The sequence below is a fragment of the Amblyomma maculatum genome, chromosome 6 (assembly GCF_055883805.1).
Source record: "Amblyomma maculatum isolate TAMU_Amacu chromosome 6, ASM5588380v1, whole genome shotgun sequence".
Lineage (NCBI taxonomy): Eukaryota > Metazoa > Arthropoda > Arachnida > Ixodida > Ixodidae > Amblyomma > Amblyomma maculatum.
Genome location: NC_139349.1, coordinates 94,063,092 through 94,134,695, shown reverse-complemented (window position 1 = coordinate 94,134,695; position 71,604 = coordinate 94,063,092). Strand labels below are relative to the sequence as shown.

The window sequence follows — 71,604 nt, the reverse complement described above, 5'->3', positions numbered from 1 at the left end:
ACACTTCACTCTTCGTGCGGGACAATGACAGCTTTATTGTTTTTTTCAACATCTTTTCAGAATACGCAGCTGTATCTGGAGCGCAGCTCAACACGAAGAAAAGTAATGCACTCCGCTTCGGTCAGTTAAGGGGTCCTTTAGCCACCGCCGTACTGTTTGTGGACGCAGTGCATGTACTTGGCGTGCTGTTTGAGCCAAGCGGGGTCGCCCTCCGGACATGGGACGTAGTTCTCTCGCGAGCAACGCACGCCATTAGTGTCGTCAAGACTTAGTGTCGTAAAGACCCGAGCGTGCGCTTTCACCCTTTACGTGGCGCGTATCGCGACAATCCCGCGCCGTGTGGTGAACAGACTCGCGCCCCTTATAGAGACTTTTGTTTGGGATGGCAGGGGAATGAACTATTAGTACTTCCCTGATGGGGCTGGGCCAGGTAGGTCACTGTCGCTTGCGGTGGGGGCTATCCTGCCACAGAATGTTTATCGGTAGTAGGCCGTCATTGCAACTGCAACCGTTTCGGTGGTGGACGACGGCCGTTGTTGCGGCGCGCGTCTTTCTCTCCCTCTTCCTTTTCTTTCTTCTCTATTTTCTCTTCTATCTTCGCGAGCCAGCGGAGGTGGCTCAGCTACAGAGCCAGTAGCAGGCCCGTGCATTTTCTTTTCCTTCTTCCTACAGCCACAACAACAACAACAACAGACAGCGCTAGCCGCCCTTCACATCCTACTCCTTCCGTGGAGCAGGGGAGGCCTTGGCCTGCCGTGCATCCCGACAGTGGCTCGAGTACTAGCGTTAAGACTGGTGGAGAGGCTCTTAGCTGACGTGTCTTATCCTGGTCACTCGCTCATCCTGTACTGGATGAGCACGGCGCGTCGTGTGCTTATACCCGAGCATTACCTCGGTCCAGAGGCAGACAGACCTCTGCCTTTTTACCGCAAGGTTGCCGAGATAAAGTTGACTCTCGATGCAGACCTGCTAGATGTTAATGTAGGCGACCTACCAGCCATACGCATCAGCGAACTAGTAGCCGTTCGCAGGCTTTCAGCTGATGAGCAACGAGAGACCGCTGTACCCAAATGGCGAGCGTGAACAGCTTGTCGGCTGCCAAATGAAGGGCGAGATTTTGAATAGTTTAGGCGCTGGGGCGTCCTCCCCACGAGACAGCGCCGCGCCTTGCCAGATGGAGTATGTACCCAATGACCAGTGTGTCAACTGTGACGCTCCCCAGAGCCTCGCGCATGCTTTTTTCGAATGCGTAGTTGCGAGAACAATGGGGCGGCTCGCATATAGGATGTTTAACGTCCGCATGAACCCCGGCGTCAGGCGCCGGCGCAACCCTTTTGAACACCTTGTGTTCCCTGTGGTTCTGTTTGTGTTGTGGCGTCGCAGGTGCCTCGCGGAGGCGCGCCGCACTCCCGCCCGAACAATGTACCAAGCCTTGAAGAGTCTGCGCCTCGTAATCTGGGAGTATCTGTCTGGACAGTTAGAAACGGACAGCGAGACGCGGAAGGAAGAAGGAAAAACTTTATTTAGCCCTATATTACTTGGCGGTTTTTGGGACGTCTTCAGAGATGTCTTCTTGTTGAATCCGCAAGTCTTTTCCGTCGCCCTCGTCCACTTCTGCACAATGGTCGGTTGCCATCGGTCCAGGGCTCCGTTGGCTACTGCCGCCCGTTGGGCTCGCTGTACCAGACCTTGCTGGTTTTCGCAGCGGTCGCTGGACAGCAGAGTCTCCTATTGCTCCGCACTCGTGTTTCGATTTTTGGGGACCACATCTATGTTTTGACAGACCCATGTGATGTGATATAGTGTTGGTTTTTCATCGCACCACGGACATATGTCCGCGTATATGGTAGGGTGCATTTTGTTTAGTATTTTTAGGTTTGAGTATGAACCCGTCTGTAATTCTCTCCATATGACAGCTTCCTCTCTGGTGAGGCGAGACGCGGTTTCTGCGGCGCTGGCACACGCGCTTCTATGTTGTACGGGGGAGCAGACTTGAGATTCCTGTCGTCCTTATCTATTTTCTCTTCTGTCTGCACGAGGCAGCAGAGGTGGCGCAGCTACAGAGCCAGTAGCAGGCCCGTGCATTTTATTTTTCCTTCTTCCTACAGCCACAACAACAACAACTGTAGGAAGAAGGAAAACAAAATGCACGGGCGAGCTACTGGCTCTCTAGCTGAGACCTCCGCTGTCTCGTGCGGACAGAAGAAAAATATAGAAGAAAGAAAAAGAAGAGGGAGGGAAAGACGAGCGCCGCAACAACAGCCGTGGTCCACCACCAAAGCGGAGGCGAGTGCAATGACGGCATACAACAGGCAAAAATTCGGTGGCTGGCTAACCACCGCCGCCGCAAGCGGCGTTGACCTATCGTCCCAGCCCCGTAGGATCAGGAACAGCCGGAACTCTTTAACATGCACTGACTTCTTATAGCACCCAGACACCTTTTCGTTTCGCCTCCATCGAAACGCAGGATATCACCTTATGCCGCAATTTCGTGGCTGTTGCGACGCGCGTCTTTCTCTCCTTCTTTTTCTTTCTTAATTTTCTTTTCTGTCCGCACGAGGCAGCGGAGGCGGCTCAGCTACAGAACCAGTGGCAGGCCCGTGCATTTTCGTTTTCTTCTTCCTGCAGTCGCAACAACAATTTCACCTTGAGCACAGGAACAGCTCGCCTGAGCAACTATATCGCCGCCCAGATAGCTCATTCCGGAGAGTGGAGGCAGTACTCCTTCGCCGAGCCCAGACTGGTCAGCTTCTGTCACCCGCGAAGCTGCACCTCATAAACCCGCAGGTATACCCTTCTCCTCAGTGACCGACATGCCCGGCCAGAGGCACGGCCGAACATCTCCTGTGGAGCTGCCCTACTTTTGACGCAGTACGGGAGAGAGCACTCAAGTCCCTGGGCGGGCTTCGACCTGCAACCCTGCAGGCATGGGTCGATCCCCCATCGCACATCGGGCTATCAGACGCAACCCGGTTCTGGCGAACTTTTCTTTCTTACTTCAAGGAAGAAGAAGGACTAGGCCATTACTTCGCGGAGCCGACCTCGGGACGACCCTACCTCGAGGAAGAAGTGGACACCGGTCCCTCATATCTATCCCAACCTTCACTCCCACCCCCACCCATACCCTCGCCCCCACCCTTAACTGCTCCCCCACCCCTACATCCATGAAGCAACTTAGTTCTGCCGCAAGGTAAACGCCTACCGTAAGCAGAAATAAAGACGTAATAAAAAAAAACAGCTCGACCACGAGTAGTGGACACCTGCCCCACGCCGTAAGGGAAGGAAGGTGTGAGTGAAAGCGAAAACATAGAAAGCGGTGTTGCAGTGGACGGCTGCGGTGTAATCTCGATCCCCTGCGGAGCCACGCCGTGGTGACGCAGCGATATTCTAGAAGCTCAACTACTGTAACGAAGCACCCGTGTGAGGAAGTGACTGCCAGCGGCTGCGTTTCGGGGGTAATTGGTCTAGATGAACGGAAAGGCGCTGAATCTATCGTACCTTTTCTGTGTACACTTGAACCATATGCCGTAAGAGAGGGAGAGAAGGTGGGAGTGAAGGCGAAAGGAGGGGAAGATGTGTTTTTGTAATGAGTTGCGGAGTAAGTTCGACTACCTGCAGATATTTAAGGTGAACTGACATCGCACAGCGGCGCAGCAAGCGGATACCTCTCCGTTTCGCCTCCATTGAAACGCAGCCGTCGGCGGTCGGGTTAAAAACCGGATACTCCGATAAAATTACCGGGAGCCTTAACCAAGCACCGCGGCGGGTTTATGACATCGATATAAGTAGGCGTGAGTACCATCAACGGATAGTTTTAAATGAGCTAACGCTCGATATTTGTCACCACATCGGCGTCGCCTGATCGTGTTCTTAGCAGAGGGGGGCATGTTTCTATCTGGAGCTAGCTTTTGAAGTGAAAGCCTTTGCTACGCCGTTCTGTTGCTTGGTTGGCGCGTGCTTCATATAGATTGGAACGCCCATAGCAGCGCGCAGCCTCCGCCCAGCGCCTTCTACACACAAAGACGGCGGCGCTGCCACGCACCCTTCCATTCCCCTGATTATACCTTTCCTGCCACCGCTGCCCATCTTGCTTCCCTCCTGGAACTGCCCCGTTCACAATCCCTTCGATACCTTGGTGCTGCCTAGAATTGAAAGAACAGTTTACTCAAGCTCAAGCCTAGTTATGCAGCGTCAGTAATGGCTATGAGTATCCGGCATTGCCGCCTCGATTGCCACTTCTGAACGATGTCTCTGAACGGTTAGTATTTATGCATAATATCTCCCCTTCAAAATGCTTTCGACACATTCGTGTCGTATAGACTTGGTTGTGGTTCTTTGATATTGGATACATTCATGGAAGGGTAACGCTTTCGCTCTCTCTACTTAGGTTTAGCCTTGTCAAATCTTATTTTTCTGTTCCTCGTCAAAAAAAGTGTTTGTTGTAGAGAAAATTTTGGTTGACTGCTGAACGTGCACTTAGAATAAAAAACAGTTTATTCATACTGAGAAATACGACGCATGGAACTATTAAGTAAAAATGCCAAATTTTCCCCTTGTGCATATTAGCGCGTTTCGATATATGGCATGCAGTTGTCTGTAGGCGACAATGTTAGCTTTAGCGACAGTCAAGTACATTGGAAGGCAGATTGGTGCTCCGGCCGCTGGCTTGCGGCAGCTAGGGCTGACGGGCGTGCGTCTACAAGGCGAGCAAGACTCGCGCAGGCCCCAGTTCGACCTTCCAGCGACCTTGGCAGATACTGCACCTTTCATTTTGTTGATTTGATCTATCCATGGTTGCTGTTCGCGCGGTTGCCTTTGTGTGCGTCTCTTCGTGCTCTTTGTGTGCGTCTTTGAGACGCCGATGTCAGCTGACTTTTTGTTATGTTGAATTCCAATGGCAGATCGCGAGCGCTCGGCCGGAGCACCAACGGAGTGCCTCGCTCGCGCTCAGATCCCTTCCTCCATATTTGCCATTGGAACGCATTCACTCCCGCGGGAGCACTTAATGCAAGAAAAGCTCTTGAGGCGGCGCTAGACGCGACCGGATCCTCATCATCAACCGGATTATCCCAGTATCCCATTCGTGTTTGTTTATTAAGGCGAAAGCCTTTAATGGCTTATACTGTCATGGACAAAGTGTGTCCCGCTTTTGTGGCGGCAGTCGCGTGGCATTCCTTGGCGCGCGTTCAAGTGTGGGATTGCAGATGACAGGAACGCTAAACAAGATGACACTTCTGGAGGAAAGGCGCAGTACCTGTCATACTTTCTTCCACAAGTGCGCGTTTGAATGGTGATGTCGCGTGGCGTTCGTTGGTGCGCGTTCAAGTGTGAGATTGCGGATGGCAGGAACGCTAGACAAGATTATGTTGATTCGCAATGGCGGGTCCTGAGCAGGTTTTTCTGCTCTGGCCAGAACAATTCTATTCCAATGGCAGAACGGGAGCGTGAGTTGTCTGTTCCAATGGCAGATCGGGATCTCGCGTCGATCCCGGATCGCTCCTTGGAGCGACGATATTTGCTCTGCCGAAATCGGCAGGTTTGGCCGGAAGCCGGCCTGACGTTGTACCCGCTTCCGTTTCACCTCATGACCGGCAGCGGCAGCTCCGCTTCACATCGTCGCGATGCTTCACAAAGCAATGGACGACATGGACACTGCTATGCGCCACTTGTTGCGCTCAGCATCATGGCGTTTCCGCTTGCCGAGGCTTTCTCTCGGTTGAGGCGTCACTGCTGCTCGCTTGGTCTTTCGGTATTCACTATTTCTCTGCTGAATGGACAGGTGACTACTTAATCCGAGGAGCCTCTCCTGTCGATACCGCACTGAGCAGCGGCCCAACACTCGTTTTCCATGCGAAACGACTGTGCTGCGGCCGCCGTGTATCTAGACTCCTAAATTATTATAAAGGGACGGAAATTAATTATACCCACCTCCCAACAACATCTTAAATTAACAGCAAGCAGTCTGCCGGCGGAAACTGCAAACTGGAACCTTCCCACCTGACATTTGCGGGTGGGCGTCAAGCAAACTACTGTATATTGTTCTGTAGTGTATATATTTCTATTTTATTTTAGAGCGCAGCTCTTTGGCGTCCGTTCCTGGGTTTCGCGTCGGCGTCGTCGTCGGCCTCGTAACCAGCTCCGCCCCCCTTTCATCCCCCCAGCGCTAGCAGCGACCGACTCATACCGCTGGATGCTCCTGACGCCGCTAGAGAGTCAAGATAACGTGACTGCATAAAACACCGTCGCCGCCATGCAGAAAGAGGAGGAGAGGGTCCCCCCCCCCCCCCTGTTCTTGTGTGGCGGATAGGGTGCTCTTCAGTTGCCGACGCGCCGGTTATTTCACGTAGGCCCCGGCACGTCGACGAATACGTGACCACCTTCCCACGGCTAGACCTGGTTCTTGGCGCTGCGGAAGCTAGGGTATCATATTGTTTGCGTCGGCATCGGCGGCGTTGTCACTCCGCAGCTGGGGTTGACTCACTATCGGCGTCAGCAGCATCAGTCAGTTGCTGCTATCTCTTCCCTCCTCCCTTTATCGCGTTGTCCGCTTGCTGCGCGCGCTTCTGCCCCCATCGTTTGCCGCTGGGTGTACACGCCGCCCCCCCCCCCCCCCGTTCATCTCGCTCGTAACGCGTCCCATGGCTGTGACAACCTCGCGAGGCACTTGTATAGATCTCGTCTTTGAGAATCAAGCATTGGTGTACCAAGTCGAACATATATCAGTCTATTTCTCCGACCACAAAGCTTCTTTCATGACTGTCAAGAACTGTTAGTGGAGTCTTTGTTAAAGGAGTACGTGTAAAAATAAAATAAAAATTCTGTGATAGCGCATACATGTGTTGCTCGATTTATTTGCCTCAATCTATCAAAAAGGCGAGACAGCTTATTTGCTGCGCTCAAATTTCGCATTAGGAAGTAACGTAATCGTCGGTAATTCTTTTACCTATCCTTTCCTTTCTGCCTATCACTTATCTCTGATTTTCTCTATCCTTCCTCGCTATCCCTTTATTTCCGCCGCCCAAGTTCAGGTGCTTCACATATCAGATAGCAGATACCGGGGCTGGAAAACATATTTTCCTTTCTATTGTGTATAAGTAAAATAACCACCTTCCTAATTTACGCATCTTAAGCAAAATGTTCCCGAACGCCGAGGCGGTGCAGTGTCATCACCCGCCTCTTTGCCGGTGATGTTCGGTGCTTCCACATTGACGGATGCCGCAGAGGTTCCAGCGTCTTCGCTTCCCTTTGCTGCTTCCTCGGCCTCGACAACATCCATTACATCTTCAGGCGTCTCCTCTCTGAGAGCGGGCACTGTTGCCGCAGCGTAGGTGCGGACACAATCAACTTCCGTGTGTCCAAAGCGTCGGCAGCGAGAACAACGCGGTACTTTGCACTCGCGTCGTACATGGCCACAACCATGGCAACGTAGGCACTGCATATGCCTTCCGGGAACGACGACGAGGGCCAGCTCACCTGCTACCCTTATTTGATGGGGCAGGTCGTCTGCCTTCATCCCGGCCTTCAACTTGAGAAGTACTGACCTCGTTGTCGAGCCTTTCTCGCTGACGCCCTGGACGCGCCACCGTTCTCGAGTGACCTCCGTCACCTTCCCGAATGCGGCGAAAGCCGTGCGAATGTCCTCGTCTGCGACACCGTGTATCATCCAATGTAGTCTGAGTCGGACTTGCTGGTCTTGAGGGTCGATAATAACACATCGTCGTCCCTTTACTTTCAGCTCTTTCAAAGTCACAATACGCTTCGTGGCTTCAGCAGTCTTGAAGGTGACAGCCCACACGTGATTAACTTGATACGCCCCCAAGGCTACAACCTCGGCGAGCGCGTCGGTCTCGGCGAGTGCATCCCGAAAATCTTCTACGCGGTAGGGCCTAGCTCGAACGTCACCATGCAAAAAAACCGTGTTTAAAGCAACACGTCCTGTGGGCAGCTGTGGCAAAACAATCTGATATTCACTATCTTCACTTACATCGGACCTGTTACCGCGGCCAGCCTGGGCCGCTATCGCTGCTCCGGTGGAGCCCATGATCCTGCGTCCGAACACGCCAGGAAAACAAGAAAACAAGAGTCGGCAGCCTGGGTGCCAGTGGCGTCTGCGAACGCGAACTCACCCCTTCAAGACGCAGGTTCCTTGGAGCCTGCGACGAAGGTGACCATTGCTACGGGAAACGGCGGTCGGTCAGGTTGCCAGGACTGTTGCCAGGACTTATAGTGCAGGCCGTGATTTCGTCTACGTGCGGAAGGTTGATTGTTTGTGACCTGGTTTTGCATAGCAGTGAATGGCGCATTCTCTGCGTTTATGCACCAAATGCAGCTGAAGACAGGCTCATTTTCTTTAAAAACATCGAACGATACTTAGATTCAACAAGGCAGCTGATAATTATGGGTGACTTCAACTGTGTTTTAAGCGCCCGAGACAAAACCTCTAACCGCCCCTTTAAAGATGCAAGCACCGATTGTTTGTTGCAGATGATTGCAGAGTTTTCATTAGAGGATGTTGCTGAGTGCTTGGAAGGAGCACGCAGCGTGCAGTACACCCATTTTCAGAGTTCTAGTCATGCTCGACTTGACCGAATTTATGTATCGTTGGATGTGATAACGAAGTGTAAAAATTATTCTCTTATCCCAATGTCATTCTCCGATCATTGTCTGGTAAAATGCACTATAGGAGCTAGAAGCCCAAGCAAAAGTTTTGTGTGGGACCTTTGGAAGCTGAATTCCAAACTTTTAGATGACGATAACTTAATCGAAATTATTGTACAGAAGCTAAATGAAATAAATAAACGACCTAACAGCAGCATTGGGGAGCAATGGGAACTGTGCAAGCAAGAAATTAAAATGAAAGCGATAGAAAGAGCCAGCTGTATTCGCCATAACGAAAAGCGAGAAGGAGCAGGCCTAAGATCAACATTAAAGAAGTTAATAGCGCAGGAGTGTAAGGCGCCGGGGGTTTACAAAGAGGACATCAGAAAGATAAAGAAGAAAATAGAATTATTAGACGAGGACCGATATCGAGGCGCGCTCGTTCGCGCCAGGGCCGAAAGATGGGTCGCCGGCGAGACGCCCACTAAGCGCGCTCTGGATCTTGAAAAAGCACAGGCTCATCGAAATGACATAACTGAAGTAGAATGGAATGGAAGCCTCGTGACAGATAAGAACGACATAACACGTGCATTCTTCGACTATTATCAGGAGCTGTTTGCTTTTCGGGACATGAAGTTGGAGACGTTTAAGCAGGTGTTTCTTTCCTCCTTGCCACGACTGGATGCCACCACAAGAGAAAAGTTAGAGCAGCCGATTTCTGAGGACGAGGTTGAAAGCGCCATTGATAATCTGAACCCAGGAAAGTCGCTTGGGCCGGATGGTTTGAGCGCAGCCTTTTATAAAGCATTCAAGCTAGATCTGTCCCCATTGTTAGCTGCAGTATTTAACGATGCCTATGAACTTGGTGCACTCCCTCCTTCGTTCGCATCCTCACATACAGTGTTAATTCCTAAGTCAAACCAAACAGAGAAACTAAAATTTGTGACGTCATACAGGCCTATTTCTTTAACAAATGTGGATTACAAAATACCGATGAAAGTTCTGGCAGCCAGACTACAGACAGTAATAAAACATATCGTTGGTTCCCACCAGACGTGTGGTATAAAGGGCCGGTCTAATATAACAAATATTCATAAGGCGAGGTGCGTGCTGGAATGTTGTGACGTTGCTTGCGCGAGGGTCGCGCTTCTTCAGCTCGACCTAGAAAAGGCGTTTGACTGTGTTCCACATGATGCATTGTTTGCAATATTGGATTATATCAATGTCGGTTCTATTATCAGAGAGGGCGTAGCCCTGGCGTACCGAAACTGCACAACGCGATTGATTGTTAATAAAGTATTAGGGGAACCCATAAATGTGCGGCGTTCGGTACGTCAGGGTTGTCCCCTCAGCCCTCTTCTATTCTGCATTTATATCGAAACTTTATGCCTGTCTATTATGCAAAATCCATCTGTTCAGGGCTTTCAACTGTACAAGTCTGAGGTCAAACTTTTAGCGTACGCTGATGATGTGGCAGTGTTTTGTGCGAACAAAGAAAGTATTTGCGCCGCAGTTGAAGTTGTGAAAGATTTTAGTGCGACCACAGGAAGTCCAGTAAACTGGGAAAAGTGTCTTGGCTTCTGGCACGGGGCGTGGACATCAACGCCTGACTTTTTTGCCAACGTTACATGGGTTACAACACCCGTGAAGTATTTGGGTGTACCTCTAGAATTCTATGAAGACAGCAAGCCATTTTGGCGAGCCCAAGTTCAGGAAATACGGGAGAAGGCTGACAAGTGGAAAGGAGTGCCGCTGTCTATCTTTGCACGAGCCACTGTGTGTAATCTATTTTTTGTTGCCAAGGTGTGGTACGTCATGCAAGCACTTCATTGTTCTAGGTTGAGTGTTCAAAAGCTACACCGAATCTTTGCTGTGTTTGTATGGGCATCAAGTTGGGAAAGATGTAGTCGGGATAACCTGTTCCGGCCAATTAAAGACGGAGGTCTCGGGCTTGCTCACTTATTTGTGCGCCAGCTTGTAAACAGATTTATTTTCTTTCGCGACGTTACCGACCCCTTTTTGCGCACTGTGTGCCAAGTGAGGCTCGCGCGGGCGTTGCCCAATTTCGTTGTTGCTACGGAAAGCATGCCAGGGCGTCTTTCTAGTTTTTTCAAAGAGATTGTCAGCAGTGTTCGAATTCTGTCAGCTCGCTTCTCGACAGAATACTTAAGTTCAGTGAAAAAGAAGAACCTGTATAAAGCTGTTTGTGACGACTTCTTCCCTGTTCCTGTGTACAGAGCCTTGTATAGCGGCCGTCTAGGTGAAGACGTACTGAAGCGGGTCAAAAGAATGCCAGTTTCTCCTGGGGTAAAGACGTTTTTCTTTAAGTTACATACAGGAACATTATCGGTACAAACTTTTTTTGAAAGCAAGGGCTTTTATCTGCCATGGGGTTCACTTTGCTTGATATGTAAACAGCCAGAGACAATAGACCATGTATTTCTGCACTGTTGGGAGGGCGTCTATTTTTGGGACGTGCTGCAACGAACGTTTAAAAAAGAATTACCATTAGACTCATACGGGATTAGATTCCTGCCAACTGAAAATAATGATGGGATTCCATTTGATACGGTTATGCTAATAGGCCTGCACAGTCTATGGCGGTCCAGAATGGCGGGTTTTCACTGTGACCCTGACGCCCGCCCTGCAAGGCTCTACTTCCGCGAGAGTACACACGCATTGGTTGAAATGCACAAATTGAAGACCACCGTGCCAGACTGGATTTTAAGAGTCGAACCACTATGCGAGCTGAAGGAATTTTAACTTGACAAAGGCAACTCGTATGAGCCTGCCGGCTTCTGTATTAAGTGTCATGCTTGTGGTAACCGCTCTGCTGTGAGCATTTGATTGTAGCGCGTTTTTGTTGGTTTTGTTGTGTGTTGGTGATGACCGGCAATAAAGAAAAAAAAAAAAAAGCCGGGGCGGTGCAGTGGTAAGACGCCCGACTACTGTGCACGCCAGAGTTCCCGGGATCGAATCCCGACCACGGCGGCATGCGAAACGATTTGGCGTCCGTGTGCTGTGCGATGTCAGCGCACGTTAAAGAACCCCAGGTGGTCGAAATTTCCGGAGTCCTCCACTACGGCGTCTCTCATAGCCTGAGTTGCTTTGGGACGTTAAACCCCACAAACCAAACCACCAACCAATACTGTTGTCGCATAGCGAGCTATGTCTATGTCGCGCGCCGTTTTCCGGACCCGTACACAGCCGGGGAGCGGTTCTTTTTTTTCTTGCCTGCACGGCATGGCTGTGCTTTCCCCTTCTTCTTGGGGGGTATTCGCGATGTACGCCGTTCGGAAAATGGTTAACGGCTGTGAAAGAGGCGAGCTGTTGAAAGCTCGCGTCCCAACCGGTTAACGCCTGAGAGGGCTTGGGGGCGACGGCTGAGAGCACGGACGGAGCTTTGTGTTTTGTGCCGTCTGCGTCCTTGCTGTCCATGTTTTTGGTTTACCTTTTGTGTGTTTGGGTGCCAGGCGGAGATGCGCCGCGTCTTCTCGAAATTCACGCGGTGCTCGCCAGGAAACAGCCTCGCGGGCACCGGCGTCCTACTGGTTCCTCAGCTGTAAAGAAAGTCGTCTCATTGGCTCCGATAAGCGCATTTCCGCCTGGTAACAAACACTGCCTGGAGAATCCTGAAGAACGTTGACAGAGGGGTTTTGGCGGCAAGTAAGGGAGGACGGCGACCATCCGAGCTGCTGATCGGGACCCCTGCTCGGAAGATGTAGCGTATGCCTAACTGAGGTGTTAATTTGAGTTTGTTGTTTATTTGGTACTACTGGATTCGCTTTTTTATTGTTTGAGTTCATCTTTATTAAATTCAGTTAACTTGTGTCATCAATCGAAATCGCCTGGTCCCTTTCTTCAATGCGGCGGAGCCGTCGTGCAGTCACGAAAGTCCAACTGGCGAACACTTCGTTACACTGTGACGTTTGTCCATGGTGCGGTGCTATAGACCCTATTCACTATCAGGTTTAGCGGGCGTCAGTTGTGGCAACCCTGTATTGTAGCGGCGCCATAACGTTGGGCGGTTCGAAACTAAAAGCAGGAAAGACTGTTTCCGACGCGTTTCGGTGCTGGTCCAGCGGCGTCCTCCTTGCTGCGCGCCGTTCATTTGTCGGACACTTGAGACGCCGTTTGCAACGCCGTCTAACCAGAGCTCGGATTTCACATACGCCGTGTCATGATTCGCCGAAGGTGCTCTCTCTCTCTCTTTCTTTCCCCCTCTCCGATGTTGCGTTGTGCGTGCCATGGCCGCGCGGGGTGGTGCAGTGGTAAGACGTCCGACTACTGTGCCGGAGTACCCGGGTTCGAACCCGACCTCGGCGGCTGCGTTTCGATGGAGGCGAAACGAAGAGGCGTCCGTGTGCTGTGCGATGTCAGCGCACGTTAAAGATCCCCAGGTGGTCGAAATTACTCCGTAGCCCTCCACTACGGCTCCTCTTTCTCTCTTTCCAGGTTCACTCCATTCTTCCTCCCTTCCCTTTTCTTACCGCGCGGTTGCGGTGTCCACAGAAAACAAGTGAGACAGTTACCGCGCCTTTCTCTTCCTATAAATAAATAAATCAGTGCGTGCCATGGCTGCCAGTAAAGCTGCAATGAGAGTACCCCCTGATGGGGCTGGGACAAGTGGGTCTCCGCCGCTTGCGGCGGGGGCTAGCCTGCCACCGAAATTTTATATGTTGTAGGCTGTCATTGCACCCGCCACCGCTTCGGTGGCGGACGACGGCTGTAGTTGCGGCACGCGTCTTTCTCTCCCTCTTCCTTTTCTTTCTTCTCTATTTTCTCTTCTGTCTGGCGAAACGAAGAGGAGTCGGTGTGCTGGCCCCGCCGGGGTGGTGCAGTGGTAAGACGCCCGACTACTGTGCCGGAGTACCCGGGTTCGAACCCGACCTCGGCGGCTGCGTTTCGATGGAGGCAAAACGAAGAGGCGTCGTGTGCTGTGCGATGTCAGCGCACTTTAAAGATCCCCAGGTGGTCGAAATTACTCCGTAGCCCTCCACTACGGCTCCTCTTCTCTCTTTCCACATTCACTCCCATCTTCCTCCCTTCCCTTACGGCGCGGTTGCGGTGTCCACAGAAAGCAAGTGAGATAGTTACCGTGTCTTTCCCTTCCTATAAATAAATCAGTTTTTTTAAATCAGAGTCGGTGTGCTGTGCGATGTCAGTGCACGTTAAAGATCCCCAGGGGGTCGAATTACTCCGCAGCCCTCCACTACGGCTCCTCTTTCTCTCTTTCCACTTTGACGCCCACCTTCCTTCCTTTCCTTACGACGCGGTTAAGGTGTCCACAAAAAACAAGTGAGAAAGTTACCGCGCCTTTCCCTTGCTATAAATCAGTTTTCTCTCTGTCTACACGAGGCAGAGGAGGTGGCTCAGCTACCAAGCCAATAAGCAGGCCCGTGCATTTTCTTTTCCCTCTTCCTACAGAGCTTATTCACGTGACGTCATTGCAGCCTTACTGGCAACCATGGAACGCATAACCCATCATGAGAGAGGGAGAAAGAAAGAGAGAGAGAGAGAGAGAGAGAGAGAGAGAGAGAGAGAGAGAGAGAGAGAGAGAGAGAGAGAGAGAGAGAGGGCCTACGGCGAATCAGGTATGGCGTCGGTGAAGTCCGAGCTATGGTTGGACGGTGTTCCAAACAGCGTCTCAGGTATCCGGCAAATCAGCGGCGCGCAGCAGGAAAGACGCTGGTAGACGCTTTTTAGTTTCGAACCGCCCAACGTTATGGCGTCTCCGCATTACAGAGTTGCCACAACCGCCGCCTGCTAAACCTGATAGTGAATAGGGTCTAGTGAAGACGACGAAGCCGATGTGAGTGGACGCGCTTCGCTTCGGCTCCAATTCCGATAACCTTCTGGCCGGATACAACTGCCCCATTCCTCATATATTGGTGTATTCTGAAAGAGCTCCCTGAGCAGGATCCGAGGAGGCAAGTCTGTTGTACGTGAGTGCCTTCTTATGACGCCCGCGGATTGTGAACTGCCAAGTGGGCATCGCAGATCTAACCCTAGCACCGGGTTATGAGCCTTACGCCATTTAGTCATAACCACGAGGACTAAGAGTGATGAAGGGGAGCACAGAGGTCGGCGCCGGCCACGCTGTCGCAGTCGGCGTCATGCCATGCTTCTTCACAAGCAGCTATCGGAAGCCACTGACGAGGAAGGGCAGTTCACGCAGATGAATAAGGGCCCATCCATTTACGATGGCGGCGGCAGTGACGAGGTGGAAGGTGGCCGTGGTCAGATATCGTCCACCGTCGCCAGCAGAAGGCCATCGGACAATGATGCGGAACATCTGGAGATAAGACTGGACACGGGCGGAGAACAACATCAAATCGAGAAGGAGGCTTCGGGCGTCGATGATTTCTTGATTCCTGACGAGGAATTCTTCACTGACGCCGAAGAGGCAAACACCAACCAAAAAGAGGACTTAGGCGACTGTCCATTGAGGTCCTCGGACTTCGAAGAGTCGGTTAGACCAAGGAGCTCTGTACCTAATCGGACCTCGGTCCAAGGTCCGGCGAATATTCAAGATACGGACGAATTTCCTGCCGCGCCGCCGGCAAATGTGAGGCCCGGACTCGGGGAGGCAGTGGACGGGGCCATGGAGACCTCGCCACCGCAGCGGGACGACAAGGCCGATATAGACCCACTGCAAGACGAAAATGCGGGGCGTTGGACGCTTGTTTCTTCCAAACGGCACCAAAAATAGAATGGCTTGAAGTTCGCTGTGCAGCAGAGCGACGCCATATTGAAGCCAGGCGAGCCCCGGGGAGAAACAAAAAACAAGATAGCGCCAACAGCCGCTGCTGGCGCAGCGTGACGCGCTCTACATCAAAAGAACATCTGGCGGGAGCGCAGCGGCAGATAAGGCCACCTCCGCCGCCGCTACCGAAGGATGATATCAAGATCATCTACCGCCCCAAGGAAGGTATAAAAATCAGCGAAATCCGCGTCGTTCAGGCAACACAAGCCCTGTCGCGGCCAGCGGAAGAAAGATATAAGGAAGAAGACTTCATCATGAGACTCCGGCCCGGATCGAACATCATGATTGCGAGCACGCCCGACCTGGACATCGCCGACGGGCTCAGAAAGATCGAAAAGCTCACGATCAATGATCAAACCTATGAAACCAACACCTATCCAGCCGTACCGGACGACCTCAAGCGGGCGGTTATCCACGGCGTTATGCCGGGGCAATCAACGGCCTTACTGAAATCGAGGCTGCGGTTTTGATCCCAAGGAGTGGAGATCCGCGAAGCGAGAATGCTGGGCAAGTCGGAAACGGCGCTCATCACGTTCGACGGCCCGTATATCCCGCAGTAAGTAATCTACCGCTCCGAAGAATTCAAGACCTACCCATATCGTCCTACGAGGCAGATCTGTTACGTATGCGGAGAGCAATGCCACCGTTCGGACGTCTGTCCAACGCTGAACACCAAGCTCTGCAGGACGTGCCGCACACATGACCCACGAGAAGGGCACCCGTGCAAGGTCAAATGCATGGTGTGCGAAGGTGACCACGTCACCAGAGAGTGTCGTCGATGCCTCAAGACTACCGACAAGCTCCGGGGCAGCATGACTGGCGGCAGGCAGTCCCGGAAACAACACTGGCAGCAGCAGCAACAACTGCAGCAGCCGCAACTGGAGCGCCAGCAGCAATCGCAGCAGCAGCAGTGGAACCAAAACCTGTCAAGAGCGCCGACCCAGGTGGCTGAGCTCGGAGCGGGACCATGGCCGCTCCTCGAGCCAAGACCGTAGCATAGCGGAAAATCGCAGCCAGAGCCGATCCAGGGATGACTCTTTCCCGCCGCTAAACCGGTCAACGGCCAAGCTGAAGCAGCAACAGCAGCAGTCGCAGAAGCAACAACCGAAGAAAGGGCGGCGTCAAGGTGAGCTGGGGAGCGGGCTCTCCCAACTCACTGTTTCCGCACTCGGATCAAAAGAATATTACGCGTAACTCGGAAGAGACTAAAGCTCTATGAGAGGAGAATGCATATCTCTGTAAAAAAGCCAATAACCTCATTATAGAGATGGAGGCTCAGAGAACAGGGCAGGTACCGTGGCCCCCGACCCCCGAAGTGCAACGATCCCCATCCCCCTCAGACGTGAGCCCCGAAGGATTAGGAGCTTTCATGCAGCGCTTGGAGGCTTTCATGATTCACGCCGAGGAACAGTTTCGCCAAACGCATTCAAGACTAGATGCTACGCAGGTCCAAATCAACCTGTTAGAAGAGAAAGTCATAACTAGAGCAAAAAGCTGCGTGGCAGGACCAAATTTTCTGCAACCACGTCAAAAGCCAAAATACGCAACGAATAACAAACGAGGCCCGGGAAAGGCTCATACAAGAGCGCTGTTTCGGCATTGAATTGCTCTTATCCGAACAATTCCCAAAGCCATGGCTGAACAAACACCACTAGAAATCTGGCTATGGAACTGCAGGGGGTATCGCAAAAAAACAGGGACTCCTAATGCAGTTCCTACACACTCAAGACTCCACACCCGATATAATAGGTTTACAGGGAACTAGCACGACACCGACACTCAGGGGATATATGTGCTACGATACCGGACGCACGGCAATCCTGGTCAGAAAAAAGTTGATAACCATAGCCCATGACCCCGTTCCCAACACCAAAAATGAGCACTTAGTGACGGAAATTGTTCCCAAAAAGAAGCATAAGGAAAAAAGTGTCTTTCTCGTAAACTTCTATAGCAAACGTGCTAAAAGAAGCACGCTGCTCATTGTAGGCGACTTTAACGCTCGCGGACAGCAATGGGGATACCCCACTAATCATCAGAAAGGTATAGAGGTCGAGGACGCGGCGGATGTGAACCAATGTACACTCTTGACAGATAAAACTCAACCCACACGCCTTGGAAATTCGGTGTGCCAGAATAGGTGTCCGGACTTAACGTTTGTCAAGGGGTCGAAACACGCAACATGGGAGAATCCGCTGGAGAATCTAGGCAGTGACCACTATATCCTGAAGATAACGATAACAGCCGCGAATATCAAGCGCAAGCTCGGCACGGCCAAAATCACCAACTGGCCGGCCTTCCGCAAGGCATGCACGGACTTGGAAGGGGGGATTACTTCCATAGATGATCGGTGTCAACAACTCAGACATCGAGAAGCAGTATACCCAGGAAGTGGATCGCTCCGAGCAAACACCAGAGGTGGACCCTGGGCTGCTCAGGCTATGGGAGGCACGCCGAGGCCTCACCAAGCGCTGGAAGAAGCAGCGCTTAACAGGAAACTCAAGCTCAAGATTGCAGAAGTCACCAAGATAGCGGAGGAGTACGCGACCCTGGCCAGGCAGAGCTGGCAGCAGTTCAGGAGCTCGCTGGATGGCACTCTCTGCACGGCCAAAACGTGGCGTATACTCGATACCCTCCTCGACTCTACCCAAAACAGGGCCGAAAGGGGGAAAGCTATTCATAGACTCATCTATACTTTCGAGGGTACGGAGGAGGAACTGCTAGATAAAGTCAAAGAGAAATGCTACGGCCCGACCTTGCCTGTGGCGTACGTGAATCCATAGCTGGGGAGACTGAACACCCACCTGGACAGGCCGATCACCAGGGAAGAGGTGTTCGCTGTCATAAAGGTATGCACGCGCAATACTGCGGCGGGTACAGACAAGATCCAAAACGCACTCATACGCAACCTCAGCGACGAGGCGGTCGACCAATTGACCATCTTCCTCAATGGCACTGGGCCGCAGAACAGTTCCTGAAGAGTCGAAGCATGCAGGTGTCGTAATGATCCCAAAACAGGGTAAGCTCCAGATCGAAAATCTCCGACCTATCTCTCACCTCTTGCCTGGGCAAGCTCTACGAGCGTGTCGTTACTCCGAGGCTCCAAAATTACATGGAAGACAAAGAGCTGTACCTCCACAGCATGTTCGGCTTCCGAGCTCACCTCTCCACCCAAGACGTCCTCATACAATTCGATGAGGAAGTCCTCACCAACGTCCCGAGTGTAGGCGAGAACGCGGTCATGGCCCACGATATCAAAGGGGCCTTTGACAACGTTAGCCACGTGTCTGTAATGGAAGGACTTGACAACCTCCACTGTGGCAAGAACCTTCACAGCTATGTGAATTCCTTTCTCTCCAACCGAACTTTAACTTCCACTTTAACTCCCGCCTTCATCCCTTCCCTTGCGGCGCGGTTCAGGTGTCCACAGAAACAAGTGTGACAGATACTGCGCCTTTCCCTTCCTGTGAACGAATTATTATTATATTATGTATGCTGAGACATCGCAGGATCGTATAAGTTGCTTGAAGTTAACGCTCGTTTGCGCAAGGATTACAGCCCTCTAGTGTGCGTTTCTGGCTTCTAATGGTTTAGTAGTGCAAGCCGCTTTGTACTATGGCTTTTTCGGCTAGAACCAGCTAAAACTTCAACCGTTTTGAGAGGGCTACGTGAGGGTGTTGGTGGGGAATTGCTTGTTAAGCGTCTTGTTTCCCACAATATGTATTTACAGTAATGTTTCACGCGAATAATCTTGTATGGTGCTGTGAAAGGTAATGATGCACAAATGTGGCTTCAGGCTACTGCTACCGTCGCTGTCGCTGCTGCCGCTACCGCCGTTGTTGCCGCTGCTGCCGCTGACGCCGCTGTTGCGGCTGCTGTTGGTGGTGGTGGTGATGGTGGCGGCTTCTCGGCAACGTTGCGTTTACAGTCTACCTTTGGATTTTTCTGCAAGCTTCGGAATAGTTTAGTGCACCTGTCCTCTTGTAGCCTCCTTATTAATTAAAAATATATTTTGCCTTGTGCCGTTCACGTGAAAGCACTGATCTATTTGACAGAGCACTGTGTGATGTAAGGGATTTTTATTGTAACTTCAGGTGTATTCTGCTTGTACAATGTTGCTCTGTGAGCACAGCTGCTGTGGCTTGCGGTGGGACGCAGGTTTTAAGGAAAACTGGGAGATCTAAGACCCCTTAAGAGGGACTGCGATGGCATTCGATTTCTTATCTGTATTTCCTTCGTACGTTTAAGAGAGTTTCATTATTTCCTTTGTGAGAGCATCACACCTATCCGTGGCTGTGGTAGGATCGCGAATTTTTCGGATAGCCTAAGGGGCGATTTTTCAATATGACTCCTGTGGGCGACCGTTTGTAACTTGTCTTTTGGAATCACGTAACCTATACGTAACCTATACGGAAAGCGTGGCGTGACATGGTCCATAGGGTCACGAAGAGTCGGACTCGACTGAACGACTGAATTGAACTGAACCTATACGACGTAGCCACATCTCGATCATTCAGAAAATTAGGCACCAGTTTTGAATTTGTTAATAATTATGGTAACGTGGCCTGCATGGCATTAACATTGTCCCGGCCAATCGAGCAATTCTTCCCTGACTGCGGCGGCGTATTGGTGCGTTGGGAACCGTCATGCTATCGCATCAATGTCTCACACGTTACTTTGTTGCATTGCAATGCGCCATGCATGTTGATGTCAGTCCCTCTTGTCCTTGTCTTGAGCTTCTGGTAAGCCATTCAAGCTATTCGGTTTTGTCTTCTTTGTTTACTTTGAGAACTAGCCTAATTTTCGTGACTGTGATCTCCCATCAGGAGGTAGAGGGTCTCTCCATAGGTGTAAATCGGTGCCGCCATATAACTCCAAAAAGGGATATAAACATGCTGCTATCAAATCGTAAAACATAGTCCCATGCCCTACTTAGCGATGAATACTGCGATGAATAGGCTGTGCAACCCCTTGGGTCCTACCTTGGGTCTTATACGTTCGTTTCAGCTGCACCCACCTGTCATAACTTGTTTCCTGCTCTTGATCGACTTTCTGAGTATGCTAGATGTAATTGACTCGTACTTCCAACTGCTTTGATGTTCTGTCAATGCAGCGTCCACCGGCGTACGTAAGGCTCTATCCTGATTAAAGCTGTTCGTTTGAACTTGTTATTTGCTATTTATTCCTTCGATAAAGGGCGCTATGGTAGCCGACATGAAAGCTTCGTTTCGATGGAGGGGAAACTGCTAATTTGGTTGTTCGCATCAAAAAGACGCAGGGGCAGCTGACTCCCTCCAACCAAAACTTTCGGAGTATATGTAGGCTCGACGTCCTCGAGTCTTATTCGAAAGATCGTTGGTGTACATTGGCGCGAGTTCGGCGCATTATCATTAAGTCTGTAAGAGGCTGTCAAAGGGGCTCAATGAAACTGTTTACACTTGATAATTTTTTGCTGCGAGATAGACATTTATTTTGACAACAAAACTCTGAAAATGTACAAAACAAAGATGAATTGCTCCCAGGATCCTTTCAATGCCTCTTCAAAGGTGACCTATGAATCCTCCCTCGGTGCAGGCGGTGTATTTGGGGGAGGGGGGGGGGGGGGGGGGTCAGCAGCTGCTGTCAAGTATTGACCCGCTTGGAAATGAAAGCTAGTTCTAAGCGTAACCTCCGTTTTCCTGCTTGTATTCGAACAGTCGTGAATACTAGGAAAACCCAACAAGGACGACCATGAGGCTTGGCGCATGACTGCATCATTGCGTATCGCAGTATTGGGGGCTCTTTCAAATGCCTTGTAATGTTTTGGTAGTGCCCGATTTGGCGCCAGTGGTATGCCATTCATGCTTTCCAGTGGGTTTGATTGCGTATGCACCAATAAGCTCCAATAAATGCAACGGGATGATATAGACGTACGTTTCCCGTCACAGTCATTGATACTGGCGCACTTAACCATAATTTTTAAAGATAATTACCTGTGGGAATAAAATGATAGACAAACGAGACAACTCGTTTTTTTACGTAACTCCTTCATTCCCGTTGATTTCAATAACATGCAGCTCCCACTGACATAAGGCGCTTAAATTAGCCTGCTACTATGTGCCCAAGGCACAACGCGGATATCCCCATGGCTGTGTGTGGGTAAGTGTATGCTAGCGTCTAAGCGTGATTATCTATAGCTTGTGCGTCTTTATTCCTTACTATTCTTGGCGTTCGAAAATGTGTGAGACTGGCATCTGCACATCATGGTGCTTAACTTGTGTTTGAAATACGTTCGCGTTGAGAAGACATTTGATTTCATAAAGGAGAGGTCTTCTCTTGCATATCCGTCATTTTTTCCCCTCTCTTCATTGTGTCCCTGACAACATTCACTTGCAACGTTTTTGAAACTCACACCGAGCATCCTAATCTCTAGTAACATTTTTTTAATTTTTCTACTCAAGCAGAGAAATGCGGATTTTAAGGTGAGTGCGTTATTTATTTGCTCGATATCCGAACTTTGATTTGATGAAAAGTTGTAAAACCAGCACACCCAAATTAGTGATTGGGTATACATCAGGTATATTGTTAGAAGAAGAAAACGGAAGACAAAGTATTACCACGGCCTCGAGCACGCGGTAGACGTAGACGAAAAAGAGGACCCCTTTCTTAATATTTGTATAATATTTGTAGTACGTTTGGCTCACGGCCAATCTAGAAGGAGAGCTCCCTCGTGACCAGCCGTGGTTTGGCTATGTTCACTGAACCCTGGCCAATCCCTCCTTATGGGTATGTGCCATATGAGCCAATGTAGAAGTAGAAAAAGAAAATGCTGCTAGCTGCTATGCGCATGAAACTTTCACGTAACAATATTTTACCATATATAACCTTTTGTACAATAGGTTACCTCAAGTTGGGTTGAGTCTGTTGCCCAAACAATAATACCAGCCTTTTCCAGTTTGTACGGTTTTTTCTAAGACCACATAGCTTGCTGCTAGAACGTAGAATCTAAAGAAACATCAGTTTTGAATACCCATTTAGATAAGTGGAAGCGTATACCCGGTACAATACCAATTTCGTCTGTATTATAATATATATATATATATATATATATATATATATATATATATATATATATATATATATATATATATATATATGAAGGAAAGAAGCCGACAGTCGGCGAGGCCAAGGAAAGCATTGGGGATTGTACTTTGTCTTTCTTTTTTTTTTAATTTTTACTTCATAATCACGTAAATTAGTAATCTAATGTGTTTAGGGAAAGATAAATAAACACAAAGTAGAAAGAAAAACAACGTGCCTATGGTGGGAACCGAACCAACGACCTCCGAATAACGCGTCCGGTGCTCTTCCAACTGAGCTACATCGGCCGCTGTCCCCACTGCTACTTTCTTGGGTATTAATGTTGTCTGTAACGAACCTTGAGAATATATATATATATATATATATATATATATATATATATATATATATATATATATATATATATATATATATATATATTCGGAGCAGCGTTCCATGTATGTGAATCTGGCGTATCATCCTGCCTGCATGCTTGAAAAATTCTCTTGTGAGCCCCGCAGGAGACGTCAGGTAAGCAGCATTTCTTTTGTAATATGCGAGGTATTTTATGTGCTTGCGTAGTAATACCTGACTCCTAGAAACTACGAAAAAAAGAAACTTGCTGCCTGAAGTACACCCTTCATTAGGAGGGAAGCAAGGTAAGCCTAAGCTGTGTTTGTATAAAGGAGCGCAAATAATATGAACATGATCGACCGGCCGGATTGACCGACCAAAACAGGAAAAAAAAAAAAAAAAAAAAAGAGCACGGAAGACACTTATGCGCTGCGAATGCGAAAGCCCCAAAATGAATGTGATCGGTCACACTAACCACGAAACAGGAGGGGTGGGGTAGCCTTTCATGCTACCCTACCCTTCATGTTTCTAGTGTTCATATGGGGCGGCCTCGGCACGATGCCATCACCGCGCCGGGCACATTTACGAACCAAACGTGCGACAACGTTCTTTTTGCTCCAGACAAGTTCACCTACACGGTTGTCGCGGCAAGGAAATAAATATCCAAGCTGTATTGAGCTTATCGCTTTCTTTCAGCTCCTCCGAGAAGGAATAAAGAAGGGCAAGACGATGCTGCAATTTTCTGTGAGTAGAGGCGCGAGTTTACCCGTTTTTCACTGATAAGTATGTAGTGAAAGGTGAATTTATTCTCACTTCTGTTCCAGTTGACCACCTTATACCTCCATTTCATGTCACTGCATGCATTATTACTAATAGCCCATGGGCCCCGGATTGCCCACAGACAATTGCAAGTCAGTCTGAATAGTGCGCAAGTTACAAGAGATTCAAGCAGGGCACGCAAAAGCGCGTACAAGAAAATGCAAATAAGTGTATACATGAAGTGCTATCGGGTGATACATATAGGGAATAATCGTAACATCTGTGTAAGCTGCACGAGGAGAAAACAGTGATTCGCCGATCGTGTCTCGTTTATCCCATGCATCTGAAATATCTTATTAACGAAAGCATGACTTTATCTCAATTTTGTGGGGCTAACAGACGAATAGGCACAAAAAGATGTAAATATGATAGTGCCTCTTATGCCAGAGAGGGCCGACATGCAACATATTCAAAACCGAACTAAGTTTCCTCTCAATCAAAATTGCTGTTTTGGCCAATTGATTCATACCTGGCACATAAAAAACACCAGCTGGAAAAAACTGTGACAAAGGAAATTTGTGGTAGAGCATCCACTCCGCATTCAGAAGATACAATCTCCGGTTCCTGTGGGTACCCGCCGGTCTTCAATGACGATTTCCCCAGGGCCTGGTGCTCGGCTCTTCTGGGGTGAAATACTTCGGAAAGGGGCCACTTACCGAAAGCGTAAAGACCATACATTGGCTTCTGCCGTACAGGGCTGACTTATGGTTGCCGGTGGCGGCATGAATCGCTGACCCATCGGCGAAACATTTTGGGAAATTTCCACCTCCTTTCAGCGCCCGCCCTGTCGTTTTGTGTTGTTTTGTCCCCGTTGTTTTTTTGCGCCGGTCTTTTTTATGTGCTAAGTTTCCTAGACGCGAGTGCCACGACGGATTCGAATGTTTTCTGCGACGCGAGTGCTTCACGATCTTATGAGCTTTGGAAGCCGGTTGCCGCGGTAGAAGTCTCCGCAGGAAGAGAAAATGGCGACAGTAATGAAGTTATACGTAATGCATGCAGGACGTCCTTGACAATTCTGAGTTGGCATTTCGCCAAGTGATCGATACGGCCTGAGTCCTGAGCCTGTTTACTGATGCTTGTTATACTTTTCATGTATCTTTATTTCTTCTGTATATACATTGATGTGATTACGCGCTGCATCGTGTATACCGTATATCGTTGCCCACCAAGGTGTACCTTGTGTAAACCTTGACATCGTATTCTGTATTTAAAGTGTTGGTTTTGTACAAACCCAATTTGCAGTGCTTTCATATTTTCAATGCTGCTGAGCTCTGCCCAAGAGGGCTGGGCTTTGTCAAGCTGCTTTCTTGCAGCTTTTTTCCTCTGCCTGCTTTCTTCATTTTTGCGGAGAAATAAAATTTATATGATTTGACTGCAATTTTATTAGTGAGAAAAGTGAGATGCCAGTGACTGTCTTCGTAACACAAGGCAAGAAGGTAATGCCCCAGTTAAGCAGCGCGTTTTATAAAACAATAGTGCCTGTTCTCAATACATGAATAAGTTTTAAGCTTCTATGTTAATATTGTGGTTTTACAATTTGCGAATTTCATCACGGTGGCCCCTGCGATCCCTGATGATGGCAAGATCTATATAGCTTTGTTTTCATTCTAAAGACAATTTTGATGATAGACTTAACGTCCTAAAGCGACTCAGTGACGCTGCAGTGGAGGTCTCGGGATCATATCTACCCCCTGGGATTCTTAACGCACACCGACATCGCACAGTATATAGGCACCTTCATTTTCCACCTCCGTCGAAAAGCGGCCGCCGTGGGCGGGATTCGATTCCGCGTCCTCGGGTACAGCAGTCAAGCGGACTAACCATTGCGCAACCAGGGTAGGACAGTTAAAAAAAGGTAGCGAATGCCACTGTATACTTATCTAACTTAGATTAGCGTTTGCAGCCATGTATGACACTACTACTGACAGGCGACACCTTTGCAGTAAGAAAGCTGCATTACACCATCTCATGTCAGCGAACGAGCGCACATATCAGTTTAGATTAATTTCACCAATTAGCAGTATGATATGGCGGAATGCTGCAGTGATTATAACGGAGTCATGGTGTAATATTTACTGCCTGAGCTGTTTGTTCTTTCAGGACTGCTTCACTTATCTCTACGAGTGATCTGAAATGGAAGTCATTATTACAACTTGCAAAACAATGCAAGCAACCACATGTTGACGTTGAAAAGAAAGCAACACAAATGAATAAAATATTCAAAAATGAAATTTGTAATTATAAAAATAAAGCTTATATCATATTCTGCTCGAAAATGTCTCACTTGTGTGAAATGCTCTATTTTGTGCGCTGCACCTGTGCTTTGGCCGCTGCAGCTATCCGGTTGTGACGCATGCACAGACCTTTCCATGCTGCTATTTAGAGCACTGTGTTGCAGCGCGTTCCTTCTCCAGCGCTTCGGTTAGTACTGTTGAAGATAATGCATAACACTCATCACAGTGAAAGAGCTGGGCCGGCTTGCACGATAAAGTCCGAGCTAAGTAACGGTATCTTTTGTAAGACCAGACTTTAAGACTGCTCGGGTTCGCAACGCTTCAGTTCAGCTCGTGCTCATCAGTGGCTTCCCTGAACGCCCTCGGCAACCACTAATTGGGACATTTACCTCGTAACACAATCTTAACCGCAAAAAACAATGCCACGGATTTTACCCAGAGCAAGACTGACGGAATGTTTACATCTTACAGTGGGGACAGGACCAGCGCATCTCTGCATTTCCCTAATTTCTCTACTTAGGTACAGGACGTCCTTGTATCTTAACTAAGATGCAGTGAAAATCGACTCGCGCGTGGAGTCAAACTGGCGGTCAAACCCCCGCGTGCTGAAGCCAAGGAGTCAGCGCTGTTTTTTTCCCCCTTTTCTCACCTCTACTCGGGCGCTAGCCGTGTCCCGCGGTGTGCGCGGGAGGCTTGGTTTGTTTCGTCCCTTCGCCCCCCAGGCGTCGCGAGGGAGCGACGGCAGACGCACCTTTATCGGCCGGGAATAACAGCGGCGCACTTCTGCGAAACACTTTACGGCCGGCTCGCCCAGCGGCCTCCCGCTGTTGCGCCAAACGTCGGTGCAGAGATACCCCGCTAATGAAGCCGTTTGCACTGCCACAAGCGCTCACTAAACGTCTGGCAGAAGGCGACAATAGGCGCCACCCTTTCCCCCCCTCCCCCCCCCCCCCCCCCCCGTAGCGACTCATCGAGTGCGAGCAACGGTGACGGTACACTTCTTTGGGACAGTGCCGCCCCCCCCCCCCCCTCCTTTTTCTCGAATGGGACGGCTCAGTGATCTAGTCCGCAGCGCAGACCCCCCGCAGCGTTCATCCTGAAGGGTGCCAGCTGCAAGGTCGTGTCGCAAACACGCCGGGAAGGGGAGGGTCTTTGTTGATGTTTGTCATCAAAACTGGGCAGTCAAGATTGAGGCTCCGTGCTTAGCACGTTGTTGTTGTGGCTGTAGGAAGAAGGAAAAGAAAATACAAAGGCCTGCTACTGGCTCAGTAGCTGAGCCACATCCGCTGCCTCGTGCGGACAGAAGAGAAAATAGACAAGAAGGGAAAAAGAAGAGGCAGAGAAAGACGCGCACAGCAGCAACAGCCGTCGTCCACCACCGAAGCAGTGGCGGGTGCAATGACGGCCTACAACAGATAAAATTCGGTGGCTGGCTAGCCCCCACCGCGAGCGGCGTTGACCTACCGTCCCAGCCCCGTAGGGCCAGGAACGTATCTACAGGCCCTAGGCCTTTAACCAAAACGCTCGGTAGGAAAGTAAGGGCTTGTAGAGTGACTTCTCTGTGTGAGTCTTTATTTTCTTCTAATTTACAGTAGTCTGTGTGACTCTTGTTGCTGTAACCTTACAGTTTGCCCATGTATACTATTTTTCTTGTGTAAATAAAATTCTTCTCCTGACCATCATCTGATCATCGTCTACTGCTTCTTCACTGCCTAATGACCACGTTTGGAGAGGCTTCAGCCCCTCCGGAGATTGGCAACGAACGAGCCTAAAACTACTACGGCACTAGAGTCGTAATCATGCACGCGACTTATTCAAGTCAGGACTGAATCCCAGCTTCGACTCCAGTCTTAAGCGGCCATGCTAGCGGCCTATCCTTCAGACTTAGTTAAGTCTGGACTTAGCTAAGACAGCCTTAAGATCGCTCCATGCAAGCGCGCCTGTTTTCTTTCTGGGCAAGAGAATAGTGTCCCTCCAGAAAGCGAAACTATTGACAGAAACAAGTGAACTTAAGGGCTCGGCTTGAAGCCCATTGTTTCAGCTTTGCCCCGTATTGACACTTCGAGCCAAAAGTGGTTATTTCTAGGTGGACGATGGTAAGCGGAGTCACACCACCGCGAGCATTGCTGACATTCTGAATATGCAGTTGTGGCGCTTTTCGACGTTCGCAACGGTAGGAAAATTGCTGGCAGGTTTCGCAAGGTTAATCCCACTTGTAGCTAACAGCTTCAGCTTTCTTAAAGGGCAGTTTCTTCGATTTTCCAAACGCTTCAAGTTAGTGGCCATTTTGCAATTGTGAGAACCTTCTGTGATATGTACAATGCCAGGTATTTAGAAGCAAGCACTAAATCATCTAAATACACGGCAAAACGCTAATTCAAAACAGAAAACTCAAAACCGAAATCACATATGGTTCTCGCTGTAAGCTCGGCAGTGACGTAACGGGTTGATTCGCCGAACTGCCTGGTTCCCTAGCATATCGAAATTACCTCCGCGCTTTTCGCTTTTCTAATATCTGAAAGAGAAGAAAGCAGATTCTCATAAACCAGCACATCTCCAGAAGACAGTTCATTCAATGATTTTCGATCTGCAAGTCGCCAAACGGGCCAAGTAGTTTACAAGATCGAGCCGTTCTGGTACGTGTTCATGTCATTTCATGACCGCGTATTTCTTATGCGATCGACGGGTTCAAATCCAATGTTTGCTGCCGCGGCGTTTGAGCGGCAAGTGCCAGCCGACTCAAGTTCGTGAGGGAATCCGCTGCCTTAACGTTACAGCAACATTACGGAGCAGGCTGGATCCTTTGTTTGATGACTTCATAGTTTTGCGCTTGCATAACTTTTACGTCAATTTCTTTCACATGTTTTTACCAGTGATACTTCGTTTTGGCTCATGTTTCGCAAACTAATGCTCCTTGCCGTTTTTATTGCGAAAGAAATATTACTCTAGGTTTCGAGCCTTCAGCGTAGCGCGGCAGTAGCCACGTCTTACCCACGTGATGCTGCGACGTCACACCCCACGTGACACTAGGGTGAGAGCTGGACTACCAACTCAAGCGGTCGGCATAACGCGGTGGTAGCCACGCCTTACCCACGTGACACTGTGATGTCACACCCCACGTGACACAAAAGCGAGAGATAGGCTCCCAACTCAAGCGGTCGGGCGTGGCGCGGTCGGAGCCGCGGTTCAATTGACAGGAGCTGCCAACTTGGGTCTCTCGTTTCACATGGGACGGTTATGTTAGAATCAGCCTGCTAGGACCCTGGCATTCACGTTACCCCTATAGGCCACTAAGGCACGTTCATACGGCTTGGTTAAAGCGGTGCTTTATATGTGGGCTGAGGACGAACAAACAGAGAAGAAGAAGAACGCTCGGTCACCCGCTGCTAATGCTCTCGCTCAATATTTGGTTCAGCAGCGTTGAACTCTTGTAATTTTAGTTTCCTGGAAATCCATGCATGCCGAAAAGATTATGGATGCGCATCAATAACTGGTCATAACTGGAGTTATATTTTAAAGACTGCTAATGTTACCTATTCGCTTTCTAATATGCGCAGACTGCAATAAACAATGCTTCATATACATTATATTGTTTTGTCCGCTTTATTGTAGGAATGGCGAAAACATCCATGCGTCATATGCATCATATAGGCGAAATTACTACACAGTAGCGTGGCAGTAGTTCACGTAACAGGCAAAAAAAGGGCAACTTAGCGACACTTTCAAGCTTCGCGTGGTCGCGATAGCGCCTTTTTACGGACTCTATAAACCACTCGATTCTAGAGCATGGCTCTCTTCACGAGGCATGTAGCTTTAAAACTCGATTGCTGAAAAATTACGCTACGTTAAAGAAAAATTTTACATTGCAGATCGGAATTTGAATTTCACCAAAAATATAGACTTAAAAATTATTCTGCGACCTGTTAACATAAAAACTTGCCAAAATTGAACTTTAAACTCATCATCTCTATCTATATGCATATATATATATATATATATATATATGTGTGTGTGTGTGTGTGTGTGTGTGTGTGTGTGTGTGTGTGTGTGTGTGTGTGTGTGTGTGTGTGTGTGTGTGTGTGTGTGTGTGTGTGTGTGTGTGTGTGTGTGTGTGTGTGTGTGTGTGTGTGTGTGTGTGTGTGTGTGTGTGTGTGTGTGTGTGTGTGTGTGTGTGTGTGTGTGTGTGTGTGTGTGTGTGTGTGTGTGTGTGTGTGTGTGTGTGTGTGTGTGTGTGTGTGTGTGTGAGTGAGTGAGTGATTGCGAGCTGCCAATTCGAGCAGACCGGAAAACGGGATCTAGAAAAAAAGTTCAGCATTCTTGGGCATCGACTTTAAACTCGGAGCAACTGCGCAATTTATAATAATCAAGTGCGAAAACCTACATGCGTTACGAGGGGGAACCTCTGGATATATTATGGTGCAACGTTAGGATATGCAAAAAGGAAATAGCGTTTATGAATAACTTCCTGTTGACAACTGCTCATGCTCAGAATTTCCGGAAAGGTAAGAGCTTTTTCAACAAAGTAAAATGTAACGATATTTTAATGCAAGAACAGAAAAAATAAGCAATATTTCAGAAAGCAAGCAAAAATAAAAAAAATTGAGGACACTTAAGGTCATGACGTGTAGGCCACCACCTCATATATAAAGTCCGAGTCGTCCGAGTCGAGACAGAGTGCCTGTCCCATCGCCGGTAACAAAGAGAAGCGTCGGCGGGTGGTTCGAACAAAGAGCTTTCCTCTTAGAACTAATGGTCTCTTTCTAAGTACAGAGTGTCCTAAAAGAGACCAGATGTGACGCGCAGTTCGCACTACGGCACGTCGCCGAGACATTTCCTCACAAACAAGCACACCAAAAATACAAACGGCAAAACACTGAACCTTCCACTTTCCACCTTCCACCCAAGACTCGGGTAATCTATCAAAAGATAAGCCGAGGCAAACCAACAAGAAAAAGGTTAGGCAAATGGCAGTTGAGTCCTGCAGCTCAAGCTATAGCTATTGAAGCCAGTGAGCGTGGCGTTGCGACCCTTCGTAACACACATCCACGGACGCAGGGACCACATCATCGTTCACTCCTCGACTTCATTGCATCAGCTAACCTTCCTAACCTTCATTTATTTGACCACACCCTTCATCATTCATATCATTTTTTATGCCCTGAGGCAATAAACATTGCAAAAAAAACAACAACACTGATGTGGAAAGAAATAAACAAAGGCGCACACAAAATCCAACAACTCCTGATGCAGAACAGAGCACAGGAGCACGCTATAGTACGTATTCAGTACACCAAATTTCTACTGGCACGCGATTTGAAGCAGAGATTCGTTCTGACCGCAGGGAGTAATAAATTTCATCTGCCATTGTTCTTCCGTCACTTTGCTCTTAATTTTCCCTTTATCTATCCCTGTACTCTATTTCTCCAGTTTTCTTTAGCCACAGATCTGCTATAATATCAACATGAGGCAGATTTCAAGTGGTAACGTACTTTTCTTCTTTTTTAGATATATTTTTAACAGCAACGCCACTACCAAGTGATAGAATGTTATACAAGGATAACGCTTCAGGCTGGGCGTCCGATAGATCTCACTCGTTTTGCTTTTCTCGGGCTGTGCTGCCAACGCACGTGCCAGTACGAAAGGCGAAGAAAACGGTAGCGGCTGTGATTTCCCTTCTCGTTACAGTGGCTGGTCCCTCGTGTGTTATGTGCCATGAGCCAAGGAAAAAGATGTTACCCGTTGCTCCGCCTTCGCGTTCCATCGCCGGTGAACGACAGCGAACCTCCTTGCGAATCGTGTCTCTCGGGCGCTTCTGGTTCGCCCTCGCTGCCGTGTTCCTAATTATCAGCGCCTTCCTCCTCTGGTGCTCCGTGCACAGCGGATATCAGGTGCGTACATAACGGTCTGCGCTAGGGCGCTTCCCCACCCGCTTTGGATTGTCTTGGAACTTGATTATAAAAGTGGTATGCCTTGTCTTGTGCGCTCGCTCTAAACAACTCTAAACCAATGAAGGGAAAATTGGCCGCTGCCTGACATGAGTAACAAGTTTCGTGAGGATTTCCAACCTACGCTTAAGGATAAGCGACAGGCATTGGCGGCACTTAAATGGCGAAAAAAATTTGCTTACCCACCATTCCAGTAAAGGCTAATCGCAAATATGCTCCGAAACGCGAAACTATTAGGACGAAAGCAACTGTAGATCTCTCTGCTACAGTGCACGCAGTTGGGTTTGTGTTGTTGAACTCCGCACTGTTACGCTTGTCGTCACAGTTGGGTCACTCTCGTGGTCCCCTTTTGGCGTCGGGTCCACACGACGGCGTGATGGAGGGTCGTTCGCCTCCGGGTAGCCAGCTGGACCCGTGTCGGGACCTGTACGAATACGTGTGTCACAACTGGAGCTCGCCGCATGGCGCGCGCACCTTCGGCGAGGACGTGGCCCGGTCTTGGGAGCGGCTTGTCGAGCAAGCGGCTCTAGCCCAATATCCCGCGGGAGAGCGGAAACCCGTTACGACAGGCCTGGCACCGGAATACGCAGTCGACGCAGTCCGGCAGTACCACAACAGCTGCATGAATCTTCTGGAAAAAACCGAGAAGGCGAGTTGAACGTTATTCGTTTCCTTTTCCACGGGTACTGAGAGTGTCCGAAAATGGGTACGGATATCTCTGCATATTCATGTTGCTGAACAGTACGGCTCACTGAAACATTGGTGACAGTTTTTATGTGGCATGCAGCGTTCAGCGACTGGTACCGCTCATTATGCGTCCACAGGAATCATTGAATTACCTTCCAGTGTCCTTATGACCACAGCGAAGTTATGCTGCATACTTTGTCTATTTAGTTTTCAGTTAAACTTGATGCGATTTTAGCAGCTCAGGATATTAAAATGGGGTCGAACTCTGTAAGCGAACAGCCACGTCCCTGAAAATGTGGTGGCAGAGCGATTGGCTAAACGATGCCGAGAGAAGCAAGATGCTAGCGTGAATCCATTAGTTTAGTGTTCCGCAATAAAATTATCGCCTAAAGCATGAATATTGGCATGATTTATTTATTTGAAATAAATTACAGGCCTGTTGGGCACTGTGTAATGAGCCGACGGGGGGAGGGAGGTTATATTGTCACGGACAACAGGGCTAGACGTGACTAACTCAGGGGGCAGGCCTTGATTCTTTTGGCTAGTACGGTGCACAGGGGTGTCGATTGGCACAGGAGTTGAGTCCTGGGCATGCGGTGGTGTACGGGACATGTACTGGGATCGAAACCTAGCGCCGACACCAAAATATGTCGCGGACAAGAGGGCTAGACGTGACACACGACGGGACGAAGCTGAACCAGCACGCAAAGTTCCGCGCACAGCACGCGAGGCCACTTCGGCGTCCTTTTCTTCCAGGCGCCACCTAAGAACATCAGGGACACCAGGTGGCAATATTATATGCAGGGCGTATAGGGATGACTTTAGTGCATGATAAACAATGTATGAACATGCGAAAATGGTACAAAAGGACAGATAAAACGGCACGGACATACAATAACAAAAAGGTTGCGCGGCACGGATTAACGCACGAAATAAAATAGAATGCACGTGTAACCTGACTAGTGTTATATGCGCTGTAGCGCTTTTAACCTAACGCACAACACAAACAGAAAATGGGAGATAAAAAAAAAACATAACAGGCAGAGGTAAATGAAACGCATCAAGCAGCTGCACGAAAGTAAATAAAACATAATTTTGAGCGGAGTCACGGTAAATAACAGCTTAAAGGAAATGTGTGATAAAGGTGCGACGGAATACATTTAGATTAAACAAAGAAACAATGCTATCATGCCGGTTATTTCATAAGCTCGTGACTGATGGAAATGTGTGATAAAGGTGTGATGGAATACATTTAGTTAACTAAATGTGCTAAATGTATTCCATCACACCTTTATCACACATTTCCATCAGTCACGAGCTTATGAAATAACCGGCATGATAGCATTGTTTCTTTCGTGTCATGCCGGTTATTCTATAATCTCGTGACTGATGGAAGAGCTGATGAATCGAAAACTATCGAGTCACAGTATATCCTCGTAAAACTGGAGGGATTGGTTCTGTAAGCGTTAACCGAAGTTGCAGCCAGTGCATATATAGTATTAGTATATATTGGTATTCTACTAGTAGCTGCTGTTTTGTAGTAGCACTCATTTTTATTTATTATAAATGGACGCTTTTCACAGTTAGGAAGTACGGTATGCTAGGATGCAGCATGCAACGTGAAAACTACGCCAATTTAAGTGGGAATTTGCGCGAAAAAAAAGTGCTCGACATTTGGAGAGATGAAAACGTGAAATGGTGGTGGTGGTGGTGGCTATTTGCTTCTTTTATGAAAGAACCACAATAACGCATTGCAATGCTCGCCTTCTGGTGGTGGTGGCAGTGCTTCCACCACCACCACAACTACCACTTTAAATTCCTGTTCAACATTCAATCGTTACACTTAGAACCCATTTCATTTCTCGAAATTTCGAATGAACAAAAGCGAAAACGAGAGCTTGTATGTAAGCCGCGTCTGACAGACCTTTTTAGATATGTCACGTACTGATACTTATGTAAACGCACCAGAATAGACGACCTGATAAGATCACCCGGTGAGCAGATATTCTGCCTGAGCATTTTTAATTACGACAGGTGATAAAGAATGAACTAACTCCACCAATTATACTCAATTTCAAGGATATAATGCTATGTTATCTCTAGTTGTGTTGTTTATAGTCTACTTCACCATCACCATTGCTTCTTCTTTTTTGTTGTTTGTTTGCTTGATTGATTGTTTGTTTAACAAATAATTGTATACTGGCTTATGTACACCCCCCCCCCCCCCCCATGTAATTCCCCCAGCGAGCCTTAATGGTATCTGAATAAATAAATAAAAATAAATAAATAAACTCATAAGACAAACATGGAATGACAACCGGATGATTTGCAGGATCTGCGCTCGGAAGTTCTGCGCCTGTTTGTAGCACTCAACTCGTCCTGGGAGATTTTGCAGCCGGATCCTTTGGACGAGGGCGTGGTGAGGCTGCTGCTTCTCCTGTCCCTGCGTTTCGGCCTGCAACCTGTGCTGCGCACACAGCTCCGGGTGGTGGGTGGCAACAGGAGGCAGCTGCAGGTACTCATGTCCTGCCCGTGCAAAGCGTGACCGCCAAAAGTACATAGCCTCGAGTGGCATAGTTGATAGCCGTGTCCTACGTATAAGCGTGCAGTGAGTTGAGGCTTGAGGGTCCTACGTATACGCGTGCAGTGAATTGAGGCTTGAGGCAATGTGATAAAACACCTTGTCTGAACTTGGTTTGGTTTGGTTGATAACTTATTCGTTCTAAACACTCTTAATTAGCATTTCAAGCATTGTAGTTACATTCTGAGTACCTCACACATTGGAATCCTTTTCTTCCAATTTTATTCTTAATTTATGTTATTAATAATTATTTGCAGTGATTCGATTATTTCGCCACGGTCTATTACATACCAATCGATCATCGGTGACTACAACCACAAATTACCATGATACAATTGTTTACACAGTCCCCGATTATTAATAAGGAAGAGAGAGAACTTTTATTTGCCCAACAGAGGGACTATCCGGCTCTTTGGGGATAGACCTGGAAGGTGGGACTGACGCCTTAGTTGCAGGCCAGTTGTTCTTGTACTCTGGCGGCATCTTCGGCCAATCAAGCATTGTATGGCTATGTAGGCGGGTTCCACATGGGCATGACCTTATCGGTGCTGTAAAAGAGGAACTAGTTAGTATATCGGAAAACGAATTATACCATTCGGATAGAGAATTAAAGAAATGTATGCAAACGACAAAATGTTTGATATGGGTTAATTACTTAAATAATTACGGCCACCTGTGTCAATCAGACGTCAAAATAGCCGGGAGGGGTAATGTCGACGTCCAATAGGTGTCATGTGGTACTCAACTTCCGGTAACATAGGCAGAGCTTCCGGTGGCGGGAAATATGAAATGTTTGAAGCTGAACGAGTGGGAAAGGCCGTCATTCGCGTGCACAAATGGGTGGGAATGGGTAAAGTGTGTAAAGGAAAGGTAGTCTGCTGCAGATGAAAAAATTAGAAGGGGTCTACGCTGCTGAATCAAATATGAAGCGAAAGCCTTAGCTGCGGGAGACCGAGCGTTCTTCCTCTTCATTTTCTTCTTCTTTCCTAGCCCACATAATAAGCCCCGCATTAACCAAGCCGTATGAACGTGCCGTAGTGGCCTATAGGGATAACATGAATGTCAGGGTCCTGGAAGGCTGATTCTGACATAACTGTCCCATGTGAAACCAGAGACCCAGTTGGCAGCTCCTGCCAGGAGACCACGGACACGGACACGGCACACACTGACGAGTGGTTAGACCTGGCATAGTATTGCTTTCGCAATAAAATTCAGAGGGAACTGCGGAAACTGCAGTGCAGAAGTGAGAGAACCTGAGCGTTGCTGCTACACATGGTACATCGCACGTCCCTTGTCGAACACAACCATCGTTCCGTTAACCGCATCAAAGTTCACCGGCGTTCCATAATTGGTTTATAGGAAAGGGAAGGCGCTGTATCTGTCACTCGCGGAATCACGCTGACACATCTTGAGGACAGCACAGCAGCTCTCAGTCTTACGCATTTCTGCAGTACAGATTCTACTGTGGTCTCGGAGAATGTTTTGTTTCAAAAACGAAAGCAGCTCTGGGAATTCCGTATTACCCAAAAAGATGCAAGAGTCGCAACGTCTAACTCACCAGAGATGATGATGATGATGATGAAAACATTTATTGACATCAGTTTAAGATTTAGGTTAAGGGAAGGCTGGTCGGATCCCTAGTCCGGGACACCATTGGTAAAAGCCGCCGTCCGTGCTCTTTCGACGAGGTCTCATTGTTCCAAGAGGTCCCAGCTGGACAGGGCCGCCTCCTGGCCCTCCCACATTGGCTCATTTCTTATAACTAGACTGTTTTGCTGGCAAGCCCATGCCATATGATAAAGTTTGCCTTCTGGCTGCAAAATATGCACTGAGCTGAAAAGGACTCTGGCTCAATGGCTTGAAGCACAGCTGGATTATTAAATGACATGGTTTGTAGCCTTCGGCGCAAATGCTGTAGTATATATGTATATGTTATTATTGGAGAGGAAGACCCTAAATCAGTGAGGACGTAGAAGGAATCCGGGGAAGAAAAGCTCGGGCGGAAGCGTGCGCGTGCTCCTCAACTCGCACAAAAAGATTTTATTGTGTACATACATAAATACAATAACGCACATTACTCGCAGACCAAAGCACTATATAAAACAGTACAGGGTACTTACATACAACAAACTAAAATAAACATGATTCCCCAGTGAGGAGAAAACAATAGAAAGAGGTTGGGGGGGGGGGGGTTCTAATAAAGGACGACAGGCATCTCAAGACTGCTCCCCCGTACAACATAGAAGCGCGAGTGCCAGCGCTGCAGAAACCGCGCCTCGCCCTTTGTTTCTAACCGTCCAGACAGATACTTCCAGATGACGAGGCGCAGCCTCTGCAAGGCTCGGTACATTGCGCGGGCCGGAGTGCGGCGCGCCTCAGCGAGGCACCTGCAACGCCACAACAGAAACAGAACCACAGTGAACACATGGTGTTCAAAAGGGTTGCGCCGGCGCCTGCTACCGGGGTTCATCTGGACGTTAAACATCCTATATGCGAGCCGCCACATTGCTCTCGCAGAGTCACATACTAAAAAAGAGCATGCGAGAGGCTCTCGGGAGCACCGCCGTTGGCCCACTGGTCTTTGGGTACAATACCCCATCTGGCAAGGGGCTGTCTCGTGGGCAGGACGCCCCAGCGCCTAAGCCAGTCAAAATCTCGTACTTTATTCGGCAGCCGACAAGCTGCCCACGCTCGCCATTTGTGTACAGCGGTCTCTCGTTGCTCAGTAGCTGAAAGCCTTCGAACGGCAACTAGTTCGCTGATGCGTATGGTTGGTAGGTCACCCACATTAACACCTGACAAGTCAGCAGCGAGAGTCTACTTTGCCTCGGCAACCTCGCGGTAAAAGGCAGAGGTCTGTCCGCCTGTGGGCCGAGGTAATGTTTGGGTGTAAGCACACGACGACGCGCCGTGCTCATCCAGTACAGGGTGAGCGAGGGAACAGGGTAAGAGTGGTCAGCTAACAGCCTCTCCACCAGCCTTAACGCGAGTACTTGAGCCACTGTCGGGATGCACGGCAGGCCAAGGCCTCCCCTGCTCCTCGGAAGGTGTAGTATGTAAAGGGCGACTAGCGCTGTCCTGCCGTCCCAAACAAAAGTCCCTATAAGGGACGCGAGTCGGTTCGCCACACGGCGCGGGATTGTTGGGATACGCGCCGCATAAAGGGTGAAAGCGCACACTCGTGTCTTGATGACACTGACTTTAGCATTGTACGTGAGGTTGAAACACGCTGCGTCAGAAAGAGCGTGCGTTGCTTGCGAGGGAACTACGTTCCAGGTGCGTGGAGAGACCCCACTTGGCTCAAACAGCACGCCCAATACGCGCACTGAGTCCACAAACGGTACGGCGGCGGCTAAAGGGTCCCCGTACTGACCGAAGCGGAGTGCGTTACCTTTCTTCGTGTTTAGCTGCGCTCCAAATACAGCTGCATATTCTGAAAAGATGTTAAAAAAATGTATAAAACAGTGATTGTCACGCACGAACAGTGGAGGGAATGTATTGTCTTCCACACACATAGGTACTTGTATATACACACACACTCACTGTAGTACATACATGGGAGGACAACGAAAGGTGCGATACTAGCAACAAGTTCATCAATACCTACAAGTGAAAAAGACGCATATAATAGTGCGGAATCCGAGCAATATCCTCTTCGGTTCGTGAATGTCATACTGGTGAAGCACCCTAAATTCTAGGAAGAATAAGATATTTCCTGAGCAATAAATGTAAAGCGCTTCTGTGACTGAGACTGCTTCCTTTGTAGCATAGCATTCCTCCTAGTGAGCATAAGTTTTTTCCGACTCAAAGAATTGCACGAGAGTACGGATACCAGCATGAACATTTGACCCGTGAAAGAACAATTACTACACGAATAGAGAGTAAAAATTGAAATTGGTAAGGCGCTGTATCTGTCATAGTTTTTAATTCGTAAGCATCGTATAGCTAGTATAGGCGAGTGTCGCATGGGCATGACCATGTCGGAGCTGTAGAAGAGGAACTGATGGCTGTATCAGAAAAATAACAGCACCACAGGATAGAGCGGCAAGAAAAGTGTGCAATTGACAAAATGGTTTATCTGCATTTATTAGGTAATACTTAGAGCCAATTAAGTGTTTAAATTGGGGCCAAGATGGCCGCCAGCGAACTCCTGGTTTCGGTTCTGGGCTTCCGGTCACATGTCTGAGCAGAAATTCAAGACTGAGCGTTTTTGTGGCACATGTGGCTGAGCTGGGTGGCGCAGTGACCCAGCTCAGCCACATGTGCCACAAAAACGCTCAGTCTAGAATTTCTGCTCAGACATGTGACCGGGCTCAAACGAGTTAAAAACATGACTGTTGCACCGGGCGTAAAAACATTCTTTTTTTAAATTGCATACAGGAACCCTCCCAGTCAAAACATGGATGGAAGAAAAGGGCCTTTTTGTATCTTGGGGCTCAAATTGTCTACTATGTAGGAAACCTAAAACAGCTGAGCACGTGTTCCTGGATTGTTGGGATGCGGTGTTTTACTGGTATGTGTTACAAAGGACACTTAAAAAAGACCTGCCATTGACGCCACGTGGAATTCGGTACTTGACAACTGTTAATGATGATTTTCAGTATGACCTCATCATGCTATTGGGCCTTCACAGTATTTGGAGGCGTAGGATGGCTTATAGACACTGTGATGTCGATGCACGATCTGTATGTGATTATTTTGTTGAAAGAGTGTATAAACTAAAAGAAATTTTGAAGCAGCAAGACGCTGCGGAGGAGGTCTTGAGTCTGATGGGCGAACTTGTGGTAATGAAAGTCCATTAGACAGGGTTGTCAGACAAGGGGCATTGCAACCACGATCTTTTAGTAATGTATTTGTACCAATTCATGCAATAAAGTAAAAAAAAAAGAGCTGGGTGGCGCAGTGGTTACGGCGCTCGACTACTGTTCCCAAGGATGCGAGATCGAATCCCTGCCTCGGCGGCCGCTTTTCGATGGAGGCGAAAAGCAAGGCGCCCGTGTGCTGTGCGATGTCAGTGCACATTAAAGAACCCCAGGTGGTCGAAATTTCCGGAGTCCTCCACTACGGCGTCTCTTATAACCTGAGTCGCTTTGGGACGTTAAACCCCACAACCAACCAACCAGCATCAAAGTTCTCCGGCTTTTTTTTTTTGTACAGGAAAGGAAAGGCGCAGTATCTGTCACTCGCGGAATTTCGCTGACGCGACTCGCGGACAGCCGGGGTGGCGCAGTGGTAAGACGCCCGACTACTGTGCCGGAGTTCCCGGGTTCGAACCCGACCTCGGCGGCTGCGTTTCGATGGAGGCGAAACGAAGTGGCGTCCCTGTGCTGTGCGATGTCAGCTCACGTTAAAGATCCCCAGGTGGTCGAAATTACTCCGCAGCCCTCCACTATGGCTCCCCTTTCTCTCCTTCCACTTTCACTCCCACCTTCCTCCCTTCCCTTACGGCGCGGTTCAGGTGTCCACAGAGCAAGGGTGACAGATACTGCGCCTCTCCCTTCCTGTGAACCAACCAACCAACGGACAACACAGCAACGTTTAAGTTTATGCATTTCACCCGTGCAGATTCTGCAGTGATCACGAAACATTTTTGTCGCGAAAGCAACGTTACGCCAGGTTTCGCCTCATGGCGTGGCCGGTGGGTACAAATGGCCTTGGAACAGCCGTTGCCTAGCAACCGTTTAAGTCGAGCTCCACCAGATGGCGCTGTGTCGCTGCTCCTCGCTAGAGTGGAAAATAGACCTTTATATTTGTCCTTCCTGGACATAAACGGGGCGTACGACAACGTAAACGGGGAACTCCTATGGAACATATTAAAAGAAGGTATCGGTTATGAGATAATAGAGTTTTACAGGAACTCTATTATAGAGTTCCTACAGGAAAATATACCGGGATTACACCCTGCCGGGGTGGCGCAGTGGTTACGGCGCTCGACTACTGTTCCCAAGGACGCGGGATCGAATCCCGGCCTCGGCGGCCGCTTTTCGATGGAGGCGAAAAGCAAGGTGCCCGTGTGCTGTGCGATGTCAGTGCACGGTAAAGAACCCCAGGTGGTCGAAATTTCCGGAGTCCTCCACTACGGCGTCTCTCATAGACTGAGTTGCTTTGGCAAGTTAAACACCACAAACCAAACCATACCGGGATAACAAAGTGGAAATTACATGGAAAGGGATAAGAAGTATGGAAGATGTTAAAGTATGTAAAGGATTAAGACAAGGCTGTCCTCTATCACCGCGGCTTTTCATGCTTTATATGATAAACCTGGAACGGAAGATACAAGGCCGTAACCTAGGTTTTAACCTGTCATATAGATTAGGTGGAAAGGCGGTAGAGTAGCGCCTCCCCAGTTTGATGTATGCAGATGATATTGTGCAGCTAGCTGAGAGTCTGGGAGAATTGCAAACTCTAGGTAAGCATTGCGGAGACGAAGTGGACGCTCTAGGCTTCCGTTTTAGCGCAGTTATGTCGGGTCTGATGATTTTCAACGGCTCAACTGATCAGAGTCTTAAAATACAAGGCCGTGAAATATCCAGAGTAGCAGAATATAAATATCTGGGGGTATGGGTAAACGAAGGATTGGCATACATTGGAAAGCATGAGCAATCACTTAAGGCCAAAGGGCGAATAAATGCCGGGATAATGAAGCAAAGGGCATTGTGGGGATACAACAAGTATGAGGTTTTGAGGGGTATTTGGAAAGGATTTATGTTGCCCTGACTTACTTTCGGAAATGCGGTTTTTTGCCTAAAATCAGAGGTACAGTCGACATTAGAAATAATTCAGAGAGCCGTTGGATGATTAGCACTAGGTGCCCACGGCAAAACCAGAAATGAGGCGGTACAGGGAGATATGGGCTGGGCATCTTTCGAAGTACGGGAAGCTCAGAGTAAAATATTATATCAGGAACGCCTGAGGAAATTGGACCGTAACAGATGGGCAGCTAATGTATTTAAATACCTGTACTTAAAAAGCGTTGACTCACAATGGAGGAAAAGAACTAGGAAACTAACTAGTAAGTATGCTAGTCACAAGGACGGAGAAATAAAGAGCATTAAGCAACAGGTGAAAAACACAAAAGGTAAAAATTGAATAAATTCGATGGAAAAGAAACAGTGTGGAATTATACCGAAAGTGGAAATGCAGATCAGGAAAGAAGCTTTCTTTGATAACTCAAGAGGCAGTGCCCTACTTTTTGAAGCCAGATCAGGGTGCCTTAGAACACGCAGCTACAAAAAGAAATTTAACAATGAAGATGACGCATGTGCTGTATGTGGTAACTCCAATGAAACAATTGACCATAATATTGTCGCGGACAACAGGGCTAGATGTGACTAAGACGACGGGACGAAGTTGAACCAGCAGGCAAAGTTCCACGCACAGCACGCGAGACAACTTCGGCGTCCTTTTCTTCCAGGTGCCACCTAAGAACATCAGGGACACCAGGTGGCATTACTCCCCCTCCTAAAAAAAAAACGAAAGCACAGACTGGGCGCGAGCGATGGGCGATGCAAGTCAGTACAGAAAACCAATATAAAACGGAGGCGGTGCCCTACACAACTAAACGATTGCATAGTACACTGCACATTACTGCGTGAAATGCGGACAACGTGCACCACCTCGGAGTGTGGTTGCCGACGCGAGGTCTGCACAGTACCCGCTGGAAGGACTTCGTATGTCACTTCTGTGACACGGCGCAGAACGTTGTAAGGTCCAAAGTATCGCGACATCAGTTTTTCAGAAAAGCCAGGCCGGCGCACCGGTGTCCACACCCAAACTTGCTCTCCTGGTTGGTATGTGACGTGTCGATGACCGAGGTTGTAGCGACGTGTATCCTTTCCCTGTTGTTGCTGAATGTGGATGCGGGCAAGTTGACGTGCTTCCTCGGCGCGCTGAGCAAACTGCTCAGCGTCTGGGATGAGAGGGTTATCCGTGCAGCACGGAAGCATGGCATCTAACATCGTCTGAACGTCGCGTCCATAGAGCAGGCAAAATGGCGTAAAACGCGTTGTCTCTTGGATGGCAGTGTTGTAGGCATATGTGACGTACGGGAGAATCTCGTCCGAGGTCTCGTGCTGGGAGTTTATGTACATTGCTATCATGTCTGCGATCGTTTTATTGAGTCTCTCCGTGAGGCCATTCGTCTGTGGGTGATAAGCAGTGGTTTTGCGATGGCTCGTGTGACTCAGCTCAAATACGTCGTGCATACGTTGTGCCGTAAACGCCGTGCCTCGATCGGTGATTACTTGGGACGGTGCGCCATGGCGCAACACGATTTGCTGCATAAAAACATGGGCGATCTCAGATGACGTGCCACGCTTCACCGCCTTGGTTTCAGCATACCGTGTGAGATAGTCGGTCGCGACTATAATCCATTTGTTACTGACCGATGTCAGCGGAAATGGGCCCAGAAGGTCGATGCCGATTTGGTCAAACGGTGTTCGGGGAGGCGCAATAGGTTGGAGCAAACCCGCTGGCTTGAGAGGTGGTGCCTTTCGACGTTCGCACTCACGACAGCCTCTGACGTAGCGATGAACGGCGTTAGCAAGTTTAGGCCAATAATGGGCTTGACGAACTCGGGCGAGTGTGCGTGCAAAGCCCAAGTGGCCAGAGGTGGGCTCATCATGGCAAGCAAAAAGGATATCGGCACGGAGGTCGGCTGGCACTACGAGGAGGAACGCTCGGTCAACAGTGCTGGAGTTTTGTTTGCATAGAACGCCATTCCGGACACAGAAAGCAGACAGGTTCCGAACAAATTGCCGAGGGATATCAGCAGAGCGACCCTGCAGGTGGTCAATGACAGGTCGAAGGTCTGGGTCAGCTCGCTGTCGGGTTATTATGTCTGAAGCACTCACCAGTACAAGAAAACTGCTCTCGTCGTCCGTGCTCTCATCAACTAAACCGACGGGTGCACGCGACAGCGCGTCAGTATCTTCGTGCTTCTGGCCAGGTTTATACACAATGGTGTACTCAAATTCTTGGAGGCGAAGACTCCATCGTGCTAGGCGCCCCGATGGGTCGCGGAGGTTAGCCAGCCAGCACAAGGAATGATGATCGGTGACAACTTTAAACTGGCGGCCGTAGAGGTAAGGCCTAAATTTCATGGTTGCCCACACAACCGCAAGGCATTCCTTTTCCGTAGTGGAGTAGTTCGTCTCGGCGCGGGAGAGTATGCGGCTGGCATACGCTATTACCTTTTCGACGCCAGCTTGGTGTTGAACGAGTACAGCGCCAAGGCCGATATTGCTGGCGTTGGTGTGAACTTCGGTGTCCGCGTCTTCATGAAAGTGCGCAACAGGGCTTGTTTGCAGTCGGCTGCGCAGCTCCGCAAAAGCCTCTTGTTGCTCGGCGCCCCACACGAACTGTGTATCATCGCGCGTGAGGCGAGTCAGGTGGGCGGCAACTTTGGAAAAATCTGCGATGAAGCGGCGGTAGTACGTGCAGATACCCAGGAAGCGTTTCAAACTTCTCTTGTTTGCAGGAACGGGAAATTTGGCGACAGCAGAAGTTTTGTCGGGGTCTGGCCTAACGCCTGCGGCACTCACAAGGTGACCAAGATACTTCAACTCTTTGTAGCCAAAGTGGCACTTCTCGGGCTTAAGCGTCAATTCAGCTGACCGGAGGGCATCTATCACTGCGCGCAGGCGTTCGAGGCGTTCTTCAAAGGTTTCAGAGAATACGACAACGTCGTCGAGATAGACTAAGAAGATTTGCCATTTGAGGCCGGCGAGGACGGTGTCCATCATGCGTTGAAAAGTAGCCGGCGCTGAACATAGGCCAAAAGGCAGCACTTTGAACTCATACAGTCCATCTGGGGTGACAAAAGCTGTTTTTTCGCGGTCCCGCTCATCGACCTCAATCTGCCAGTACCCACTCTTCAAGTCAATGGAGGAGAAGTACTGGGCGCGACGAAGCTTGTCGAGCGAATCGTCGATACGGGGCAGCGGGTAGACGTCTTTTTTGGTGATGGCATTCAACTTTCGATAATCGACACAGAAGCGAAGGGTCCCATCTTTTTTCTCTACCAGCACGACAGGGAATGACCACGGGCTGTTGGATGGTTGTATGACACCATCACAAAGCATCTCCTGAACTTGTGTCTGAATCGCTTCACGTTCCGTCATTGAGATACGGTACGGCTGCTGGCGGATAGGGCGGGCGTCGTCAGGAGTAATGATGCGGTGCTTCACGAGAGGCGTTTGCCGTACTTTCGATGAGGACGCAAAACAAGTGCTGAACTCTAGTAGGAGGGCACGTAGCTCACAATTCTGTGTGTCCGAGAGATCCAGACTAATATCAAGACGGTCAAGTGGGGGCTGCACAGTGCTAACAGCCCCAAGCGTAAAACATTCAGAAACATCCGCTAAGGAGTCAGCAAACGCGATAGCGGTAGCACGAAAAAGATTCCGGGGTTCGTTGGTGAAGTTAGTCACCAGGAGATCAGACCGGCCGTCGCGGAGGTGGATGCGGCTGCGCACTGTACAGATGCCGTGGGTGAGCAAAAGTGACTGGTTGCCTTCCGCGACCGCATGCCCGTCATGCAGTTCGTCGCAAGTAACAGTCACAAAAACACTGGCGCGTGGCGGAATCGAAACGCTCTCGTCGGACATTCGAAGGGCGGCGCGGCGTTGGCGATTCTTGGTGTCAGTATCAGCAGCTTTCTCGGTTGAAAATGTCACTGTGCGCTTCCGGAGATCGATCATAGCTGCATACTCCCGGAGAAAATCAATCCCAAGGATAACGTCACGGGAGCAGTCAGGTATAACGAGGCAGCTTACAATAAACGTGGAGCTGCGAATTTGAACTCGTGCCGTGCACAGGCCACTAGGAGTTACGACATGTCCGCCAGCGGTGCGAATCTGCGTGCCCGACCATGGTGTCATGACTTTTTTTAGAAGCGTTGCTAGCTTCCCGTTTATAATCGAAAACGCCGCGCCAGTGTTCACCAATGCGCTAACCTTATGGCCGTCGAGAAGCACGGGTATGTCCAGCGTGAGTCGATGTTCATGCGTAGGAATTGTCGTCGGTGCCGTAAAATCCAGATCGCTCACAGGTCTCCTTGTCAGGGGGTCTTCGTCACGTCGATTGCAAGCGGCCTCGCCCCCGGAGGTCGCTGTTTTTAGTTTTCCCGGTGGGGACTTGGCGAGCGTCGCTGCGCCGTCCAGGATGACCCGGGCTGCGGCGATGGTCGGCGTGGGGACGTGGATCGTGACTGCCGCTGAGAAGTTGGCGCCATGCGCTGCTGCGCTAAGTAGTCTTCAATCTCTCGGGGTCTTTGGGCTATTGGAGGGCGACGCATGTCGATGGAAAATCCGTGAAGTCCAAGGTGTCGATAGGGGCACTGGCGATAGAGATGACCTGGCTCCCCGCAATGGAAGCACAGGCACTGGCGATTTGGGGCGCGCCACAGGTCCGCCTTCCGCTGGGGTGGTCGTCGGTTGTCGACGAACGGCTCAGTGTGTGCGGAATACAGTGAGCCTTGATCGGGTGGCGGTAATGGCGCCGAAGCAGGGGCAGGGCGTCGCGCCATATCTGCATAAGTTGGACACAGGTACTCCGTGGGGAAAGGTTGTGGATCAGCGGACGCTACCGAGGACTTCAACGCTTGAAGCTCTTCGCGGAAAATGCTAGCTACAGCGCCGACCATCGGCTGTGGAGCACCGAAAAACTTCTGGAGCTCTTCGCGTACAACTGAGCGGATGATGTCGCGTAGGTTCGGGGTAGCCCCGAAGGCCGAAAACGGCTCCACAACCGAAGCGGCGACCACCGGCCTGTCGTAGGTGGTAGACCGCTCCTGGAGCATCCTCTCTATTGTGACAGCTTCCGAAAGAAACTCTGCAACCGTCCTTGGTGGATTACGCACGAGGCCAGCGAACAGTTGCTCTTTAATACCGCGCATAAGGTGGCGCACCTTTTTGTCTTCGGTCATGGCCGGGTCAGAACGTCGGAAGAGCCGGGTCATGTCTTCCACATACATGGTCACAGTCTCATTTGGCATCTGTATACGCGACTGTAGAGCCCTTTCTGCGCGTTCTCGCCGATCCGCGCTGATATAGGTCTCATTAACTCGTCGGCAGAACTCACGCCATGATGTTAGGGCATCTTCTCGGTTCTCGTACCAAGTACGAGCGCCATCTTCCAGGCTGAAGAAGACATTTCGAAGCTTGGCGGCATCGTCCCACTGATTAAACGAGGCGACCCGTTCAAATTGGATAAGCCAGTCTTCGACGTCTTCTCTCTGACTGCCGTGGAAGGGCTGAGGCAGTCGTGGATTTTGCAGGGTGTAGTAAGTTGGAGCTCCTTGCATAGCCGGTCGAGGGGCGCCTGCGATGTTGAACTCCAACGGCCTGTGCTTAGGGGGCAGGCCTTGATTCCTTCGGCTAGTACGGTGCACAGGGGTGTCGACTGGCACAGGAGTTGAGTCCTGGGTATGCGGTGGTGTACGAGACATGTACTGGGATCGAAACCCAGCACCTCCACCAAAATATGTCACGGACAACAGGGCTAGACGTGACTAAGACGACGGGACGAAGATGAACCAGCAGGCAAAGTTCCGCGCACAGCACGCGAGACAACTTCGGCGTCCTTTTCTTCCAGGTGCCACCTAAGAACATCAGAGACACCAGGTGGCAATATACTCGAATATAATGGTATGCATCCGGAAGTTGATGCAGGAGCAGTCACTGTTCCTGAAGCTCTGAGGTATAGAGATACCAGGGGCCGGATGAATAAACCGGCGGTGGAAACTAGCAAAAAAAGGACTGGAAGATTGGTGGCTTAAAAGCAGAGAAGTGACATAATGTTAGTAATGTAGAAACAAAAATTTAATAAATAGAATGATGGTTTAGTTAACCAATCTAAATCAGTAATTAAGATATAGGGAGAAAAATGAGCATGATAGCTACTGCTACCACCCCGTTTCAAAGGGGACGATCCTGTATTCCATCCATCCATCCATCGCTTCCATCAGATGTTTTGTTTTGTTTTGTTGCGGAAGCAACACTTTGACAGCCAAGACGGATCCTCGGGTGGCCGCTTCTGCGCCGTGCAAGTGAAGAGGCGCAGCTACGGCCTCCTCACACACACAAAAAAGAAAATCTAAGGGTTCAACGCTGCTGAACTGAATATGGAGCGAAAGCAATAGCTGCGGGTGACTGAGCGTTTTTCTTCCTCTGCTTCCTTTTCTCCTTCCTCTTCTCCTTTTTCCCCAGCCCATATATAAAGCGCTGCTTGAACCAAACCCCATGAACGTGCCTTAGTGGCCTATAGGGGTAACGTGAATGCCATGGGTACTGGTAGGCTGATTCTAACACAACCGTCCCATTCACGTAGGAGTAACGTGGATGCCAGGGTCCTGGTACGCTGAGTCTGACATAACCGTCCCATGACGAGTGGATACACCTGAAGGAGTATTGCTTTCGCATTAAAAATTGTCTCCAGTGCGAATCGAACCTCCTTGCCTCGGATCCTCGGATCCCCAGCCGAGCGGTTTAATGAACTGAGCCACATTTGGGACTGTGAAAAGCGCATCTTAATTCTTCTATAGCGTGAGAATGATAGTAGTGGTGGTGATAGGTGGTGACGACTCTTACAAATCTACTTCCATTACATACCCGCCTGAACATCAAAGTGCTGTGCAAAGTACAGACAAGGATAGCCAACTATGGGCAGTCCAGCAGGAACGGTGTGCACTCGAAAAGCACAAGCCTCACGACCCACCACGAACGAGTTAAAAGTTAAAGTTAAATTGGTTCACAGGAAGGGAAAGGCGCAGTAACTGTCACACTCGCTCTGTGGACACCCGAACCGCGCCGTAGGGGAAGGGAGGAAGGTGGGAATGAAAGTGGAAAGAGAGAAAGAGGAGCCGTAGTGGAGGGCTACGGAGTAATTTCGACCACCTGGGGATCTTTAACGTGCGCTGACATCGCACAGCACACGACGCCTCTTCGTTTCGCCTCCATCGAAACGCAGCCGCCGCGGTCGGGTTCGAACCCGGGAACTCCGGCACAGTAGTCGGGCGTCTTACCACTGCACCACCCCGGCGGGGCCCGAACGAGCCGAAATTGGGTAATTTAGAGTAGGACATAACCCCGGGTCAACGCTTGGCCAGCGTCACGATGCATGAAACCGTCGTTTGTCGGCATGTCATTAAAGTTATACTTACCTAACTACGCGGTTTTTCGACCTAACAAGTTGTATAAGCTGTCGCTTAAAATATTAAAAGCGTTCAACGCTAATGAACGAAATTTGAAGCGGGGGCATTCGCTTTTTTTATTTATTGCCAGGCTTTAACAGACCTCGAAATATATATATCAAAATACATCGTAGAATAAAAGCCCGCCAACTCCTACGAGTATGGCTTTGGCACACTAAAATTATCTAAGTGCCACCAAGGGCTCTAACCTTGGTAACCAGACCGGGGCACATGCTTGAGATTTCAAAACCTCGATAAACGTGTGAAATCGAATAATAATAATAATAATATTAATAATATTAATAATAATAGTTGGTTCACAGGAAAAGAAAGGCGCAGTATCTCTCTCGCTTGTTTTCTGTGGACACCTCAACCTCCCCGTAAGGAAAGGGAGGAAGGTGGGAGTGAAAGTGGAAAGACGGAAAGAGGAGCCGTAGTGGAGGGCTACGGAGTAATTTCGACCTCCTTGTAAGGTAATTAGAGTCCTTCTCCTTATCTTTCGATTGTGTGAAATACGTGTTTTATTTAAAGCCCCGAGGGTGCGCCTTTGCTATATGAATATGAAAGGGGGGGGGGGGGGGGGCGGCATCTGGAATCAGCATATTCTTACCTTTCAAGACGTTTCAGCCCCTGAAGGTGTAGTAAGGGCTCCACTATATAACTAAGCAGGAAACCCTGCTGCCTGATAAGCTTTACCAAGTTCCGTACACTGTCTCAATCAAATTGGGGGTTGCTTCATTTACGGCGTGTTTCAGGTGGAGCCATCCAAAGCACCCCTTCCGGGCGACCATCTTCCAGATGGCGCGACTACCCTATTGTTGTCGTGGTGTGCAATCTACATGCGGAGTCGCCTTTCCGACGAAGACATGACTGGAATGGCGGGCGTGCTGCGGGATTTGCTGTCCGTGTCCTCTCGGGCGTCTTTTCAGAGGGGAGCGCTGCGCTCTCCAGAGGTTCTCGCGCATCTCGCACCATCGGTTCCGGCGCACATATGGATTAGTGCTGCTACTACGGTTCGTATGCCATCTTCCTTGCAATCAGTTGTACCGTTCTACCAGGGTTTAATCTCGATCGCCATCGGCTGCGTTTTGATGGAGGCGAAACGGAGTGGCGTCCGTGTGTTGTGCGATGTCAGTGCACGTTAAGGAACCCCAGGTGGACGAAGTTTCCGGAGTCCTCAACTGTGGCGTCTCTCATAGCCTGAGCTGCTTTGGGATGCCAAACCCTGAGGCCAAATCAAACATTGTCTTTTTCTGCACTTCTCGCCTATCAGAGACGGCGAGCTGTTGGCCGCCGTTTCAGCTACTGTGCAAAATATGCAGCGATAGCTCTCAGAATTGCTCAAAGTTAGTCATATCATTTTAACCCCTTTAACACTTAATACTGCTTGCTTCTGTGTGAGCTAAAACATTAAGCCCATGTGGTATTATTTTCAGTCTTGTGCTAACAATGGTCACATATAGGCGACGTCCTTGGCACAGTGACGTCATGTGACCCGGGGAGCGATGCTATCTCCCCTCGCGTAACACCTACCTAACGCGACCAGTGATGCGATGCTCTGTTCCTCTACGACGCGCTACTCTCTACAACAAAAGGTTCTAGCTCCGATTCCGAGAACAGATACGCCTTGCCATGTTCCCATTGCCTGTTGCTGTTATATATCATGTTTGATGTCTCGTGACTATCATCAAATTTGATTAAGTAGAATGTGTACAATGTGTTCATTTCATTTATTGTGCTATGATGGGTATCGATGCAGTATATGTAATGACTCATGAATATCATGTATCACGTCTTGAAAGTATCCAAAGAAAAGAAGCCTACAGTCGGTGAGGCCAAGGAAAGCGTACAAGAAATTTTATTTTATTTTTGCAGTGGACTTAAATTAGTGCTGTCAGGAATTTAGGGAGAATGAAAATTAAATACAAAGTAGAAGGAAAAACAACGTGCCGATGTTGGGAACTGAACCCACGACCTCCGAATATCGCGTCCGGTGCTCTTACCAACTGAGCTACATCGACGGCTGTCTAACCTACTTTCTTGGATATTAATATTGCATGCATCCGAACTTTGAAAGTGTTCACCAGCGTAACCCATTTATAGCAGCAGACGTGGAACGTCCTTTATACCGCGAGCGTCACGTCGAACGTGAACAACAGGGAAGGGGGGAAGCTGTGCGCGAACCCTCTTGCGCTATACGTATGGCTTCAAGACTGCCAAAACCAAGACCCTAGCAAGCTATTATGCAGATGATTTTCTTCTAGTTTGTATTTATTTATCATTCTACTAAATTCATGACAGCACTAATTCATGAATGGCAAAAATAAAACAAAGGGATCCCTTACGCTTTCCTGGGCCTCGCCGACTCTTGGCTTCTTTTCTGTGTGCATCTTAACAAGCCCCTCATTTACATTACTTAGCTATACGTGCCTATTCATTAGGCAACAAGTCATATATTTATTTCATGATGAATTACTATCGAGACTTCGTGACTATATATATAAAGACTATGTGCAGTATTAGCTGGAGTGTCATCCCGTTTCTGCGTAATTTCCTGCATGCCTCAATGCATCGTGAAATCTTCCGATGAAGTGATGCTATTATGCAATTTTTGATACCTCGGCCCATGAACAAACGCCGCCGACGCCGCCTTTGAGGGAGCATGTAAGGCTCTCGCCTTAAAACAGCTTCCTTCTTTCGTTTCGCAAGGTTGGCTTGAAGTGGTCGTACATGGTTAGAATTCAGGCCAAAAGCTACACCCATTCGTGGCACATAATATCCCAGCAGTATCAGAAACTGAGACGAAGCAGGTTGATTGCAGGCTTGTGTACTGAATTCGGCCGAACTGCTCAGACATTGTTTTTTCCACGCAGTACGCTGGTTTCCCAGTATCCTCCGAGCCACCGGGTGTGCTGGTGCGTGCAGTGTCCACAGTTCGCTCGGTGCTGAGCGTTCTGCTGAAGCCGCACTATCGTGAAATGGCCCTACCCTTCTTGCTCGTCCAGTCGTTCGCCGCGGTGCTGCGGATGCACGTCACGCGAGGTGCGCGCGCGAATATTACGCTCTCTTGCTGCCAATGACCGTTAAAGCCAGATTTAAGCCTTCAGCCTGAATCAGGTGCCGTCGCGATGTTTTCTTGAAATAACTGCTTCCTCCAAATTGTCCTACTACGCAGATGCCTTTATTTGTCACGTGCTTATCACTCCCCTATAGAGCGCAGCCTTTTTTCTAGGTTTATCACTTTCCCTATAAATGGTTGTCGTACAGACGTATTCTTATTATAAAAGAAGACGGAGAGGAGAGGGCTTAAAAGAGATCCTGGCATCAGGGGATGCTCACTGTGCTTCGAATATAAGTTTCTGCTTGCGATATTTTCGGCAAATTTCATATCACGCTGTTGTCGCATTTGTCTCGCGCCTCTTGGAACCATATTTCAGCATTTAGAAAGATTTGTTTTCTCAATTCTTGGCTACCAGCAAGGTAGACGCGGTATCATAAAACGAAACTAAGTAAGAAAACGCGAGAGCCTTTACCAAACAACCACGGATACCCATGGGTTGGAGCGATGCGCATCTCGAGTAGAATGTGAAGCAGTGGTAATGGCATTTGCATGCACCGTGCCCACGCCGCTGGTTGGTACACGCTGTAAACATAAGAAGGGTTATAAGCTGTGGAGCCGAAGAAATACATAGGAATATCCATGTATTTGCCCGGCTCCAGTGATGGCCAACGGGCCGAGCAGCAATGTCATCCGCACTGCCAGCTCCGACCACCAGCGCTGCTTGTCCCTCAGCCGACGCGTGTTGGCGCCCATATGGAATGTGCTCTACTCTGAGGCCATCGCCGACCAGAGGTTCGCTCCGCTTGCCAAGGCACTCGTGCACGAGCTGAAGCTAAAGCTTCGCTCGCGAGTGCGCGCCTCCAGCGTTCTAGACGGGGAGAGCCGCGCCACGGCTGACCGTAAGCTGGCCGCCGTGCGAGCCGTCTTCCCCAAGGATCAGGTAACCATATTCAGTATAGGAACCGCCTCTTTGAAGACCCCACATTTCAGACCTTATGCGGCTATTGACTGAGTAGGAGAATATAGGAAAGGCGCGGTAACTACCATTCTCGGTACATACACCTTGAAGGAATTAAGTTAAAAAAAAAAAGGTAGAAAGAAATAAGTTAGAAAGGTGAATAGAAAGTAGTACCGCAATGGATTGCTCCGTGGCTACATTTTGTCAATGACTTGCTAAATGCAATAATGTTCTAAAGCGATTCAGGCTATGAGGGACAGCGTTATGAAATGATGCGGATAATTTCTACCGAGAGCAGGCCCGGCTTTTTATTTTTTGTCGTTTTCATCGATTGTTTAGCCGTAAGGCATGGGCTCGCTCATGATGTATGCTTCGCCTGCGTTTTGGGTTTTTATGATTGCTTGTTTCTTGTTACTTGTTTTTTTTTTTTTTTCAATGATTTGTTAGGAAAGAAAACCGGTACACGCGCATATGAAGTTTTGACTTCGGCTGAGTCACGTACATGTTACGAAAATGTGTGTAAATCCCCCCCCCCCCCTTTTGTTTTTCTATACACCTCAGTTGAAAGTTAGCGTTGTGTTCGTCTTTTTTCCTTTGTCGATGTCTGCCTGCGCTACTAGTACATCTCGATGGGTCACCAACAAGCCCAACAAAAGACAATTTTGTGATTTTTCTAGGTGGTAAGCCTTCAAACGCTCGTTGCCGCGAAAGCCACCGGACACCCTTTGTCAACATGTGGGTACTAAAGACGCGTCAAAAACGTGGAAAGTGGAAAAAGGTTAAGGGTCCATTATATATATATATATATATATATATTATAAAATTTCATTTCGGGCTGTTTCGGTCCTCTGGCTTTGTTCATTGTGATTGGGTAAATTAGCTGCCTATTTTACGATCCCGTTGGGCTATCGTCTATGCGTAGTGATCCGCTACCTTGAAATTTCTATGACTGGCCGCTCAATGCTTTCCTCTGATGTTGCCGTCACGTTTGCATCGCACCAATCGGAATAAAAAATAGAGAGTTGATTCTGGTCGAATTCGGCCCTAAGTTTACGAAGCGACGTTGCTCGTGACAGTTTCACGCCACTGTTGTAAGGGGCGTTACTCGTAAGACTTGGAATAGGAGCAGTTAGGGATAAGGGAGACAGTAATTTGCAACTCAGGGATGATATTTCCTTGTGAAGTGACTCAGAGGACGAATTGCAAATAATTATTAGCCAGGAAAAGCAGAAACGTGGGTACAAAAACTAATATGCGCAAAATTATGGTAATCTCCAACAGCCTCCCAAAGAACAGGTGACAATATGAAGCAAAGCACTGGACGTGGTCGGCGAATATGTGTATTTAGGACAGGCAGTAACCACTGGTCGGGACCATAAAAGGGAAATGACCAGGACAATAATACTAGGGTGGAGCGCTTTTGGGAAGTACTCGCATATTATGATTAGCAGCTTGTATCTATCGCTCAAGAGGAAAGTATATAACAGTTGCACCTTATCGGTATTCACCTATTGTGCTGAAACGCGGATGCTAACGAAAGTGGTGCTACCTAAGTTGAGAACAACGCAGAGAGCTATGGAAAGGAAAATGGTAGGTGTGACGTTAATAGATAGCAAGTGTGCAGTGGGGGTCATAGAAATAACTAGTGGTAATGATGTTAGAGTGGAAATAATGAAGAAACCTGGGCCCGGGCAGGACATGTAGCGCGAAGAGAGTATAATCTACGGTCGTTTAGGGTAACAAATTGGATTCCAAAAGAAGGAAACCGTAGCAGGGAGCTGCAGAAAGTCAGGTGGGCGGATGAAGTTAAGAATTTTGAAGGGAACAACAGGATGCAGCTAGTGCAGGACCGGGATAATTAAAGGAGTATGGGAGAGATCTTCACCCTGCAGAGGGTATAGTCCGACTGATGATGATAACGCTCCACGTAACAGTTTTAAAGCCCCTGCTGTGTCATTGCATCGCTGCAGAACGCGGGCGGGTATCGACCCCGTGACCTGCCGGGATTGGGCCGGGGCACGGGAGGTGGCGGCTTCCTGGCACACACTATGACAGCGTTGGCGTTCCTCCAGCGGGTGCGTCGTTCTTCGGAGCGTGCGTGGTTGCTGACTCGGCAACAGAGCCCGCGCGTGCGCCTCACGCGCGACAACGAGCTTTGCGTGCCGGCCGCGCAGCTCAGGGCTCCGTTCGCAACGGGATTCCCCTTCTTGGACCTCGCGACGCTCGGTGCTATGGCATCCCAGCAGATGCTCCAGGTAGCGCATGGGTTCAAAGCGCGGCTAGTGCTAAAGGATGGCTTCAATGGCGACTGTACGCTGTGTATTAAGAGTGAGTAGTGCTGAGCCACTTTCGCAGTGAACCAGATTCAGCGGTTCGGCAACAATTTCAGGCCTTGCTGCAATAAGCTACTGTAGTACATATAACATCGTTGAGTTTTCTTCACTTTTGAAATATTTTGAATAGTGTAGATGATTAGCGGCTTTTTCAGTTAGCATGCACTTGAGTGGAAATAATACTGAAGGATTACACATGCTAACCTCCGAATAACACCCAGCTGACGGTCCAGCTTCGTCCTCTGTTTCCATCGTGTCTGCTGGTGTTATTTTTCGTGAACCGATACTATCTTGCCTTATTGTCTACTAGTTTAGGAATCTTGCAAAGGAATGAAAAGCTTAACGGAATTTACGTTACGAGAGGCAGAGCATACGTGTCCCGCCGTAAATATTAAGCCTGCAGTGCAAACTCTACGAAGCGGCATTAGGGGAGCGAAGTGAACGCAGAAACGACATGCGTTTAAATTTTGATAAAGTTTAGCAATTTGCACAAACGGACTCGAGGCGTGCTCTAATTAGTGGACATTTATGCAGGCCGTAGGTGAACGGGGCAGCCGCGTGGACGACACAGGCACCGCGCGTGACTGGTGGACGGACAAAACTCGCCAGCAGATGTGGCAATACGTGCTCTGCTTGCGACAGGTACGCTAAACGTGTTATATATGCGCTATGGGTACACCTAAGTCACTACAACAGCTCATGGCGTTTTTGCCACGGGATGTTCAAAATGATGTTATCCGATCGAGCTGTGGCAAATTAACCCTAGAACAAGGTCGAAGCTCTGCACAAAATTCCTTGCATGTGAATACCTCACAAGTCTTCGCGGTTGCTTCTTTCCGCCTCTTTGGCACTTACGGTGTCTATGATTGCTCAGTAATAGTTTAATTCATGGCTTCCACAGATCCGCCAGCTCGAATGAACGACACAGGCATTATTCTGAGCACGACAAGTTAGCCATAACTACCGACTAGTCTCGACTAGGTACGCAAGCTTTGTACGGCGCCTCCATGAGGCGGCTGAACGAACGTTATCCTTTTCTTGCTTGCATAGGCAGTTTTCTTGGGCAGAGAGCTTGTGGCCCCTTCCAGAAAGTAGGCGTAAATGCAAAAGGATGACTAGCCGCGTAGCAGCTAGTCATCTTGCTATACATAATATTCTTCCTCTTTACAAGAGCAGAGGTAAATTATTAAGAAACGTTAACAATCGCGCAAATTTCACAAAAGCGGAAATAGTTTCCAGAAAGATAGGGGTCCAATTCATGTGAAGTTATTTTCTGGCACACGCCATTCGGGAAATCTGAGCAAGTCAGTAGCTGTATAGTTTCCTGAAAAATCGCTCCCCATGGGTGTTCATTATTATTGACACTAAGACAATGCCTGAAGCTTTCCTTATTGTGTTTCAATAAACCCAATTGTTAGTCAGCGCTTGTCTTGTCCTTGTACCGCCTTTCTTGCGCTGCTCCCCAGTACTTCTCAGCATGGTGTGTTATTTCGTACTCTGCGGACTGCTGGGAGCAGGTATACCTCTCCGGCCACGCGGGCGGCTTGGCGTATCCGGATGCGGACGTGTGGGACCAGCTCGGCAGTGCTATACTGGGGCTACAGACTGCTTTCGAAGTGGCGCTACTCAACCGACCTACCGCCGAATCAGGAGGAGGGCATGCGGTCACTCTATCCGGATCCCGGCAGGGCCCGCTGTCCATGATTCAACGCTTTTTTGTGCGGTTCTGCCGCGGATATTGCGAGCGACACGTGTACGTGAAAATGTCAGTATGGAGCTCTTGAAGATACGGTATATTGACACTTGCCAGTTAAGACAACCCCAGTGCAGTTTTAGCTGGCAAGTGTCTCGAACTTGCTTACAGTACCACTTGCAGCAACTGGGAGAGAGCATAATTAAATACATGTGATAACTTTTTCATCGCGTTGCCGCGTAAATAAAACTGGTGCTTCAAGACCTGGAGTTGTCCGTATATTTCTACAAGCAATAATTTTTTTATTTGTTTGTTTATTTTACCCTCAGGGACAAAGGGCATTGCAGAGGGGAGTGTGGATACATGAGAGTACAATATGTACAGCAATAGCCGCCAACGAAGAAGATAGTACGTTCAGAATGCAGTCGGTATACATTAAAATACATTTTACTAAGTAAAAAGCAAATACTGACATAGTGCCAAGCATATATACATTCAAGAGGAAACGATAGCTTTGCGAAATGCATTACAATCTACCACGCTATTACTAATTAAGTAATTAATGGATAAAAAATTAGTAATTTTTAATTATTTAGCACTTAATGACTAATTATTGACTAATTAGCAACCAATTACTGATTAGGGCCAGTTGCGTAGCAGAATGCGACACTCAGGCTTTCGCCTTTCACTACTTTAGTCGCTAAAGTACCTCGTAATTTTTGACCAACCCTGTCAAGACATCTGAACCCTCGCCGAGCAAATTCTCATTTCTCAGACACCCCACTTGGCAATGCACTAGGAGAGCATGATTCCGAATGGTGCATGGAAATATGCCGACCACAACTAGGTTACCACAGGGATGAGGGCGGCGGAAAAACAACCTTCGGAGTATTGCTTCTTTCCAGCGCACAATGTCACGTGGGACGTCGGCGCTATGTAATGGGGAAATTCCAGGTTCGGTTCGGCTGAAGGTTCGCGTTTTCCAAGAGAAGTCGAGCCTCCGGAGAGGAGGAAACTAATTCAATGGTACGCGACTGTGTTGAGTAGCTCCTGCGTACTTCCAGAGACATGCGTGCGGATTCATACGGATTCAATGTGCACGAACTGCCATTGATAATTCACCAAGTATCTCTTGAGTTTGTTCGAAGATTCGATAGTCAGAACATGCCGCCGTATACTGAATACGCCTAATAAATTTGTGGAGATGTCAGTGCGACTGTTAAAAGGAAAGAGACGCGGATGAAGGTGAAGCGCATCCCAAATGGCCAGACAGGGCGTAGTCATAACTGTCTTGCGAAGCCATACTCATACGATGTGACATATACGGCGGTGCGTGTTGCAGGAATGGGTCTGGCCGGATTCCGGGCCGCTGGGTGTGCAATGCAGCAGCGCAACATCTGCCAGCGTTTGCGGATGCCTTTGGCTGCCCGGATGAAGCGCCGATGCTGCCCAAGGAGGTATGCGACGGGTTCTAGGCGCCTCGGGACGGGCAACCGTGAGTTACCGCTTCCATACTGCTTTCTCCGACGCGAAAAACCGCACAGTTGACTTTGTTTCTCCTTGCACTTCCATAACGAGAAGTGAATGAGAAGGCACAAAGTTTTTATTGTTTTACTGTTTTACCAAAAACTTGAATCCTTGAATTTCTTTTTAACTGAAAAGGCAAACTTTTCAGTCTGAACTTTTGGCAGCTTAGAACCCCTTTCTCATTTTTTGATCTCTATTCACCATTTATCAACTACAATAAGTTACAGTAGCTTCTCATCGTCTTTCACACACCAATCGATAATCAATCAGAAGAATTAGAAATTACTGTGATGCAATGTATTTTACGCAGCCCCTGATTATTTCCGACACGCGGTGCTCACAGCTGCTGCTACTACTACTACGACGCCGACGGCTTTTCGGCTGGACTTGCTTTGAACGCTACACCGTCGGACGTGGTGTAGCATCCGAAGGAGCAGGCGCCCGCTCGCACCCCCTGCCGCATGACAGTGAAGACAACCCTCAGTCGGTTGTCTTTGCGAACGGTTGCGTGGCTGCGCGCGTTACACACACCGCGATTGAATACAATATGAGGACAAGAAACTACACATCCAGTTGTTAATTTGAAATAGATACTTAAGACCGCTTACGCGTATGAATATAAAAGCGTTATCGTGTCATGGGTGAATTGTTCCGTAGTGATGTTTTAGTACAATAAGGGAACCCTTAAGCTTTCCCTTAGGAGTAGAAGCGATAGCGGAGAAATTTTGCTCACTGAAGCAGTTTAAATATTTCCCAATCTCTGTGCCAATCTCTCAATGCTGAAAATTATTGCCGTGAAAAGGCATTGTCAAAGGCGCTGTCGCTTCTGTTAATAATAATAATAATAATAATAATAATAATAATAATAATAATAATAATAATAATAATAATAATAATAATAATAATAATAATAATAATAATAATAATAATAATAATAATAATAATAATAATAATAATAATAATAAATAAATCAATCAATCTTTATTTAATGTGCGCAGGAACAACCATGTGGTCTTTGTGCTGCAGCACAAATAAAAAAAAAGAAACAAAAATGAAAAAGCACAAACATGTTTACACACACAAAGAGAACACAAAAAAAAGAAATAAATAATACATGAAATGAAACAGACGAAAAGTATCACGGAAAGTAAGCAAACAATGAGTAGCATCACTTATATACACAGTGAGAGAATTTTTTAGCACACCAGGAAATAAAGAAAAAAAAAAACGAACGGTAGATAGAAGACAAAAAAACAACAACAAATAACTGACATTGATTATAGTAATATAGAAATATACATAAAATAAACAACCCTTCCAGGCGCAACAAGTGCATGGTACTTAAAACACAGGCTAGAAATACAGAATAATGCAATAAAGAAGTAAAATTGAACAAGGGGCAGTAAGATTCGAATATAAAGTTTAAAGTTGAAATGTAAGTAAGAAACGGATAAAAAGTAGTTCACGATACAGACAGCATTGAACAGGAGAAAAAGCAAAAGTGAAGTAAATACAATTTAAGGCTAGAAAGTGGGAGTTTTAAGTGATAAAGTACTATTTAGAATACAACGCTACGAACATCCAATGTAAATGAACAGAGCGAGTTTTGGAAGATGTAATAATAATAATAATAATAATAATAATAATAATAATAATAATAATAATAATAATAATAATAATAATAATAATAATAATAATAATAATAATAATAATAATAAAAGTTTTTATTTCTATGCGGGCCTGCCGAAGCCGCAGATGGATTTGAAGGGCAGTGCCCTGCAGCGCAAGGCATCATTCAAGTGCGGCTGAAAGCAAATACCCAAAATTACAAAGTAGAAAGCATTGAAGAAAACTATTTGCAAATATCAAATATACTAACTCTAATCTGTTTTCTGGTATCCAAAGAATATGTGCGTTCTGGAACATGCGGGTTTCTATGTGAGATAAACGAGGGCGTCACACTCGTACGTGTTAGTAACCAAAACAATATTCTTTTGATCATATGTATATTAATACAACTGTCTCGGTAAATGATGCAGTAAAATTAGGCATGTGTGCAAGAACAAAAACATCAGCCTCGTTGTCTATATGGAAACCATAGAGTACACATTTTAATATCGTTTTCAGAACTTAGTCAACCTTATTATGCCAGGAAGCTGAACAACAGCTAGTTATGTGACGTAATGCATTCTAGCAGGATCTGTTTACAGTCTTCATTCTTATGCACATAGGACAGAGTAATTTGCTAATATATAACATACAGGCTATGCTATGGAGTTTGGTACATACATAAATAGGTGGCTATTCCATGTCATGCCAGCGGCGGAAAAAAGTTCCCAAGTATTTTACTGCGGAAACATAACTCAAGAGGACGACAGTTCCAACTATAGGTCTGTCAGCGTAAAAACAATGAGACTTTCAGCTTGACAGGTTTTAATAGATTATGGAAACAAATTAACTGCTTTTGTAGCATTAATAGTGACTGAATTATTATAAAACCAAGGCATACAACTTCACAGACCCATTGAAGGGACTGTGTAAGGTGAAGCTTTGGTTCCCCTTCAATTCTTCCTTTTTATCTTTCAGATACCCAGAAGCCGGATCTTCCTGCGAGCTAAGATGATCGTAGTGTACCAACCAGTCATCTATTGAACCCTGATGGATACTCTGCATTCCACGACACCATCGTCCATATATATTGTGCAAGCGACTTCTTGACGGGGCCCTCTGACGAGACTACGCGTTTTTATTGCCGACTACACATCCAAAAAATTGTATCGACGCAGCAGAAACCTACACGGCAGAGAACAATTAGTAACTCCAGCTTTTACTTCGCATTTGACGAAAATCGTCATTTTGTTTCGAATTTCGGAACCATATCATTCAATGCATACTTTTTCTTCATGTTAACTACGCGTTCTACACATTCTGCAGTCTTCCACTGCGCACGATTAGGCTCATAGAGCTCGATCCTTTCTTATGTAGTTTCCTTATAGAGCTCGATCTGTATCATGCTATGAATAACTCACTAAAATATCGTGTTGGAAACGTGGTCACTGAATATATTGACGTGGTTATTTTGGTGCGACTAAGCAGAAATGAGGATTTTCAACCAAAACCTAAATACAAAAGTTTTATTACCAGAATGAATATAGGTGATGGATTTAAAATATAATTCTTTCTAGTTGATATTCATTAAGCGTTGCCATAATAGGAAGACAAATATTATGCCTGCAAAACCTGTACTTGCCACGCTGTATCAATTTTGCTTTTTAAAGTAAATCATCGCCTAAAAAGAAGGGTTGCAGCGGTGGCGTAGCGGTAGAATATCCGCCTCGCATGCAATAGGACCGGGGCTCAAATCCCGGTGCCGCGCAATTCTCCACCGGATTAAAAAAAAAAGAAAAAGAAAAAAAAAGTCCCCGTGTCGATGGAATTGCATAAACAGGTTTGGGGTGCGATCTGATGCCGGTGAACACCTCCGGCAACGCACTCCCTCACCAGAACAGGAGTTGGCCACCCTGGTGCAGTAATTGGCCGCAACCTCTTATGATAAGCTCCATAAAACCCCGGCCCTCAGACACCAGCGGCTGCGGGACAACTCACCACGGCGGCGGTCAGACCTGTGACGCAGCAGGGGGTGCTAAGTATTCCTGGCTCCGCTGGACAGGCCGCCATTAGAAACTGACCCTGGCAACGTTTAAAACTAGGACCCGAGCTAGTGAAGTCAGTTTAGCAGTGCTGTTAGAGGAACTAGAGGGTACGAAATGGGATGTAATGGGGCTTAGTGAGGCTAGGAGGCCGAATGAGGCATATACTGTACTGAATGATGGGCATGTACCGTGTTATCTACATTTACCAGAGGCGACACCTAGGAGCAGGTTCCCTTGTCAATAAGTATATAGCGGGCAATGTAGATGAATTCTATAGTATTAATGAGAGGGTGGCAGGCATCGTAATTAGGCCTAATAAGCGGTATAAACTGAAGGTTGTACAGGCCTATGCACATGTAGTTATGATGACCAGGCAGTTGAAAGCTTCTACGAAGCTTTCAACTGCCTGATGGGTTTCTTTTCTTACTAATCCGTTGCGTTCTTTTTTCAGATTTAGGCTAGTTCGGGACCTCACCATCCTGTGGTCACTGCATCGCACTTTCCCGATTACCTTTACATCTTGCATAATGGCGGGGGTTAAACACATTATGAAGTCAATTTCATTTTTAGTCTCCCCGTTAGGACTTTTCCATGTCCATTTCCGGTTCTTCCGTTTGCCATAGTCACCTAGTCACCTTCGTAGAATCGGCTAGCCGATTCTACGAAGATGTAGGATCGGCAATGCGAAAAGTAAAGACGCAGTATACTGTACTAATGGGCGACTTCAATGTCAAGGTAGGGAAAAAGCAGGCAGGAAACCAGGCAGTAGGTGACTATGGCAAACGGAAGAACCGGAAATGGACATGGAAAAGCCCTAACGGGGAGACTAATACTGAAATTAACTTCATAATGTGTTGAACCCCCGCCATTATGCAAGATGTAAAGGTAATTGGGAAAGTGCGATGCAGTGACCATAGGATGGTGAGGTCCCGAATTAGCCTAATCTGAAAAAGGAACGTAACGGATTAGTAAGAAAAAAAACCCATCAACGAACTAGCGGTGAGGGGGAGGGCAGAAGAGTTCAGGATCTCGCTACAGAATAGATAATCAGCTCTAACCGAGGATGGCGACATTATCATAGAAGCAATGAACAATAATTTCAGAGATATCACGGAGTGCGCGGTAGAAGTAGGTGATAGGATAGTTAGAGAGGATACCGGTAAGCTGTCTAAGGAGACAGAAACGCCAGAGTATGAAAGTTTCCAATCCAAGAGACACGATGGAATTGGCCGAGATATCAAAGCTAATCAATAAGCGCAAGGTGGCCGATATAAGAAAGTATAGCATGGAGAAATTTGAGCATGCTGTAAAGAACGGGGGAAGCCTTAAAGCGGTAAAGAAGAAATTGGACATAGGCAAAAACCAGATGTATGCGATAAGGGACAAGGCGGCCAACGTCATCACGAATATGGACAAGATAGTCAAAGTAGCCGAGCAGTTCTATACAGATCTCTCCAGTAGCCAAAGTGGTCAGGACCGTAATGAGATTGGCGGTAGGGAAAAACAGTCAGACGTTCCACCAGTGACGAAGGACGAGGTCAAGAAAGCATTAGAAACTATGAAAACGGGGAAATCCGCTGGAGAGGATCAGATAACTACAGATTTGCTGAAGGACAGGGGGGATATCGTGCTAGAAAAACTGGCCACCCTGTATACGCAGTGCCTGGTGTGATCGGCGGTACCGGAACCATGGAAGAATGCAAACATTATCCTCATTCATAAGAAAGGGGACTCTAAGGACCTTAAAAATTACAGACCAATCAACTTACTGTCTGTTACGTATAAGGTATTTACTAAGGTAATCGCTATTAGAATCAGGACAACCTTATACTGCAATCAAGCAAAGGATCAAGCAGGTTTTCGAAAACGGTACTCTACTATCGATCATATCCATACCATCAACCAAGTGATAGAAAAATGCTCGGAATATAACCAGCCCTTATACATAGCATTCATTAATAACGAAAAAGCATATGACTCAGTTGAAACCTCGGCAGTGATGCAGGCATTGCAAAATCAGGGGGTAGACGAGCCGTACGTGAAAGTGCTGGAAGATATATATATGGTGGCTGCACAGCAACCATAGTTCTGCATAAAGAAAGTAACAAAACTCCCATAAAGAAAAGTGTTAGGCAAGGGGACGCAATCTCCCTAGTACTATTCACAGCTTGCTTAGAGGAAGTATTCAGAGACTTGCAATGGGAGCAGTTAGGCATAAGGGTAGATGGAGAATACCTCAGTAATCTGCGATTTGCTGATGACATTGCCTTGCTAAGCAACTCGGGGGATGAACTGCGAATAATGATTGATGACCTAAACAGAAAAAAGGTAGGCTTGAAAATCAATATGCAGAAGACTAAGGTAATGTTCAACAGCCTCGGAAAGGAACAGCAGTTTACATTAGGTAGCGAAGTACTGGAAGTAGTAGGTGAATATGTCTACTTAGAACAGGTAGTAACAGCAGATCCGGACCATGAAAAGGAAATAACAAGAATAAGATTGGGATGGAGCGCATTTGGCAAGCACTCGCAGATTATGACTAGCAGCTTACCGGTATCACTCAAGAGGAAAGTATACAACAGTTGCACCTTACCTGTACTCACCTATGGGGCTGAAACGTGGATGCTAACCAAGAAAGTTCTACTTAAGTTGAGGACAACCCAGAGGGCCATGGAACGAAAAATGGTAGGGGTAACATTAAGAGATAGGAAGCGTGAAGAGCATGGGTCAGAGAAATAACTCAAGTTGCCGACATTCTAGTGGAAATTAAGAAGAAGAAATGGACATGGGCAGGACATGTAGTGCGAAGGGAGGATAAACGATGGTCGCTAGGGTAACAAACTGGATTCCAAGGGAAGGAAAGCGTAGCAGGGGGCGGCAGAAAGTTACGTGGGCGGATGAGGTTAAGAAGTTCGCAGGGATCAAGTGGATGCAGCTAGCACAGAACCGGGTTAAGTGGAGAAATATGGGAGAGGCCTTCGCCCTGCAGTGGGTATAGTCAGGCGGCTGCTGCTGCTGCTGCTGCTGCTGCTGCTGCTGCTGCTGCTGCTGCTGCTGCTGCTGCTGCTGCTGCTGCTGCTGCTGCTGCTGCTGCTGCTGCTGCTGCTGCTGCTGCTGCTGCTGCTGCTGCTGCTGCTGCTGCTGCTGCTGCTGCTGCTGCTGCTGCTGCTGCTGCTGCTGCTGCTGCTGCTGCTGCTGCTGCTGCTGCTGCTGCTGCTGCTGCTGCTGCTGCTGCTGCTGCTGCTGCTGCTGCTGCTGCTGCTGCTGCTGCTGCTGCTGCTGCTGCTGCTGCTGCTGCTGCTGCTGCTGCTGCTGCTGCTGCTGCTGCTGCTGCTGCTGCTGCTGCTGCTGCTGCTGCTGCTGCTGCTGCTGCTGCTGCTGCTGCTGCTGCTGCTGCTGCTGCTGCTGCTGCTGCTGCTGCTGCTGCTGCTGCTGCTGCTGCTGCTGCTGCTGCTGCTGCTGCTGCTGCTGCTGCTGCTGCTGCTGCTGCTGCTGCTGCTGCTGCTGCTGCTGCTGCTGCTGCTGCTGCTGCTGCTGCTGCTGCTGCTGCTGCTGCTGCTGCTGCTGCTGCTGCTGCTGCTGCTGCTGCTGCTGCTGCTGCTGCTGCTGCTGCTGCTGCTGCTGCTGCTGCTGCTGCTGCTGCTGCTGCTGCTGCTGCTGCTGCTGCTGCTGCTGCTGCTGCTGCTGCTGCTGCTGCTGCTGCTGCTGCTGCTGCTGCTGCTGCTGCTGCTGCTGCTGCTGCTGCTGCTGCTGCTGCTGCTGCTGCTGCTGCTGCTGCTGCTGCTGCTGCTGCTGCTGCTGCTGCTGCTGCTGCTGCTGCTGCTGCTGCTGCTGCTGCTGCTGCTGCTGCTGCTGCTGCTGCTGCTGCTGCTGCTGCTGCTGCTGCTGCTGCTGCTGCTGCTGCTGCTGCTGCTGCTGCTGCTGCTGCTGCTGCTGCTGCTGCTGCTGCTGCTGCTGCTGCTGCTGCTGCTGCTGCTGCTGCTGCTGCTGCTGCTGCTGCTGCTGCTGCTGCTGCTGCTGCTGCTGCTGCTGCTGCTGCTGCTGCTGCTGCTGCTGCTGCTGCTGCTGCTGCTGCTGCTGCTGCTGCTGCTGCTGCTGCTGCTGCTGCTGCTGCTGCTGCTGCTGCTGCTGCTGCTGCTGCTGCTGCTGCTGCTGCTGCTGCTGCTGCTGCTGCTGCTGCTGCTGCTGCTGCTGCTGCTGCTGCTGCTGCTGCTGCTGCTGCTGCTGCTGCTGCTGCTGCTGCTGCTGCTGCTGCTGCTGCTGCTGCTGCTGCTGCTGCTGCTGCTGCTGCTGCTGCTGCTGCTGCTGCTGCTGCTGCTGCTGCTGCTGCTGCTGCTGCTGCTGCTGCTGCTGCTGCTGCTGCTGCTGCTGCTGCTGCTGCTGCTGCTGCTGCTGCTGCTGCTGCTGCTGCTGCTGCTGCTGCTGCTGCTGCTGCTGCTGCTGCTGCTGCTGCTGCTGCTGCTGCTGCTGCTGCTGCTGCTGCTGCTGCTGCTGCTGCTGCTGCTGCTGCTGCTGCTGCTGCTGCTGCTGCTGCTGCTGCTGCTGCTGCTGCTGCTGCTGCTGCTGCTGCTGCTGCTGCTGCTGCTGCTGCTGCTGCTGCTGCTGCTGCTGCTGCTGCTGCTGCTGCTGCTGCTGCTGCTGCTGCTGCTGCTGCTGCTGCTGCTGCTGCTGCTGCTGCTGCTGCTGCTGCTGCTGCTGCTGCTGCTGCTGCTGCTGCTGCTGCTGCTGCTGCTGCTGCTGCTGCTGCTGCTGCTGCTGCTGCTGCTGCTGCTGCTGCTGCTGCTGCTGCTGCTGCTGCTGCTGCTGCTGCTGCTGCTGCTGCTGCTGCTGCTGCTGCTGCTGCTGCTGCTGCTGCTGCTGCTGCTGCTGCTGCTGCTGCTGCTGCTGCTGCTGCTGCTGCTGCTGCTGCTGCTGCTGCTGCTGCTGCTGCTGCTGCTGCTGCTGCTGCTGCTGCTGCTGCTGCTGCTGCTGCTGCTGCTGCTGCTGCTGCTGCTGCTGCTGCTGCTGCTGCTGCTGCTGCTGCTGCTGCTGCTGCTGCTGCTGCTGCTGCTGCTGCTGCTGCTGCTGCTGCTGCTGCTGCTGCTGCTGCTGCTGCTGCTGCTGCTGCTGCTGCTGCTGCTGCTGCTGCTGCTGCTGCTGCTGCTGCTGCTGCTGCTGCTGCTGCTGCTGCTGCTGCTGCTGCTGCTGCTGCTGCTGCTGCTGCTGCTGCTGCTGCTGCTGCTGCTGCTGCTGCTGCTGCTGCTGCTGCTGCTGCTGCTGCTGCTGCTGCTGCTGCTGCTGCTGCTGCTGCTGCTGCTGCTGCTGCTGCTGCTGCTGCTGCTGCTGCTGCTGCTGCTGCTGCTGCTGCTGCTGCTGCTGCTGCTGCTGCTGCTGCTGCTGCTGCTGCTGCTGCTGCTGCTGCTGCTGCTGCTGCTGCTGCTGCTGCTGCTGCTGCTGCTGCTGCTGCTGCTGCTGCTGCTGCTGCTGCTGCTGCTGCTGCTGCTGCTGCTGCTGCTGCTGCTGCTGCTGCTGCTGCTGCTGCTGCTGCTGCTGCTGCTGCTGCTGCTGCTGCTGCTGCTGCTGCTGCTGCTGCTGCTGCTGCTGCTGCTGCTGCTGCTGCTGCTGCTGCTGCTGCTGCTGCTGCTGCTGCTGCTGCTGCTGCTGCTGCTGCTGCTGCTGCTGCTGCTGCTGCTGCTGCTGCTGCTGCTGCTGCTGCTGCTGCTGCTGCTGCTGCTGCTGCTGCTGCTGCTGCTGCTGCTGCTGCTGCTGCTGCTGCTGCTGCTGCTGCTGCTGCTGCTGCTGCTGCTGCTGCTGCTGCGCGCCGCCGCCGCCGCCGCCGCCGCCGCCGCCGCCGCCGCCGCCGCCGCCGCCGCCGCCGCCGCCGCCGCCGCCGCCGCCGCCGCCGCCGCCGCCGCCGCCGCCGCCGCCGCCGCCGCCGCCGCCGCCGCCGCCGCCGCCGCCGCTGCTGCCGCCGCCGCCGCCGCCGCCGCCGCCGCCGCCGCCGCCGCCGCCGCCGCCGCCGCCGCCCCCGCCGCCGCCGCCGCCGCCGCCGCCGCCGCCGCCGCCGCCGCCGCCGCCGCCGCCGCCGCCGCCGCCGCCGCCGCTGCCGCTGCCGCTGCTGCTGCTGCTGCTGCTGCTGCTGCTGCTGATGATGATGATGATGATGATGAAATAATAGAAGAGAAACATTACCTGCGCCTTGAGGATATGATACGATAGGGGTATGAGGTCCTTTGCGGTGCTTCTGCAGAGAGAAATTTGACAAAGACACTTTGCCCTTCTAACGACTGCTCCGAAGGGGAACGCTGAAGACAGAAGAATATCCACCCGAATCCAGTCTTCGCGGCACAAGGAGGAAGGAAATAAAGGCAACATTGCGGAACTTGAGAGACTGCGTAGGTGCTATCAGTGTGAAAAAGACTCACTATTAATCTAACCTATTCCACCCTACCCCAATGACGTGCTTCATGCTGCAACCTATAACACGATTATTGTGTATGCTCTATCTTTAGTAAGGCTCTGACTGGTGGCGACGTGCGCACGTGCGCGCGGAAGCAGGCGCCAGAGAGGATGGAGAGAAAATCGCAAACCATAAACAGGAAGGATTGCATCATGAATGCAGCTGTAACAGAAGACGGGTAAATTAAGTGATATAGAGACGCCTTTGTCCAGCAGTAGGGTTAGTCATGCTGCTGCTCATGATGACGATGGCCGGAAACTTACTAGTCTTCGGGTTCGCATAAGTGAAGAAGTGGGCAGAGATGGGAACCAAACCTGGTACTCATGGATCCCATGTCAGACATGGTAAACATATGTATCACTCAGACACGTCGATATACCTTCGTTTAAGCGGGTTTTTATCTATGCCTGCTAGTTTTTGCCACAATGCGGCAGATTACTACTGCATGCTTATGAACTTAACTATGAGATAAAAGGGGTACTAATTAACGGACTTCTGATTAGGGGATTAATTTACGCGAAAGGGTATACGCAAAAAAAGCTGCTGGGGAGAGCCCTTAACGGTATCCTGTTATACACTGAGGTGTACTTTCAATTTTTTTTTCACTCGCTGACCATGTGGGCTTAAAGCCATACCAAACATGTAATGCAGAGAAGCCGACCCCTCCACACCATTTTGCACTAGACTGCTGCAGTAAACACTTCAACTTACGTACCTTAATTACCGGCGTATAACTTTGCTTTCTAGGCAAGAAAGGACAAGAGCGCTCTGGAGGAAGCACGGTCATGTACAACTGTTGCTACTGTGTTCGAGACAATTGTCGTTTTGTGCATGTTCCGACGAGTTTTCGATTATGTGTAGGTATAGAACGCGCCCGAAAGCTGTCGCCATTCTTCCTTACGACGATCTTTCCTGAAGCCTTTGACCGACTATTTGCTACCGAAATGATCTTGCTGCGCCACTTGAGTGGACTGATGACGCTGAATTTGCATTCGGCTCTGCCAAGGAGCTCGCAGATGCAACCTTGTTCATACATCCCGTTTCTGGGGGTAGGGGCTTGGAACGAATGCTCAGCCTGCGGCGGTTAATGGAAGGCAGGGACGTGCACGTAGAGAGTGGTAGCCTAGCCGTTACCTTGGCGTACGTCAAAGGTGCCGTCACAGGCAGCAGCAGGGGGTTGGACGACAAAGCATCAGATGTTTCCTTGCACGACGCGGAGCAAGGTAGGTCAGTTCAGGAACGAGGCGATCAGAGTCTTGAAAATGGAGAAGAGTGAAAGCTGGCGTGCGACGTCTTCACGCACAAAAGCTTTGATCTGTTGACTCGGCAGGTTGCCTTCAGAAGTTGTAGAAGCACCAAAGGCAAATGCGGATAGGGCCTTGTCGTACACACCGAAGCACCGCAGCGTAGAAGCGCGCTGCTTGAGGAGCTCATCGTAGCTCTGACAAAGCTTCACAATTTCACTGGTGGTGGCAGGATTTTTCGCTACCAGCATCTGAAAAGCGTCGTCCGCAATGCATTTAAGGATGTTTTGAATCTTATCCGCTTCCGGCATGACCGTGTTGACGCGTTTACAGAGATCAATCGGCACGCTTAGCACGATCACGTAAACGCGGTTCGGCACGAAGCTTGTGCACTGCCTGGCGGCTGAACACTTCCGGGAAATCCTGAAATTGAGACCAAGATGACAGGTTTCATCGTTGCGACACCAGAGGTTCGACACGTACGTCCGTCAGATAAAATATAACGTTACAGAGGTTGTAAAAGTGATACTATTTGTTGTAGCTGCTATCTTTTTCATATGACGATAGACAGTCGTCGACATCTTGGTCTGCCGTGTCACTGAAGAGGCAAGTGTCGCGCTGCCGTATGACGTCAGAACAAAAGACCATGGGTAGAACGGCCGGAAATGTCGAAGTGGTTTCGTCTTGCATGGCAGATGCAAAGGGCACTGTACGGCTTCGGAGTTCCAGTGTAGATGGGAACACATCCCGCGCCTCCACCAGTTTTAGCACAGCGTTTACTAAGGTTGCTCAGGTGGATTAAGCTGTTCAGCAGAATCTTGCAGTGAAGCGCTAGGCGTCCTCCTTCGTCTTCGAGCATGCCAATTTATATAACAGTTTAACTAAATAATCTATATCTATATAACAGCTTACACAAATAATCCATAGCTATATAATCTATATTGTCGACCATAAACCCTGACTGCTCATTGGAGGGTCAAATTCTAAAGTTAAAGCTCAGCTACTTTGGTCATCTCATGAGAAGAGAGGAGTCGCTGGAGAAAGATTAGATGTTAGGAAAGGTTGAGGGTCGCCGGAGAAGGGGTAGGCAGCGAACGCGATGGTTAGATGGCATCCTCGAGGCACTGCAGATGAAGTTATGTGATGTTAGGAAGATAGTGAGAGACCGGAAAGCGTGGCGTGACATGGTCCATAGGGTCACAAAGAGTCGGACACGACTGAACGACTGAACTGAACTGAATATAATCTTTATATAGATGTAATTTTTTTTTTTATTCAAGGACTACCAATGCGACTGCGCGGCCTAGTGCAATAAAGAAAAAAAAATAAATCTGCGCGGCCTATAGGGGTACCATACAATAGTATAAATTTAGAAGCCCCGGGTTGGATTCTTATCTGAAAACTCCTAGCAACTCGGCCATTTCATGTGGTCTTGTAACGTCACGCAATCCGCCCGCCTTCCACC

At 49.0% G+C, this 71,604-nt stretch overlaps 2 protein-coding genes across 2 annotated transcripts; one reads left to right on the top strand and one right to left on the bottom strand.

Moving 5' to 3' along the window:
• Window positions 1–32,298: 32,298 nt before the first annotated feature.
• On the bottom strand, window positions 32,299–47,126 carry LOC146186294 (uncharacterized). The gene is made up of 4 exons (XM_084608021.1): window positions 47,122–47,126; window positions 45,341–46,095; window positions 34,765–34,985; window positions 32,299–32,403 (listed from the first exon to the last, which is right to left on the bottom strand). The coding sequence occupies exons 1-4, from the start codon at window positions 47,124–47,126 to the stop codon at window positions 32,299–32,301; spliced, it is 1,086 nt and encodes a 361-aa protein (XP_084464147.1).
• An 8,106-nt stretch (window positions 47,127–55,232) lies between these two features.
• Window positions 55,233–58,751, top strand: LOC146186293 (neprilysin-21-like). The gene is made up of 4 exons (XM_084605648.1): window positions 55,233–55,505; window positions 56,118–56,225; window positions 57,101–57,336; window positions 58,619–58,751. The coding sequence occupies exons 1-4, from the start codon at window positions 55,299–55,301 to the stop codon at window positions 58,749–58,751; spliced, it is 684 nt and encodes a 227-aa protein (XP_084461774.1). The 5' UTR covers window positions 55,233–55,298.
• The last annotated feature ends 12,853 nt before the right edge of the window (window positions 58,752–71,604 follow it).

Bases quoted from the DNA above. Each gene is read 5' to 3' on its own strand.
- LOC146186294 (XM_084608021.1), bottom strand. The intron at 34,986-45,340 runs GTCTTGATATTA...TTGCACGGGCAG, and splicing joins TGTGCAGCCCCCACTTGACC to GACATGAGTACCTGCAGCTG. The intron at 32,404-34,764 runs GTTTGTCTTATG...GGTTTTTTCCAG, and splicing joins TCATCCGGTTGTCATTCCAT to AAGATTCATGCAGCTGTTGT.
- LOC146186293 (XM_084605648.1), top strand. From the start codon at position 55,299: ATGACAGCGTTGGCGTTCCTCCAGCGGGTGCGTCGTTCTTCGGAGCGT. The intron at 55,506-56,117 runs GTAGCGCATGGG...ACATTTATGCAG, and splicing joins CATCCCAGCAGATGCTCCAG to GCCGTAGGTGAACGGGGCAG. The intron at 57,337-58,618 runs GTACGTGAAAAT...TGCGTGTTGCAG, and splicing joins GGATATTGCGAGCGACACGT to GAATGGGTCTGGCCGGATTC.